This window comes from Nicotiana tabacum, chromosome 14, assembly GCF_000715075.1.
Source record: "Nicotiana tabacum cultivar K326 chromosome 14, ASM71507v2, whole genome shotgun sequence".
Lineage (NCBI taxonomy): Eukaryota > Viridiplantae > Streptophyta > Magnoliopsida > Solanales > Solanaceae > Nicotiana > Nicotiana tabacum.
Window position 1 is genome coordinate 77,676,278 of NC_134093.1, and position 72,089 is coordinate 77,748,366.

Here is a 72,089-nt window from a genome sequence, read left to right on the forward strand (position 1 = left end):
TTCTTATGCTTCTCGTCAGTTGAAGACCCATGATAAGAACTACTCCATTCATGATTTAGAGTTGGCAGCCATTGTTCACGCATTGAAGATTTGGAGGCACTATCTCTACAGCGTGTCTTGTGAGGTATTCACAGATCATTGGAGTCTACAACACTTGTTTAAACAAAAAGATCTGAACTTGAGGCTGCAGAGGTGGTCAGAGCTGTTAAAATACTATGATATCACCATTCTTTATCATCTCAGGAAGGCCAATGTGGTGGTCGATGCCTTGAGTAGGAAGGCTGAGAGTATGGGTAGCCTTGAATATATTCCAATTAGAGAGAGGCTGCTAGCATTGGATGTTCAGGCTTTGGCCAATCGATTTGTGAGTTTGGATGTTTCGGAACCTAGCCGGGTTCTTGCTTGCGTGGTTTCTCGATTTTCTTTGTATGAGCGCATTAAGGCGCGTCAGTATGATGACCCCCAATTGCTTGTCCTTAAGGACACAGTCCAGCGCGGTGATGCCAAGGAGGTTTCTATTGGAGATAATGGGGTGTTTCGGATGCAGGGCTAGATTTGTGTGCCCAATGTGGATGGGTTGCGTGAGTTGATTATTGAGTAGGTATTCCATTCATCCAAGTGCCGCAAAGATGTATCAGTATTTGAGGCAGCACTATTGGTGGAGAAGAATGAAGGAAGATATAGTGGAGTATGTGGCTCGGTGTTTGAACTGTCAATAGGTGAAGTACGAGCATCAGAGGTCGGGTGGTTTGCGTCAGAGACTTGAGATTCCAGAGTGGAAATGGGAGTGTATCACCATGGATTTCGTTGTTGGACTCCCACGGACCTTTAAGAAATTTGACGTTGTATGGGTTATTATGGACAGACTGACCAAGTCTGCACATTTCATTCCGGTTGTGACTACTTACTTTTCATAGCAGCTGGCTCAGATATATATACGTGAGATTATTCGTCTTCATGGTGTACTGGTGTCTATTATCTCCAATCGAGGCACACAGTTCACTTCTTATTTTTGGAGAGTCGTGCAGCATGAGTTAGGCACACAGGTTGAGCTAAACACAACATTTCATCCTTAGACGGACGGGCAGTCCGAGCGCACCATTCAAATATTGGAGGACATGCTACGTGCCTGTGTTATGGATTTTTGGGGTTCATGGGATCAGTTTCTACCGCTTGCAGAGTTTGCCTACAATAGTAGCTACAAATTGAGTATTCAGATGGCTCCTTATGAGACCTTATATGGGAGGTGGTGTCGTTCTCCAGTTGGTTGGTTTGAGCCGGAGAAAGCTAAGGTTGTTGGGCACTGATTTGGTTCGGATGCCTTGGAGAAGGTCAAGTTGATTCAGGATCGGCATCGTACATGACAGTCTAGGTAGAAGAGTTATGTTGATCGGAAGGCTCGTGATGTAGCATTCATGATGGGAGAGAGGGTCTTGCTCAGAGTTTCACCCATGAAGGGTGTGATGAGGTTCTGAAAGAAGGGCAAGTTGAACCTTAGGTATATTAGTCCTTTTGAGATCCTTAAGAGAATTGGTGAAGTGGCCTACAGACTTGCATTGTCACCCATCTTATCGGGAGTTCACCCGGTGTTCCATGTTTTCATGCTCTAAAAGTATTATCGTGATCCGTCACATGTATTAGATTTTAGCTCAGTCCAATTAGACAAGGATTTGACTTATGATGAGGAGCCGATGGCCATTTTGGACAGGCGGGTCCGGAAGTTAAGGTCAAACAACATTGCTTCAGTGAAAGTTCAATGGAGAGGTAAACCGGTCAAGAAGGCGACCTGGAGACCGATCACGATATGCGGAGCCGTTATCCTTAACTTTTCGTCACTTCAGGTATGTCTCATGCACATTTGAGGACGAACCTTTGTTTTAAGAGGGGGAGAATGTAACGACCCGACCGGTCGTTTTGTGTATTTGAGCCATGTTTCCCCATTTGATGCCTCACACATGTGCATTTGTGGTTTCATAACTTGCGGGGATGGTTAGTTTTGTTCCAGGAAGGTTTTGGGTCGATTTGGACCCTTTGGTTCTTGGTTTAGAAGCTTAAGTTGAAAATATTAACCAAAGTTTGACTTTTGTAAAAACGACCCCGGAACGTGTTTTGATGGCTCTGATAGGTCCGTATCTTGATTTGGGACATGGGCGTGTGCCTGGAATTTAATTCGGAGGTCCCTAGGTTGATTTGATTTGTTTTGCCAAAAGTTGCCAATTTGAGGTTTAGATATTTCCTTAAGTTTTACCGTAGGTTGACTTTATGGATATCGGGTTCGAAATTTGGTTTTGGGACTTGGAATAGGTCCGTTTTGCTATGTGGAACTTGTCTGCAAAATTTGGTATCATTCGGAGTTGGTTTGATAGGACTCGGATGCTTGGTTGCAATTCTAGAGGTTCTTGAGTTTGCTTTTGAATTTCTTGCGTTTTGATATCCGATTCATGGTTCTAGATGTTATTTTGGTGTTTTGATCATGTGAGCGAGTTCGTATGATATTTTTAGACTTGTGTGGATATTTGGTTTGGAGCCCCAAGGGCTCTGATGAGTTTCGGACGTGTTTCAAAATGGTTTGGACTCAATTCTAGGTTGCTGGTGTGCTGGTGCTCCAGTTGTCACAATTGCAAGCACCATCATCGCAATTGTGATCATAGTGGGGATTCTCAGGTGTCACATTTGCGATACATTGATCGCAACTGCGAAGAGAGGATGGAACAGGGTATTTTCGCATTTGCGACTAAAAGGTCGCATTTGAGATGGGAGTAGACTTCGCAAATGCGAATTCAATGTCGCATTTGCGACTTCCCTTTAGGTTGTCAGGTGTCATAATTATGAGTCCTTCTACGCAATAGCGAGGGTTTGCAATTGCGAACCTAGTGTCTCAATTGCGACATCTGCACCTGAACAAAAGAGCTGGGAAGACGGGATATGATCTCATTTCTCTCATATTTTACCCCTAGACTCGGTAGGAGGCGATTTGGAGAGGAGATTTTCACATACAATCATTGGGTAAGTGATTTTGATCAATCTCAACTACATTACATGATTATATATGAGATTTAACATCAAATTTATGAGAATCGAAGAGAAATTTGGGGAAATTTTGTCTATATTTTGAAAAATGAAAATTTGGGATTTGAGAGTCGAATAGGACTCGGATTTGAAAACAAAACACATATATGGACTCATGGGGTTATGGTAAGTCAGCATCTACCCTTGGACCCAGGTTTTGACCGGGCGGTCCCGGGGTTGACTTTTGGGGAATTGTGTAAAGATCTTAGCTTTATTAATTGAAATTGATTTCTTTAGCATTGTTTGACGATATTAAGTCATTTTTTGTTATATTTGAGCCGTGCGGAGGCGAATTTTAAGAGAAAAGCTATTTTTGAGTGTTAATTTGGCCTAGTTGAGATAAGTATCTTTCCTAACTTTGTGTGGGGGAAACTACCCCTTAGTATTTGGGTCTATTGTACTATTTTAATTATGTGAAAGACGTGTACACGAGGTGACGAGTGTGTACATGGGCTTATATGTGATATTTGACCGGTTTAGACTCTTAGATTACTTTTAAGCACTTAGTTGAAGTTATTATTATTTGTTCTATCTTTCGTTGTCAATTTTATTATTACATGCCTTAATTGAAGTTGTTATTATATGTTCTAGTTTTCATTATTGAAGTTACTCTTATATGCATTTATTTGTAGTTGTTGTTACATGTTATCCTCCCCATTGTTGAGATATTCTCATATATTTAGTCATAGTTGCTATTTCATGCTATCTCTTTCATTGTTAAGCTTATGTTACGTACTTGAATTGGAAATTACCATTTCACGGCAATACCTTCATTGTTGAGTTATTGAGGTTGTAGTTGTGAAAGTTATTAACACATTATGGTTGAAGTATTGATTATTGGTACATCCTTCCTTGTTGAGTTGTTTCTCATTCATTTTGTTATTATTGAGATTCTTGTACACATTGTGGTTGAGTCGTTGTCTATGTATTGTGGTAACATTGTTATTGTTTATTTGGTAATGTTATGGCATATGGGCACATGTGGTATGAGTTGATTATTGTGTTGTGATATTGATACGCATCCGGTGAGATAAGGTGGGATTTATACGCGTGTTTCTAGTAAGGGAATTACTTGAAGCCACGCGGTGAGATAAGGGGGCTAAAATGCGTGTAGCTATTTCGGAAAAAATGTTTTTAAAATAAATGCAAGGCTCACGCGGTGATATAAGGACGATTGTGATTGTAAGTTGTGAAATATGAATATGAGGTGTGGTGCCTCGATTGTGATTCTTGTTGTACATTCTATATTGAAAAGGCTTGTTGATGGAACGGTTATTGTTACTCCGTCATTTGTTTTAATTGTATTTTGACTGTATTTGATTACTTATTCTTCTTATCATATGCGCATTCTTTGTTTTCCTTTATTGCTTTAATGTTCGTTGTTAGCCTTACATCATTGTACTGTTTTGTTGTCATTTATTTCTTTGCCTTCCGTTATTAGATTATATTAATATTTTGCTCAGATTTCTATGTCTAGTAGGTGTCATGACCTGGCCTCGTCACTACTCTACCGAGGTTAGGCTTGATACTTACTGAGTACCGTTGTGGTGTACTCATGCTACGCTTCTGTATATTTTTGTGCAGATCCAGATACTTCTACTCGTGCCGGATGCCAGTGAGTTGACTCGGATATCTTAGAGACTTCAAGGTATACCTGCTTGACACTCGCAGGCCTCTGAGTCACCTTCTACTACTGTCTTTTCTACTATTTATCTTCATATCAGTATTGTATTTTGAGACTTCTAGTGTACTTCTTAGGGCTTATGACTCAGTTTCACTGGTTTTGGGGGATTTTGTGATTGTTATTCAGTATTGTTCATATCATTTGATTTATCAGTTCAATTTAATATTCTTAGTTATTATTTCTATTAAATTCTCTTGTTTGTTAGGCTTCTCTGATCTTAGAGACTAGGTGCCATCACGACTACCTCAGGTGGGATTTTGGGATCGTGACATGAGCTATTTGCCATAGCCGTAGTCACATTGTTCAGTCATGATAGTTATATCTGCATGTTATATCATTATTTCCGTGCTTTTTCTGATATGTTATCTCACATGTTATTGGTGTCCTTGTACGTGATACGAGTTTAAGCTGAATTTGTGGCACTTTGTGATATTCCGTGTTGTGTAATTGGATTATGTTCTATGAGATGTTGGCTTATGGAAACTTGAGCGGATTGATGGCTGATGTGGGACACGGATTCGTGTTGTGAGTAATATTTTGATCGGATTGCACGCTGTAACAGTTTGATATTTGGATCGAGTTACGCACCACAACGATTTGATATTTGGATCGGGTTGCCGCAGTGGTTTGATAATTGGATCGGGTTGCATGCCGCAATAGTTTGATATTTGGATTGGGTTGTATGCCGCAACATGACATATTAGCTATTGATTAGTGCTTGGGCCAGGATCCGCCCCTCCGGAGTCTGATATTACAGTAAGCGTAGGCACAGTGATATACACGTGCTTTGGTGAGGGGCCTTTGAGCCAGGCACCCATACAGTGCTGAGTGATTGTGTGTGTGATGGTGAGGGGCATTTGAGTCGGGCACCTTGAGTGTGTTGAGAGTGAGTGCACTTGATTTTCTCATTGGAATATTATTGACTTGACATGTATATTTGACATGTAGGCATAGAGATGTATTTTCCTCATGCTAGCTGATAAACATATGATATTGACTTGACATGTATATTTGACATGTAGGCATAGGGATGTATCTTCCTCATGCTAGATGGCAACATGATGCTATTGACTTGACATGTAGGCATAGAGATATATTTTCCTCATGCTAGTTGGTAAATAAAATATCTTATTTGTTGTTGAAAGTTTGGAAAAAGTCACATTTCTCTAATAAACTCATATTTTGGTGATTTTGGTGAAATATTCGGGCTTTAATTGTTAAACTTGTAAAGCATGTCTACTGTTCCATATTTGTGAACGAGCTGAATATGATAATTACTTTTAGTTATTTACTATTACTATCAACATTATATCATGTGTTGTTGTTGATCGTTGGTGTTGGACATTGACCTTCTTCCGAGCTCGTCACTACTTTCAGCCTGAGGTTAGATTTGTTACTTATGAGTACATGGGGTCGGTTGTACTCATACTACACTTTTGCACCTTACGTGTATATCTTGGAGATGATGTTGTTATGTATGCGAGGACTGGCATTGACGATGTACCTACTTTTCAGATAAAGCTATCACTTGTCCTTGGTAGTTTTAGATTGGTAATATGTTATGTACATTTCAAACAGATGTCGTATTATTCTCATACCAGCTTTATAAATCTAAGTCTTAGTGGCTCATGACTTGTACAACCAATCCTTGGGTTATTGTATGGAAATTTAGTTATTTCACTTATTGATTTCTTATTATTTTTATTAGAGTTGTGTTGGCTATTATTTGGCTTACCTAGCGGGTTAGGTTAGGTTCCATCACGGCTAGGTGAATTTTGGGTCGTGACACCAACACAGACATTTGTCAAGCATATGTTAACTGACCACATGCACACATACATCTACAAAAGCCTCTAAGAATATTTGACAGACATAACATAGTCGAGACAAGACCCCAACCTACCCGTAAAACCATGTACAACACAAAATCAAATAAACTTTAGACTTGGTGGCACTACGGATGAAATGGAGTCTCGCCAATCAATTGCTAGAACTAAGAGTATCTACTCCAAGGGTCCGCCAAATTGACTATCTAAGCCCGGAGCATGAAATACAATATCCCTGGCCAAAGGGACGTCAGTACGAAATAATGTTATCAAGTATGTAAGGCAACTGAATAATCAAATAAAAGAATGTTGAAGGAATATACCAAGATAAAACAAGGGTCAAGATCACCTGGAGATTAGAGCTCACATCATACAATAAGTCTAGAAGGTAATATACCATAGTCTTACCAAACGGGACATGTAGCATTGTTCTGTAGCTTTGTTTTCCTGAACTTTCTGTAACAACATCTTACACCTCATACCATGTCTAGTCTATCATACATTAGTTGCATGAACACATAAAACTGAAATGCTAACTACTTGTATCGTATCGTATGCATGTGCTAGCTACCAGACAGGTAAGTCTGTACTTTCCCAGCTAGTGTATCGGTACTATCATCTCATACCTGACTAATAAGCTGGTACTTTCGGACTAGCGTATCCGTCATATATTGGGCTATCATGCCCGTATCTGCCAGTCTAGCACTCTTGTACTACTAGGTCACTTGACCTGTCCGCTATACGTATCTATCATACCAACAACATGCCTCAACAAGTAGAGTTCTCATATCACTTCCACTAAGGTCATCAATTCATACTACAAGCAATAACTATCAACAAAAGGCAATCTCATTATTTCTACAATCGTCTACAACCAACAGCTCGCATACTGCAATTTGTGTCATCATGATACCGGAGTCCTCATAAGGAAGTCATTGCAGCTCATAGACACCTTCTAAATAGAATAAGAAGCTACTAACAAACATTTGAAACTGGACCTACTAAGGTGCTACCAGTTAAGACATGTATGGGCTACTAAAGGCATGAGTAGAGCAACCCTTAATAGTGGCCATTTTGATAGATGAATACTTACGAGAGAGTCGTCGTTGTTCATATGCACTTTCAGACAGAAACAAGGGATTACTGTTGACGACCAATTTTGGCCCTCCCTCTTTTCTAATTAAATTATTACGTTTCTTGATCAACAAAAATGTAATAAGGTATTTTTTTAGTCAAATAATCTATTTTTCTGGATAATATAATGTATAATAAGTAATAATAGCAGTAATAATAGTCATTAATATATAATTATATGCCTATAATTATATAAGAATGATCTGGTCTTAAATAGTTACAATTATACCACATATATTATTTTGATTAAACAACCAATCGGTTTATAATTTTAATATATACCACAATGGGATATTTTTAATTATTTTGATAATATAAAATTAGCTTATAATAATTGGTTAATAATATATCCGATAATTATATTTTATTGGGATTAAATAAGTTTAATTAATTTAATTATGAAAAAGGGGTTAAGACTTAAAACATGCCACATTTGCAATTAGTGGATTTTGATTAAAGTGGCTATGGGGTTAATCTTAAATTTCATCCTACTCTGTCAATAACCCGATTTATTTGGTCCAAAATTGGCCCAAAAATGCACTTGACCTGTCCAAGCCCAAGCCACCCACGCCCTCTTGGCAATCCATGCCACACCTTCCCCGCCAATCCCTTTCTGCCACGTCAGTACTCCAAAAACTCTCACAAAACTAACACAATGCATAGGGACCGTTGATCAAATTTATCAATTGTCCAGATAAATCACGCCATTTCCCTTTTAATTTAAATTATGTCAGTCTTTAACCAAACCGTTGAATCAAAACGATCTAACGGCCCCCGTTTTGTCCCCATAATTATTTTTCTTTTTATTCTATAAACTAAAAACCTGAGCCATTGATTTAGTTGATCCAACGGCCTAGGATCCTTCTCCCATTTTAAACATACCAAACCCCCAAACCCTAAGTCATCCTCTCATTGTGCCAGCCGTCTCCTTTCCCTTTCCTCTCTCTCTCTTCGTCCTCCCCTCTCTGCAATCTCTAAGACTTAGCACAAATTTGTGCAAAGTCACTAAAAGACGACTGCTAGACTATTATCATTACCCCCAACCGCGAATCTAAATGAGAAATTCCCACTCTCATCATCCCTTTTTAAACCCCCAAATTCTGAACCCTAGCCTCAAATGTGAAAGGTCCCGAATCTCATCACAACACCCACTTTTATTCAAAATCGTCATTAAAACATGGCATGCACTATTATTATTGATATTGCACATGCGGCGTGACAAGGCGGGCTATATATATATATATATATATATATATCGAGTTTGTGCATGTGGCGAGACAAGGTGGGATAATTGTTAATATGCATGTGATGAGACAAGGCAGGTATTTACTTTATTATTTCACACGTGGCGAGACAAGAGGGTCTATGTGGGGATGATATGTGATGTCCTAGGGGCGTATTATTGATGATATTCGTGTGGTGGTGTGACTTCCTTATGTGTGTCATGTATATTACGTGATTTGTTGTGTTGTTTACAATGTGTTACTCGGTGTCTCTACTATTACTTGTTGATTTGAGCTGTGATAGTATACTTGCACATGTATACACCATAACATGTCATTTATACTAGTCCAGGAATATGAAACTTGATATTCATTGATCATGTACATGTATTCTTGTATATTTTCTTTCTTAGTGATATGGTTGGACTGGTAGCCCGTGACCGCGCCGGGTGGTTTGGGATATTGAGCATGTGACCATGTCGAGTGGATTGGGATATTGAGCATGTGACCACCCCAGGCGAATTGGAATATTGAGCATGTGACCACACCGGGCGAATTGTAATATTGAGCCTGTAACCACGTTGGGCAGATTGTGAAATTGGCACTGAGTTGTCCGTGCAGCACGTGGGTTGTTTGTACGGTTGTGATTAATAATGTGGTCACGAGGTTCCATGTGTATACGATTCATGATTTGGGACTCGTGATTTGTGATTATGAGGTATGGTACCTCGGGGTGATTCTTGTTGTAAATTTTATGTCGGAACAGTTTGATGATTAGAACTGCATTGTTTTCCCTTAATTGCTTTCACTCATATTATATCTATGCTTTGATTATTTTGTTATTTTATCACATGATTACCCTTCATTGCCATTTATTTACTTTGTTTTTCCGTTGTTAGCCTTATATTTATCTTCTGCACAGGTTAATTGATTAGTAAGTGTCTTGACTTAAACCTCGTCATTAATCCACCGAGGTTAGTCTTGATACTTACTGGGTACTGCTGTGGTGTACTCATACTATGCTTTTGCATATTTTTGTGAAGATCCAGGTACTTTAAAGCGAGTTGGGCATTAGCGAGCTGTTTATCAGAGTTGTTGTGGAGACTTTAAGGTATACCTGCATATCCGCTCGCAGGCCTCGGAATCACCTTCCATTGTTCTTTGCTACTGCTTACTTTGTTTCCAAATAGTGTTTTATTTAGCGATTTCTAGTGTACTCCCAGTAGAGCATATGACTCCATACTATTGATTTTGGGAAATGTAACTATTGTTCATTTTCAGTTATGTTATGTCATTTACTAGTTTAAATTTAATAGTTAAATGGTTTGAATCTGTTAATAGCTCAGCGTGTGTTAGGCTTACCTAGTCCTAGGGACTAGGTGTCATCACGATCCTTAAGGTGAGATTTTGGGTCGTGACAAGTTGGTATTAGAGCTCTAGGTTCATAGGTGCTACAAGTCATAATCAAGTTTAGTAGAGTCTTGCGGATCAGTACGGAGACGTCTATACTTATCATCGAGAGGCTACGGAACTCTTAGGAAAATTTTCACTTCTTTTATTCCTATCGTGCGAATTTGTGATTTTGGAGTTTGAGCTTTTGTTCTTCTATTCTCTCAATGATGGTGAGGACACGAGCTGCAATTACTGACGATGCTGCCACCAGGGTTGGTGTTGCTAGAGGCCGAGGCAGAGGCAAAGGTCGAGGATGAGCGCGTGCTACAGCTAGAGAACCTACCATAGCGACATCTGGGAGCCACCAGTAGCTCTAGTTTGGGAGCAGGCACCGGAGGCATCTGTTGCTACCCCTGGACTTCAGGAGACTTTAGATCATTTCCTGAGTATGTTTGGTACATTGGCTCGGGTAGGATTGATTCCGGTTGCACCAACTACCTCTCAGGCTACGGGAGGGGTACAGACTCCCGATACACGTACTCCAGAGCAACGGGCTCATGTTGATCAGGTTCCGAGTATTATACCGGTACAGGCAGTGGTCGCGGTTTATCCTGAGGTCAAGCCAGCGGCGTTAGAGGCGAAGTATGATCCTCCTACTTTCAGTGGCGCAGCTTTCGAGGATGCCCAGGGTTTTCTAGATTATGTCAACATATTTTGTGCACTATGGGCATAGTTGAGGTGAGCGGGGTTGATCTTACTACTTTCTAGCTAACGGGGCCAGCATATAGATGGTGGCAGACTTATGAGGAGAGTAGGCCAGTTGGCGCACCGCCACTTAGTTGGACTCAGTTCTCTAATCTATTTTTGAGGGATTTTGTTCCACAGATCCTCAAGGATGCATGGCGCATAGAGTTCGAGCAGTTGCGCTAGGGGGCTATGATTGTGTCTGAATACGCTATGAGGTTCAGTGAGCTATCTTGTCGTGCACTTACGTTGGTTTCTACTGTTAGAGATAGAGTCCGCAGATTTATCAAGGGGCTTAGTTATTGTCTCAGACTAGGGATGGCATGGGATTTAGAGACTAATACTTTATTTTCGCAGGTTGTGGAGATTTCCAGGAGGATGGAGCACATTAGCGGTCTAAAGAGGGAGGATAGGGAAGTTAAAAAACCTCGTGGACCGGGAGGATCTACTAATCCCTATTTTGGGGGCAGGGCATGTCATGGTAGAGGTTGTGGGTCAGCCAGTTCAGTTTGCACTTCAGGTTTCACATTGTGCTTCAGTTATCCATGGGTTTTAGAGCACTCATTCCCGATAGCTCCCACGTCAATAGAGAGGTTATTCTGAGTGTGGGGATACTAGGCATATAGTGAGAGATTAACCCAGACTCCGGGTGTGTGTACCTCAATAGGGTACATAGGCTATGGGTTCCGCTCTAGTTGCTACTATACCTACACATCCAGCTAAAGATAGAGGACAGACAAGTAGAGGGTGTCCTATAGGGGAGGCCCGGCCCATTGTTATGCTTTCCCTGGTAGGGTTGAGGCTGATGCACCAGATGATGTCACTACAGGTATGGTTTTGGTTTGTCATAGAGATATTTTGATCCGGTTCTATTTATTGGTATGAGTCATCCTATCTTGCTTTATATATGGATATGTTTTGTGATTCTTGTACTGTGTTTATCTGTCTGCACCGTTAGGGGATTTTTCTGTGGTAGTCCGTGTCTATCGTTCTGGTTTGTTCACTATTGAGGTTTATGAGACTATGGTGGATTTTCTATTACTTAATACGGTAGGTTGGATGTGATTTTGGGATGTTTTAGCCACAACTTGTGATTTAGGTGCTCTACAGGTGTGAGAAGTACGTTACGTGTTGTGATTTTGTTCCGCGGAATTGAATTAGTAAAAGGTTCTTGGTTGGTGTGATGTTTATTCTACTTTTGATTCCGATTTGCGAAAGGGATCCTCGTATCTTCAAGTGGATCGGTATGTTTGGACCGGACTAAGTGCCGCAGTGGGGTTATGTTAGAATGAGATTTGTTATGGTTGTTGCATGTGTTTGCTTCTTCCTTATGGGATGGATTCATAGTATGGTACCGATGGGGATAGTTATGAGTTTCACATGTTTCTTACATCATTATCAGTGTTGTGAAGGTTTGGACCAAGTTTCTAGTTGTTATGAGGCTATTTACCCATACCGGATTTGGTAATGGGTAGCTATTGTGGTTAGAGTTATTGTTATAGGCATATGGGTGATGTGTTACGTCGTGTGGTTATACCTTGTATGCATGAGTTGTTGCGGCTGGTTGACGTTGATACAGTGTGTTTATGTGAGAATCGGGTCTTTGGGGATGCTTAGATGTTGAAATTTGATTCTAAGGCTTATCGGTATGGGTGGAAAGAATAATCCTCAGTCAAGATGGTGTTGTCGGGCTTATGTGGATTGTGGTGATGCAGGATCACCCGTATTTATGTGTATAGTGAGTTTATGTAGAGACTTGATGGCTTGGGAAAGACTCTTGGCACGTTCGAGGATGAACGTTTGTTTAAGAGGGGGAGAATGTAACGAACCGACCGGTAATTTTGAGCTTTAACATTCCGTTCAGATATATATATATATATATTGGGTGAGAATGAGACAGACAAAGTGAGATAATTGTTGATGCGTGTGTGGCGAGACAAGGCAGGCAGTTACTTTATTGTTGCGCACACGGCGAGATAAGAGGGGGATATGTAGGGATGATATGTGATATCCTGGGGGCGCATTATTGATAATATTCGTGTGGTGGTGTGACTTCCTTGTATGTGTCATGCATATTACGTGATTTGTTTTGTTGTTTCCAATGGCTACTCGGTGTCTCTGATATTACTTGTTGATTTGAGCTGTGATAATACACTTGCATTTATACCAGTCCGGGAATATGAAACGTTATGTTCATTAATCATGTACATGTATTCCTGTATAGCTGCTTTCTCTGCGATATAGTTGGACTGGTAGCCTGTGACCAAGTTGAGCGGTTTGGGATATTGAGCCTATGACCACGCCGGGAGGATTGAGATATTGAGCTTATGACCACGCCGGGAGGATTGGGATATTGAGCCTGTGACCACACCGGGCGGATTGGGATATTGAGCCTGTGAGTACACCGGGCGGATTATGATATTGAGCCTATGACCATGTCCGGCGGATTATGATATTGGCACGTGAGTTGTCCGTTCGACTGTGATTGATAATGTGGGTATGAGACGCCATGTGTATATGATTCGTATTTGGGAATCGTGATTTGTGATTATTAGGTGTGGTACCTCGGGGTGATATTATTATAAATCTTGTGTCAAAACGGCTTAATGATTAGAACTGTCGTTGTTTTCCCTTAATTGCTTTCTCTCATATTTTATCTGTGCTTTGATTATTTTGCTGCTTTATCACATGATTACTCTTTGCTGCCATTTATTTACTTTGCTTTTCCGTTGTTAGCCTTATATTGATATTTAGCACAGGTTAATTGATTAGTAAGTGTCTTCACCAGCACTTCCTCACTACTCCACTGAGGTTAGTCTTGACACTTACTGGGTACCACTGTGGTGTACTCATACTAGACATCTGCACATTTTTGTACAGATCCAGGTACTTCAGAGTGAGTTGGGCATTAACGAACTATTTATCAGAGTTGTTGTGGAGACTTCAAGGTATACTTGCATGTCCGCTCGCAGGCATCGGAGTCACCTTCCATTGTTCTTTGCTATTGTTTACTTTATTTCCAAACAATATTGTATTTAGTGATTTCTAGTGTACTCTCAATAGAGTTTATGATTTTGTACTACCGGTTTTGGGGAAATGTATAACTATTGTTCATTTTTAGCTATGTTATGTCATTTACTAGTTTAATTTTAATAGTTAAATGGTTTAAATCTGTTAATAGCTCAGGATGTGTTAGACTTACCTAGTCCTAGGGACTAAGTGCTATCACAATCATTAAGGTGAGATTTTGGATCGTGACATGAACTTTGTTTATAATTTCCTCAATGTAGTTATTCTGCTTAGTTGGTTGAAATTCTTTTGATTGAAATGTTTTCTTTCCTTGTTAGTACAAATATGATATGAAGCATGTTTGAATTTGTTTACATAGCATGATTACTTCTCATGACTTGACGGTGATCCTACTTTGTTTGATTAATTAGTTACTGGTCTGAAATCATGTGCTTACCTTATAGATATTAGCTGTAGATGATGCTCCTTACCATCGTGTGACCTTTTGTTATTAGTATTAATGTGTTTATGAGGTTTTATTGGTTTAGGTTGAAATAATATAAGGAAGTTAACATTGCTTTGCATGTTGGTTAAACACTGTTGAATCTAGGTTGTTTGTTTGTTTTAGCTTACCGTGTCTATAGGGTTCTATTTAAGAAGCAAATATGACCATCCTATCTTGTTTGATAGCTCATGTTATCTTCACTATTAGCATGACCTCTTGTAAGGTTAATTCTGAGTCTAAGATGCTCAACTTAGCTTACCTAATATGCAAAGTTCTTGATCTCTTAGTTATGTTTCTTCTTTTTATTGAATGACTGTTCTGAGGATGGTTTGGTGTCCATAGCTTTGGTCCCTGAGGACTTAAACCTGCCTAAAGAAAACCATGTTTGATTATGTTCTTGTGAGGCATTAGGCCTCTATTGAAACCCATGTGAATGAATGTATGTTTGCATGAATGTTTTCTACCGACTCTCTTGACACCTTAGACAGCCTAGGATGATATTTCACAATTTGAAAAATCTTTAACATTGAAAGCATGCATATATGAGTGTATGGTTAACAATCTTTACTTATTGACTTTCTCTTGGCTATGTTTGTTTGGGGCAGTGGTTCCTAAGAGGGTTATGTAGGTGTTATTGCATGATCCTGAGTTGAATTTTGAGCCTTCGAGACCTCTTAAAACTTTGCGACCATATGATCATGCACGATGATATAATCCTGCATCATATATTCTGACAATGATTATTTACTAAATATAATTTAAACCTTAAGTATGTGTTAGTGCCTTAATTGTTTATCCTATTTTTACCTAAGTGATTGTTTCAATCTCTAAATAATTGTTTTGATAACAAATCTGGTATTGTCCTTAAGCAGTTTGTGCTTTATTTGACTGAATTCTTAAACTTGTCATGCTTATTAGGCATTAGGCCTTTTGTGTTGAAAGAAGCTTGTTTGTGGTTGTTGTTTGATTTTCCTTGACCAGTCTATTTGTTCAAAGTGCAAAGTCAAGGTTTGTATTTAAATATCTATGGAAGAACAAGGTTCAATGACTAAGGGTACTTGTTGTGGACCTAACTTTACTATCAAGGGACCCCTTCCTGGCACAAGCACTGCTCGGGGTCCAAGCGGCCCTTGTAACCTCTGAAGTGCCAGGGGGTTCATTGGGGAACCTTGTAAGTGAATGTGGTTCAATCTAGCCGATTGTTGTCGACCTTGATTAATCTTTGGAGGGTTATCACAAACGAAATAGATTTACTTTGTTCATTTTAGATCATAATTATGTCCATCTTAATTTCTGTTGTTACTTCCTACATGCACTGCTAATTAATTTTCTTTTCTTCTTTGCATGAACACATTGGGCATGTGGAGTTTATGGCAAACTCTGGCCCAAAACCACTGAGCTGGGCCATCTCACCTCGTTGCATTCACTATCCATTGAAGTTTGTTGCTGCTAAAATTTAAATTGAGCCTGACTAATTGTCAGTCCAATACAGAGTCCAGTCCTTTCCCTCATTTTATATCGTTGCCATTATTAGCCCATTTATATATGTGTTGTATTGTGGAAATAACATCGATATTATGATGCGATTTTGTTTTGGCTGTGTATGTTTAGAAAATATCCTAGGGTAATCAAATCTCGTAGGATAAAAGGTAACATGATTTAGATTACTTATCACTTTATAAGGCTAATGATTTTCAAGATCCGAATATATATTTAAACTGTATAACTCAAGGTATAACTCATTTTCATATCTCTTTGAATATACAAAAGGATTAAATATCAACATAGACTTGCATCTTTAAAACAAATCCTCATTATTTAAACGGAAAAGGGCTCAAGGTACCCCTATTGTATGTTAAATGGTTTATAAAAAATCCCGTCCATCTATCCGTCTGAAAATATATAGGACGTTAATTCTATTCTCAGAAGTGCCCTCGCGACTAACGGCAGCACATGTGGGCCTCTCATTAAATGATGTGGCATCCTTTTATTTGGCCACGTGGCTTTGTAGGGCTGAAATTGCATTTGGGTAAATTTAGACCCACTTAACAGATCCGACCCACTCTTCTTACCTTATACCCACTCTTTTAACCTTATACCCATAGATTTTACTCGTCTTCTACCCCAATTTAGTTCCTAGGTCATCAGGTTGCTCATATAATCTTCTTCCCCAAAATTTCTCTTTTTCAACTAATTAATTCTTGTTTTTTTCCATCGAATCTTGTGGTTGGCTGTAAAAGTTATGCCTTTATTGATTAACAAAAAATTCAAGATGTCTGAAAATTCTGTCTCTTCTGGTTCGTCGCGTCGTTGTGGTTGTGGTTTAATTGCAAATCATTTTGTAGTTAAGACTCATTTGAACGGTCGTCGTCGATTCTACAAATGCCTTTGTTTTGATGAGGAAGCTTTATGTGGTTTGTGGGAGTGGCGGGATGAAGATATGCCAGCACATGTGACGATGTTAATCAATAACTTGAATACTTCACTGAAGTCGGTGAAAGTTGAAAGAAATTGTCTGAAGAAGATGGTGGATAACTTGGAAGATGTTGTTTTTGCTGAAAGACTGAAAATGGAGAAAATAATGGAAGAGATGGAGGGAATTAATTCAGCAAACTTAGAGAATGTTGCTAGGATAGAGGATAAACAACAAATGATGAAATGGTTTATTGTGTCTTCTTGGGTTGTCTTTGTGTTGGTGCTAGTTTTCAAGATGATGTAGTGTAGTTAGGTTATTTTGTAATTTTGTCGATGTTGTAATTCTGCAAATGTTTACTAGTTTGGTTCAGATGTTGTAATTCTACAGATATTGTAATGCTACAGTTGTAATGGTTTATTGTTGGTATGAAATGAAATTTTTTGTTTATCCTTCACTCTCATACAACTTTTTGCATACACGGAAAATCACTAAGTCAAATAGAATCATCTCTTATAGATAGACAAGAAGAACATTGCCATTAATCGAGTAGCAAACATACATTGTTTCAAGATTTAAGCCCAAGAAAACATTGCTATTAGATAAGTAAATATGTGATCCAAAAACCTGTACCATTGTCACAACATTTACTTGTCTAAAAACCTAGAACATGAACAAACATCATGTAGTCGAACAGTCATGCAAAAAAAGGATTTAAATATACATTACTTGTTACACTACTCCCCCTTGCCCCTCCCCTTGCCTCTTCTAGCTTTAAGTTTACCAATCTTTTTCTCTTTCACACCCAATAGTTGAGTTGTTGTCATTGCCTCCTTTCCCTTCCAGGTAGTTCTCTTTAGGGAGTATGGCAGTTTTGTTGGTTGTGAGCTATCAGTGTGATCCCCTGTGAATTGTATCTTCCTAGTCCTAGAATTTTGTTGATTCTTATGCTGAAGTCTAGTCTTAATATCAGAGACAACCTTATGCCTCAAAACTAGGTCAGCTTCTGCACCTTGAATAAGCCTTCTTCTGGTTTGAATATTCTGACTTGGCATCTAAGTTGCCTGGGTATACTGACTGGAGTGCTAACTTGGCATCTGAGTGTACTGACTGGAGTGTTGACTTAATATCTGAGTGTACTAACTAGATTGCTGACTTGGCATCTGAGTGTACTGACTGGAATGCTGACTGGATTGATGATTGGATAGCTGGCTTGGTTGGCTAGCCTGACTTTGCATTTGTTGGTCTTGTACTTTAAAACCAGGATTAGGGACCATGAAAAATTCCGATTCTTGGTCTTGAGTTGTCTGAGTGTGGTCTTGCATATTCTTGGACCTAAGTATAAAAAGTATATTGTAAGTATAAAAAATAGATTGTACGTATATCTTATTGGCTAATGGACAGCTTCTTTTATTATGGTTTAGCTTGCCACAAAAACCACAAGTCATTTGAAGACCCTTCCTAGAAGTTGACCTTTCTCATTGCCTTTTCCTAGCTTCATCCTTCTCTCTTGACCTTTTCACTTTAGGTCTACTAACCATCTTTGCTAATGGTGGTGGTTCCATGGCTTGGTGTGGCTCAATTTTCTAGAATTTTTCACCTCTAACAGGTTGCAGTTTGTGCTGATACACCAACTGCCAAGCTTGTTTGGAATACCACCAGTGAATCCCAAGTGTTGGGTCTTGCTTCTTATAGTTGAATGCCTTGATAGCATGAGCACATGGGATTCCAAACAAGTCCCAAATCCTGCATGTGCACCTTTGTTGCTCCAGAATCACTTTGTGCCTGTCTTCACCTTCACTTATTTCAAAACCCCTATCTCCATTGAAATTTTCCTTGCACTTTGAAGCCATCTCTCTATAATCATTGTACGGCTCCATTGCATATGGGTTGTATTCACCTCTCCAACTACTAACGTCATCTGCTCTATCCTTTAGTTGATTCATCACCTTTAATTAACAACCAGTAAACAAGCAGTTAGTCAACAGTAGACTATTTAACAAGTAGTTATTAATCCTTCACTCTTATATCAGTTAGATAAATTAACAAGCGGTTAGTCAACAATAGACAAATTAGCAAATTAACAGTAGACTTCACCTTCACTCTTATATCCTCAAGCATCTTCACAATTGGCTTATGTCTAGCTTCAAGAATTCAAGAGTTGAAAGACTCTATAAAGTTGTTGTCCACCATTGGGTTATTACATTGGGTATCAAAGTAAGCTCTACACCAGCTTACTGGAGGATATTTCAGCAAGTCCCTGACAGCATCCTCAGACACTTCACCTAACTGTTTCAACATATCCTTAAATTCTTCATCATATGTGCTCCAAGAACACCACCACATTAATTTTTTCATCTCATCAGTATTCCAATCTTTGTTCCAGTTTGCTTCACTATGCCTTGCACAATATGTGTGATATTATTGTGGACATATATTCCTTACAACATCTAATAGACCATGCACATGAAGAAATATTACATTAACAAACTAAATAACATAATCTTGAAGAAAAGAATTTTGAGCATATGGTAACATACCTTCTGCATATCTGACATGAATGTATACCCTTTACCATCTTTCAAGTCCAAAGAAGCCTTCAAGTTCTCCATGAACCACTGCCATGTTCTTTTTGTTTCCTTATCCTCCACAACCCAAGCTAGTGGATACACATGCTTGCAAGAATCTTGAGCAACATAAACTAACAACATCCCTTGGCATTTGCCTTTTAAAAAGGTTCCATGTAGACCTATAAAAGGTCTCAAACCTGCTTTGAATCCACTCTTGATGGCCTGGAAACAGACATACATTCTCAAAAATCTTCTCTTACCTTCCTCCATTGCATCCTTGGATATTTGTATCACCACATCAGTCCCAGGGTTGGTTTCTCTCAACTCTTGAGCATATGCCTCAAACTTGTTGTACTCATCCAAGTAACTGCCCTCCAATTTCTCTAGAACCATTCTCTTCACCCTTTTTAACTTTGAATCACTCACATTCAAACTAAATCTATCCTCTAAATCAACCTTCATCTCTTTAACCTTAAACTTAGGATTATTTTGAATCTTTCTCTTAAAATAATGTGCTAAAGCGGCAGGAGTAGCTCTTCTGTTCTCAAAAACTTCACCACAATCATGTTCATCCCTCCAAGTTTTTATCTTTACCCCTTGATCTCTGCCATCCTTAGAATAAGATATTTAAAGGGACACCCAATTTGACACTTGTATCTAAGTCTTCTTTTATCACTCTTATCTACCTGAAGGCCCCTCTTATTAGAAACAGCATAAAAACCAATAACCTCCTTAGCTTCAGCAAGATCCTTGAAAGTCATACCTTTTTCCCATGTTTTATACCTATCAAGTTGGTCACTTACCTCAAACTCCTTCTGCCTCTCAAATAAACCTAGGGTATCACTACCATAATCACTATCAACACTTTCAATATTTGTATCATCTTCACTACTATCACAGTCAGTAGCTACAACAACAGGTACATTATTTGTATCAGTTTGCTGGGTAAATACATGAACATTTAGAGTATCATCCAGAAGGTCAACACCAAATAAATGTACATCGGTGAAACCATCATTAATTAGGGCTTGAAGCTTCCTAATCCCTTCATCCCCATCCAACAAAAAATACCTCCAAAATGGGTCAATAAATACTAACTGTTGTACCTTAGCAAATCCTATTACTTCAGTGTATTATTTACACAAATCAATATAAGAGAAGTAGTCTGCTTCATAACCACTCAACAGGTGTACATCTTTCTTAGTATAAGACAGTGTAGGTTCCAATACCCACTCACCCCCATAATTAAAATACAAGTTAACTTTATCCACCATCAATAAAAACAATAACAATGACTCAGTAAAATCCCACAAGTGGAGTCTGGGGAGGGTAGTTGTACACAGACCATACCCCTACCCCGAAGGAGTAGAGAGACTATTTTCGAAAGATCCTCGGCTCAAGAAGACGGAAAATACGATAAGAGAAGGGAAGGGACAATATATTAGTACCATCAAACAGATACCAAAGAAATAATATTAGCATCACAAGAACTAGAAAATAGTTGAAATGCAATAACAAACACAAGAAAATAAGCATGATGCTATGAAAACGTAAGGATAGAGAGAACACAATATAAACCCCTAGCAGTCTAAGACCACCCTTATCGAACTAGTCTTACCTCTGGACTCGGCTACGTCCTAACCTACAACCCTAATGCTCGACCTTTATACCTTTCTATCAAGCGTCATGTCCTCGTAAATCTGCAATAATGTCATGTCCTGTCTAATCACCTCTCTCCAATACTTCTTAGGCCGCCCTCTACCTCTTCTTGTCTCCCTTCGGATAAAATCACATGCAACAACAATAAAAAAGGCAAAATGGGACCACATCAACAATATACCCCCACCATCAATTAATTATACAAATCGACAAAAACCCTAGCTTTAATATATAGGACCAACACGACAAGTACCACCACAAATAAAAGTAACATAAATAAATCTAGAAAGGTATAAAAAAAATAGCTCAGATAACATAAAAAATCACATGCAAAAAGACATAAACTTGTTGGTTCCCAAATATTCCACAACCCTACAATTTAATAACTTAAAGCTGTAAATACTTACTTTAATCAAACGATATTGCAAGATAGTGTTGGAAATCAAAGTTGCTTTTGTTTTGTGCGCACCAAATCAGAGCAAACAACGAACCCTAAAGAAACCTTAAAATCGCCATTTGATGGGTTAGATAGAATGAGAAAAATGGTAAAAAAAATTGAGTGTTTTGTTGTGGGTATAAGGTAAAAGAACTGACCCACATAAAAAGAGTGGGTCGGATCGGTTAAATGAGTCGAAATTTACCCAAATACAATTTCAGCCCCACAGAGCCACGTGGCCAGATGAAAGGATGCCACATCATTTAATGAGAGGCCCACATGTGCTGCCGTTAGTCGCAGGGGCACTTTTGAGAATAGATTTAGCGTCCTATATATTTTCAGACGGATAGATGGACGGGGGGAGGGGGGTTTATAAACCATTTAGCATACGATAGGGGTATTTTTAGGCCCTTTTCCATTTTTTAAATAAGTCATGCAACATAGCCAAACATTTTTTTTTTCTAAAGTTGTAGACCGATTTTTGAAAACAAGTGCTTCATCATTTTAAGTAAGTTTTTCATAGACCCGCTTATTAATGTTTAAATTAACCAGGATTTAAATAATTATTTTCCCCATATTTAGCCTAAGTTTAAGGAACTACTTAACGTATATTTTAAGAGATTCCTAACACCTTCCCCTTAGAATAACTAGAACCCTTATCCAGATTCTTATTGGTTTAGCGGATCAGTAAGAAAATGATCATTATAGACTTATAGGTACCCTAGTATACCTTTAAATATTAGGCGGCGACTCTTCTTTTATCAACTTCAGAGAAACCATAAGTTGTATTTTGTTTTGACCTGTGTAAAATAGGGTGAAATAACATGGCGACTCTATTGGGGACTTTTACAATTAGGTTATGACCTTAGCAGACTCAGGATAAATTTTAAACACTTGGGGATGTTTTGTTTATGTTCTGTTTGCTTAGCATTTCACTATATGTTTACATGTCTGCATAATTTGCAACTATGTGTTTACTTAGTTTATTCCTGATATTATCACTGACTTATCACAATTACTTGTAACTGCTTTTATACGTTGTCATCATATTTTTCTATCGAGTCTTGGTCGTACACAATAACACACAAATCACACGAGGATTGTCTTTTCACCCCTCCGAACCTTCTTTTCAAAACTCTTTAGTTTCAGAGAACGACATTGTGAGGTCAACTGACATGTCGTCTCGTAGTTATTCAGTGCCACTATAAAATTTTAGGAAACACTCTACTCTTAGTAAACATAGGGCATGCTGCATACACCCTAGGTGAGTCAGTCCTTAGCATTGACTCACAAGTAGGAAAGCCTCCCTAATGTCAACGAGTCATGCACCCAACAACATACCTTCTATGAAATAGCAAATTGATCTAGATTAAAACACTAAGGATTCAGAGCAAAACACTTACCTAGCCTTTTCTTCCCTTTTAGACAGAAATCAACCATAAAATCCATGAGATTAGCATAGTTATGGGAGCACCCCACAAGCTTAAACAATGGTGGAGGAACATCTGACGAGCACATAGAGATCAAATTAGACACATCTTGGAGAGCTGACTACATTGATGAACGTTCGAGTTGATATAGTGCTTACCAAGTTGTTGATAGAATTCTGGATCCGGCCAAAGCGGTTTTCAAGTTTGCCGACTGTGAGCTAACACCTATGATCGAGGAGGTTACCAGCTTTACTGAGTTGTCATTCACTGGACAAAAGCCCATACTGTCGGTCATCATGTCGGGTCATAGGTTTCTCTATGCATTGGGATTGAAAAGCAACAGGAACTTGAGGAACGTCAAAGACGGGTGGATAAGCCTAGACCAGTTGTTCGATAGATTTGGGCATCTAAAAAGCTATGATCTACATCATGAGGAGTTTCAATGTGACAGGGAAACGTGGGAGAGCCTTCACCAATTGAGACTTCTGGTTTTTCCACAATGGAAGGGATGGATCAACATCAATGTGCTTCCTCTGGTCTTAGCCACATTTCGGGGAAATTTAAGGGTCACTCTTGTCCAAATGTTGTTGGCAGAGATGTTCAGAGCTTTATCAGCATGTTTGAGGAAGTATGACTTCTTTTAAGAGTTGCAACCTGTTGTTGCTAATATGGGCTATAGAGCACTTCTTTCAAATAGAGCCGACCATCGATTACTTTGTCGGCACCAGCAATATGATCCGCAGTCATGAAGAGAGAATGAGGCACTGGGAACACCCCATGGGCAAGAAGAATGGCGTGAATTTTTGAATCATCTAACTGGATATTTCGTCAATTGGAAGCTTTCTTGGCTTAGCGACAGGGCAATTGTGAGGGGGCCAAAGAAATATTTCATTGAGCTGATGGGTTTGGAAGGAATTCAACCTTATGCACTACTGAGAGTACTGAGATAGTTTGGCCTGGTACAAGACGTACCTCTGTGGTCCTGAATAGCTTTATTTGAGGACAACTACAATGGACAAAATCCCAATTCCAAGAGTGAGACGACTCCAAGATGAGTGGAGTGATTTGATCATGATGAATATGGGACAAAATGTGTGGTGCACGCTAGAGTACTTTGTGTAGATTGCTGAAAAAGACCAACTGGCTAGGCCTAGTCAAGAAGGGTTAGAGGGATTGGAAGATCCAAGAGCAGCTTTGCAAGTATACTACGAGATTCTACCTCACTATCTTGTCACCTCTAATGTGCACCAATAGGTAGCCCTAGGATCGATAGACCATATGCTACCACCACCTGATGATGACAATCAGATAGTAGAGTACGTGCAGAATGAGTCTGAAGAGGAACCGAAAGAGGATCCGAAGGAGGAGCCGGAGTATCATCTTGAGGAAGTCGAGGAAGAATTAGATGAGGATCCCGAAGAAGACCTAGAGGAGGAGAGCCTGGGGGGAGATTCAGCGGGTGATTACTGAGTTGTTGGTTGATTTCCATTATGTACCCTTTTAAATTCCCTAAGGGTGGTCCTATAAGCCCTTGAAGTCTTTGTAAACCCTGGAGGGGTCATGTTGTAGCATTTGGCAATTATTCTCTATCCTTTGTGTTAATAATATGAAAGCTTTGAAGCCTTTGTAGCCCATGTTGTAACCATCAAATTTCCTATCAATGAAAATCAATTTCGCTCCGGATCCAAACGTGTCAAATAATTTGGATATTTTGTTAACATTTACGATGTAGGCCTACCTCCCGCAAAGCGAGGTCCCCTAACACTTTAGGAACGCGTTTGTGCATATGTGAATGAACTGCTCTATGTGATTATATCTATGCAGTATCTGAGCTAACTTTTACTCTTGTTTTGTTTTCTTGCTTGATTATTTTATTATCCCCCTGAACAGAGGTTGGTTTGTGTTGATATTTAAATTGGTCGAGCCATCGTATAACCTGAGGTCTAAAGGAAAGATGACCACTACACATAACCCGGCCAAAAATGCTCTGGCAGTAATTGATGCCCCTAGGGGTTCAGGAGGAAGAGATGAAACTCAGAACGATGAATATGTCACCCGAATGGAGCAAGAAATGTAATCGCTAAGAGAGGAAGTACAACAGATCACGGAACTGGCACATCTAGCCATGACGACGCTTCCATAACCACCCTGTTTTTCATTACTAGACTCAATCCCCGACAATTTTCCTTTAATAACCCTGCAACCTGCCAATACCCCAACTACCGTCACTTATACAGTTATACCATAATCCCCGCCATAACTCAGGCCATACCAGCAGTTACCCCTGCAAATCCACCAAACCCTTTTATACACATGCCTTATGTTCCCAACTACATTCAAGCCTAGCAAAATCCCCCGACCACAGTCAATTTGGTCCAAACTCCCCCTCGTGACAATGTCACCTTTGCAAATACCCATATGCAGTATATACACATGGCACACACTGCCACCTATGAGAGGTATGTTACACCCATATATACCGCAACAGAACCAACTTTCAAACCGCCCGTCACCGTCAGGATGCCTTACGAGATCGATCAGTATGTTGAAATGGAAAAAGAAGCAAGATCTAAAGAAGATGAGTCGTTGTTTGAACAACTACCAGTCCTGAGAAAACAAATAAAGAACCTACAAGTTGCTCAAGGGAGTGAGAGCTTAGATTATGAGTATTTGTGCATACATCCAGACATCGATATGCTGGCAGGATACAAACCCCTGAAATTTGACATCTTTGACAAGACAGGCGATCCCTATGCCCACTTAAAGCTAGTAGAAGTGGGAAGGAACGAGAAGTTCAGGATGAAGTTGTTCATAAGAAGTTTGACTGAGGAAGCACTCACCTGGTATACCAGACGAGACCCCAGGAATTGGAGAGAATGGCAAGACATGGATGAAGATTTCATGAACCGTTTCAAGTTCAATAGTGAGATTACACCAGAAAGATTCGCTTTGGTAAACATACAAAATAAGCCCTCTAGTTATTTCAATAGTATGCTCGTCGTTGGATGACAGAAGCAGCTAGAGCACAACCCCAACTGGATGACGACGAACTGACAAAGTACTTCATTCGTGCCCAGGAAGGAATCTACTTTGAGAAAATGATGGGGATGATGGGCCAAAAGTTCCCCGAGCTGGTCAAAATGGGAGATTTCTTAGAGGAAGGTATCAACTCCAGGAAGATACAGTCCATGGCTGCATTACAAGCTGCTAGCAAAGCTATACGGTCCGGTTCCATCGATAGCACAAAAAAGAAGAAGGAAGAAGTGATGGCAATTGTCCCTTACTATCAACCAAGTCTGCCTCGTCGAGCTGACCAATACCCCACAAACACTCATACGCCAAACCAACCCACTTACACCCCAATATATAATGCTCAGTACATTATAATACCCAACCACATTACAATCAACCCCAAGCCAATACACATCTAAACCCACCACGACCATATGCCCATGTTCAAACCACCACTCACCAAAATAGACATGTTTATGCTCCCAGACCATGCCCTAACCTCGAAGGACGAAACCCCGAAAACTTTACCCTAATTACCGAACCTCTGCCCCAATTATGTTAAAGGCTGAGAAGGGCTGGATTGCTAGTCCTGGTTGAAGGAAGAATCTCGGACCAACCCACTAAGTATTTTTATGCAAGCAAGTGTTGTTCCTATCATTCAGATGTTCCAGAACATGACACTAAAGATTTCTACGGTCTGAGGCATGAGATCAAAATGTTGATTAAGAGCGAAGCTATCCAATGTACCCCAGTCCCGCCAAATATAAACCATAACTTGCTACCAAACCATAGAAACTAGGGGTAAACATGATCACCTTGGAGGAAGACTATGATTTGAAGGGTACCATTATTATCATTAGGAATACTGATGCAACAAGGACAACTCCTTGGGCGACCCCGTTAATCACTGTGTAACTGAAACCGCCAATAATGGTTCAGACATATCAGCCATGCCCCGTCGCAGCCGTCAAAGGGGATTGGAATCATGAGTACAAGGTAGTTTCGTGGGCCTATCAGTCAAAGGGAAAGGGAAAAATGATAGAAACTGCGGCAGCTCATGGGATGACTCGATCAGGAAGATGTTATGCTCCTAAAGAATTAAATCAGGGAAATTCAAATAGAGAACAAAACCAGAGGAGGAACATAACTAATGAGAAGGCAGCAGAGTTCTAGAGAAAGATGCCGGTTAAGGAGTACTCTATCGAAGAACAGCTGAGAAATACCCCTGCCCACATATAAATCATGGATCTGTTGATAAGTTATGGGAGTCACATGGACGCTTTGGTAAAGGTATTGAGTATAGTAAGCGTGCCAGGCAATATCACTAGTGAGGTATTGGCAGCAACTATTGGGAAGATGGTGGAGGCTGATAAGATCTCTTTTCAGAAGAATGAGCTTCCTGGGGAGGGAGTGGATCATAATAGAGCTCTACACATCACTGTCAAGTGTGAAGACAAGGTCATATCTCGGATACTGGTCGACGGGGGATCTGGAGTGAATATTTGCTCGTTCTCCACTCTGTGAGAATTAGGTATCCATATAATAAAGGTGAAAGAAAGCCATGTAAGGGTAAGGGCTTTTAATGGGTCGCATAAAGATGTCATTAGGGAAATTTATCTAGCTTTGCAAGTTGGACCAGTTGAGTTCCCAGTGTTATTTCAAGTGATGGATATCTCGTCTTCTTACAACTTGCTACTTGGGCGGCCATGGATATACATGGCAAGGGCAGTTCCTTCCACTCTCCATCAATGTATGAAGTTCGAATGGGATTGTTAAAAAATAGTGATACATGGAGAATGAAGTCATCCAGCTTATATAGAACACGTGGTTCCTTTTATAGAGGGGCTGGATGGGATCGCCTTTCATGTGGTCGAGATCATGCAAGCAATGAAAATGGAGAAGGATAAATGGCACCACAACATGTAGTCACCATATGGATCAGGGATGGAGATCCGAGAGATGATGAAATACGGGTACAAGCTAGGATCTGGGTTGGGGGCCAAATAAGATGGAATAACTGAGCCAATTCAACTGAAGCAGCAGAAGGGTGCTACCGACTTAGGATACCAACCTGCAATTGGAGGAGTCCATAACAGTGACCCTGGGAAGAAAGTTTTTGTGCTAGAGCATGTTCTGAGTTTAGGTCAAAGCTTAATACAAGAAAAAGAAATTATCGATGGGATTGAAAAGTTGTTCGTGGCAATGATTGAGGAGTGATGCGGTAAAGATGACATCTAGACACCGACCATTATGGATGTCGAACCAGAAGAGACGTCATCGAACTGGACAACCAGTCTATATCTGGTTCGTCGGGAGTCTTGGTAGTGTAGAATTGTAGTAATTTTTGAAAATTGCATGATCAATTGAGGCTTGAATCATGACGATGCCTTTTTGTTAAACCGCCTCATTTAATGCTAAGACGTTCCTTTCAATGAAATAAAATTTTATTCTTCCTAAAGTATTTTGAAAACTTGTCTTTATTTTAATTTACACTCCTTTTTTCTTTTCAGTGATCAAATTAATAAAAAACCGCATTCCACAATTATGAAATGTAACGAAACCCTTGAACAAATCGTTAACAACGAGGCGGATTACGAGGAATATGATGAGATTATGATTCCCGAGAATCTACCGTAGGAGATAGAACAGTTAGAAAGTAAGAAGAAGCCCAACCTCGAAGAGATATGGTTGATCAATCTGGGAAATGAAGAAGAAGTAAAGGAGACTCGAATCAGCACCCACCTGGAGGCAGAATAGAAGAAAGAATTAGTTGAGCGACTCCAACAATACATTGACGTATTCGCTTGGTCATATGATGGCATGCTAGGTTGAGCACTGACATTGTCTCACATCGACTGCCCACCGATCCTGTCAAACCACCAATCAAGAAGAAACCCAGAAAATTCAAGCCCGATTTGAGTATGAGAATCAAGGAAGAAGTCACCAAGCAAATATAGGCGAATGTGGTAAGAGTCACGAACTACCCCACCTGGTTGGCCAATATAGTACCGGTGCCTAAGAAGGACGGAAAGATTAGGATATGTGTGGATTATCGAGATCTCAACAAAGCAGTCCCAAGGATGACTTTCCTCTGCCCAATATCCACATCCTCATTGACAACTACGCAAAGCACGATCTACAATCGTCGTGGATTATTTTGTCGGGTATCCCCAGATCTTGATGCACGAAGAAGATGTAAAGAAGAGAGCATTCTCCACACCATGTGAGGTTTACTGTTATAGGGTCATGCCATTTGGCCTCAAGAATGCCGGTGCCACCTACATGAGAGCTATGACTACTCCTTTCCATGACATAATCCACAACAAAATTGAAGTATTCAAGATTCCTGAAGATCAAAATAAAATAACTTATGGTTATGGATTAGTGTTTAAAAATCGATTTAAGAGGATTCATTGAAAAAATATTGGTACGAAGTTACTATTGAGAAAGTGGAATTTAGTTCAGCCACATGCTAAGCTTTGTTACAACACGATGAAGCTATTTGACAAGTTGAAAAAATACAACTTAGAGCCTGGTGAATATGAGTTCAACCAAATCATGGAAGTTTCTAATCTTGTGCCATTATTGGAGCCTTTAAACTCGAGGACGAGTCTTTCTCAACCAGGGGAGAATGATGAAAAGGAAGAATCTATATTAAATTTTATTAATTTTGGCCAAGATCATATTTTAGAGCTCAAGTCCAAACATATGGACTTATTTTCAAGAAGCGCAAGAAGTCCAAGAATCTCAAGAAGCCAACTTTCCTTCTTTAAATATGATTTATTGTTCTTTACAAGAAAGGATTTCTTGTTTTCTTTTATTGATAAGTTTAGGCTTGCTTTATTGTATTCCTTTAGAATAAGGATTTGCCTTTTATTTGGATTCTAGTTTCTTTTCCTTGTAAAATATGGATTTTACTTTCCTTGTCTTTGGCTATTTTAATTCCTTATTAGAATAGGAAGAAATGTAGTCATCAGAGAAGAGACTCTAGGCCTATATAAAGGGTTCTCATGGCTTGTAGAAAGGAATTCATGTTTTTGGAGGTTGATCCTAATTTGCAATAGAGTGTTTTTCTCTATTTTATCTTCTTTATCCTTGTTTTTGGTTCCAAGCAAGGTATAGATAGTCTTTATCTTATTTTCAGTTGCGTGTGGTGTTTCTTTATCACGTTAATTGATTCCAAGTGGTGACTTTAGGAACTTTTTAGTTCTTGATCATTCAAGAACATGTTTCTTGATCTAAATTCGTTCTTTTGATATCATAGAATTATAACTTTCATTGAACTGGTGCAATATCAATATTTACTTATTTTGAACGAGTAAATAGTCTTTCTTATAGTTCATATCGTCATCTTTCACCTTGTTTTTAATCATCATATTTAAAGTCCTAAAACTTGAGATACGCTATTTTTTGAATTTAGCCCATAAACCACGTTTCGTTTCAAGATCTTGATCCAGATCGGTTGGTTCTTTGTTAACTCGAAGAATCAAATCACGAGTCAAACGAGCTTAATACAGTTCTCACTTCTCAGCTTGCCTCCTTTTGTTGCATTCCTCCTGTGGCTATATAAGATATGTGGAAAAAATTAGTTGTGAATTTGAAAAAGACAAATGGGAGTTTAAAATGTAGAATAACTATGTTCTAAGATTATTTCTTTTTAGTTTTTAATTTATCCCACAGCTACAAACATTTGCTTTTTATTTGCTTAAATTTATATATTGTCGAAATTTAGCAACCCCCCCAAAAAAAAAAAATGGCGCCCAGTTTGTCAAAGTATGTGGAGAGAGCAACTTTGGTTATGCCAGAGCAAAACACGCATCAAGAAGTTGTACTAATGCGCAGTTGAAGCTGTACCATATTAAGGCAGGAGAAAAAATCTCTGTGGCGTCATCAATTGTACTCCTCCTAACAAACTTCCTTTAACATTGAAAGCGAAGTTTCGAGAGCTTCTCAGGCAAGTGATAAAAATTAAACCATGAGGAGCGACAGGGAGGAAGATCCAAGGAATGCTACTGTTGATTCAAGATTCAACCAAACTCTCAGAAATGTTCAAGGGTAATTGATGCCTGTTATTTATTCAGATCTATATAATTCTCATAAACCCACCACTTAGATTTCTAGTAAAATCCCTTTTTTCCCCTATCATTTTAAATGTACCCTTTTGAGGGAATTCAAGTTATCTATGATCAATTGGACTTGGGGAGTGTCTGATCAGTGAACGAGTACGCGTATTCTGTAATCTGAATGGTGGATTTGTGATTAGAAATGCATTTAATATTTATCATTTCCTTTTATGAATTTCTGTGCTACTTACTACTAGGACAAAGAGAAATAGTTAACACCAAGCTCAGTACATTTGTCTGTAAGGTGATATGCCAAAAACTCAAAACTTGGATTTCCAGGAGAATCCTATTTCAAGTGTTCAGCTTTTGAGGATAGTTGAGCAAAATTTAGCCTTTATTTGATCAAATGAAGTTGGGCGACAAGACATTGGTGTATGCAGATGAGGCATCCTTAGGTAGACTTGAACCATTGATCAGTGCCCAAAAGCTCTGCTTCTTTTTTGCCTATGGAGGAATTTGGTTATGCACCTTGCCTAGTTTCTTCACTATTGGTGCTAGCTCCAGCATAAACTAGCAGTAGGAGATGAACAGCATACTTTGTTTGCATATAAAGTGACTTTTTACTTATTTCTTGAAGTTAATGGTTACAACTTTTAATGATACATTTAACAACTCCATTTCCGGTTTCATTAGTATTTTAATAGTTTGCCGTAGAAGAGTTGAGCAAAAAAGAAATGCTGAGGAAAGAAGCCCAAACTTAGCCCCTGAACGTGAACTGCATTGCACATACTTATTGCTTCTTATCCTTTTATTGGATATTGCCATTCTAGTGACTTCTTTTGTTAACATGTCGCAACTTTGTCTCATAGCTATGGCCCTGAAGCACCATCTGAAATCATTATCTTTACTGATTAAAGAAAAAACCCTCAAAAATAATAATCGTTGGTATTTAAGAGTCAAGGATGTTGATTTCTTGGTTTGATTCTTTTTGAATCAGAACACCTTCTTTTTTGCTATAACTTTTAACAAGGAAGTCACAAAAATTATGATGTGATGCAGGTTGCTAAAGGGACGCAGTTTCCCTGGCAAAGTACTGATTACACGGAGGTCAGACCCAGTGGATAACTCAACAGTGAGGTCTCCGGATAATCATGGCAGTCTAAGAGATAGTGAGACGGGACCAAGCCAACAGACAGATGGATCTTTTGAGGTATGACCGGTGCTGACATTCAGTGTACTGGGATTTGTGGTATATCTATTGCTTATATGTATCAGCATACGTAAGCTCTTTTCTTTGTATATCAGGATGAGCTGCAAAAGAGAAGCAATCTGAATGCTAGCTCATCCGCTAGCCAGTCAAAATCGTCCACGTCAAATTTAGAACACACATCCAACGAAGTACAGAAGCCATCGATGGGCTCAAGAGCTACTGATTCAGCTAGGCTAATGAAATTCACCAAAGAATTATCAGCGCCAACTGTTATTCTAGGTACCAAGATATGTTTTTGGTTATATAAACATATATGATTCTTTTCTTGCATAATTTGGCATATGTTTTATGATTTCTTTTTATCCCTCCCTAGGAGCTCCCCACTTTGCTCCCTTGATGACTCGAATCTGCAACCTTAAGGTTGGAGGTGGAGGTTGCTTACCACTTGAGCAAATGTCTCTTGTCAAAATTTGGCATATAGTGGTGAGAGCTTATTATTTGGGAACCTATGGGTGCCAAGATCCTAAAAAGATGTCTTTTGTTTGACTAGTTAATGATTGAGTATCCTTTACATGCATTTGCTCCTGAACTTTTCACTATTAATTTCTTTGAGAAATTGGGAGAAGAATTTCCTTTCTCACCATGAAAAGGCAGTCCCTTTAAGGCGGTCAATCTTCCTGACCCTCTCCCTCCCCCTTATTCTTCTTTTTTCATTTGTTTCAAGTATGCTCCGGGTTTGAAAATCCTTGACATAGGTCCCCTAACAATTCATAAAATATTGTTGCAAATGCATTGAAGATGCTTGGTACCTTTCCCGATCCACCAAATGTGTAACAAATGAGCTTATGACTTAACACAGATGCTATAACTAATTCAAAGGAACATTGATGTAGTGTAGATGCACAAAAATGTAATAATGCGACTAATACTGTTTCTAGACCTCAATGAAAAAAGAAAATATTTTTGTGATAGCTGAAAATGCTCTTGGAGGATTTTTAGAGCATCTTGATGATGCTGTGTGAGAGTTGAAATTCTAGTTTTGCCTACAATAGTCTTTGAGAGGAGAATTTCCTTATATCCCTATGATCTCTCTGCAATTGGGTTTAAAGTTCAGGGTAGGGGATGTAATGCTTAAATTAGTATGCTTCCTTTGTTCCTGGAAATGAATAGATGCAGGAAAATGTTCCTGTTCACCGCACCTTGTTGAGATGGGGGAATGGAATTAGGTGATGCAGCTTAAATCTGAAGAAGATAGAAAGTTTGAGCCGCTCGGAACTTCATTATCAGTTGACTCTCAGGATTAAGTAAAAGACTAGGAGAAAATCCATCATGCAATATTTAACAACAGCTACAAGTCTTCAGAAGTTACAAATTAAAAGAAAAAACTGATAATACTAGATAAAAGGTTTCACCTGACCTTACGACTTCAATACAAACATTTTGACAGGAACTCCACTAAGACACCTACCCAGTAGGAAAGAAAAAGAACTAGAAACTAGTATGTAACCTGCCAAAAGTAATTTATGGTCTATCAAAAATTACAATGCTCATGAACATAAAGTACCTGTTACCCATGAAAGAAAAATGTTTGATGAAGCGCTAACTAATCTTGGTATCCTTGAAATTAGAACTTTTTTATAATAATAGATTGGGACAGTTAAAAAGTATAACTTAAAGAAAGGCAATAAACTAGTATGCACCCAAGGGTGTGGCCTAGTAGTCAATGAAGTGGGTGAAAACCATGAGGTCGCAGGTTCAAATCCCAGCGGAGGCAAAAAAATACTAGGTGATTTTTTCCTATCTATCCAAGCCTTGATGGATAGAGTTACCTAATACCTGCTGCCGATGAAATGGGAAGGTTCATTTGCGTCAAGATTTTGAGCGGCTCATTGTACGCTTACTTGAAATTCTTACTATACCTAAAGAAGAGTTTTGATCTCCGGCCAAGGATAAGCCTTTTGGAGGCTCGAAATTGTCGTAGTGGCCTATTACTACATCCCTCCCTGCCACTTTAAATACTATCATTGGCATATCCTTTGGCACGTTGATCACAAAGGTGATGCTTTCTTTGGCTTCCATTCTTTAGTCTCACGGGCTTTGTGAATTTTCACTAGCTAAGGCCTTTAATGTTCAGACTAAAAGAGATCTACACATATCATAACCGAAACTACTGTTTCTGGTTTGCTCTCACACGGTTTTTGATCTTTCTTCCTTCTTGATGACTTGCATAGATTTGAAGATTTAGTAACTATTGTTTGTTACAACTTACAACTTGGAAAGCTATTTTGTTAATTCTCAATGCTATTACCGGTCTGATTGTTGCATTTTCTTCTTTATGTACTTCCCAACTTCTCTTGCAGAAAAATTGCGAGAATTAGCTTGGAATGGTATCCCATCATATTTGCGACCCAACATATGGAGGCTTCTTTTGGTATGGTTCTAATTAACTTTATTTTTCTGGAAAAATTTTAGGTCAGTAGATACGAGGAATTATATATTAATATGGGATCAAGGAGATGCTGAAGTACAAGAAATAAAGAAAGAAAAAAGAAAAAAAAGAACGAAGATAAAAAAAGGGGGTAAGATCTTGAGGGGTCCACAACTAGAAATGTAATCTAGTAGCTGGCAAAAACCTTCAACTCCTTCCATCAACTCTTCCTTATATCATAATGTTGATTGGCTTGATTATTAGGGAAAATTTGATTTGATTCTGATTGATTGTAATTTATTTTCCTTCTTAAAATAGTCATAAGACCTTGTGTATAAATACTTTTGCTTAGGGATGTAAGAACATAAAAAAGCCTTTTCTTCTTCTCAAATCTACATGGTATTAGAGTCATTGCTGCCTTTTTGATGTGAGTTATCTCCCTCGCAATACTAGGGTTCCGTTTTTATCAAAGAGACTTAGGGTTCCGGTGTGGCAGTTAGCTTTCTGGTCAGATCTGCAGTTTTGCAATGACTTTTTCCGGAAATATTTTCAGATCTCGGGTCGTAGGCCTATTCCGACCCTTTCCATCCAAGTTTCGGCAGATTCCGGCCAGGCAGAATTTTTACGACTAGTTTTTCGGTGGGTTTTTCCGGCGAGATCAAGCAGATTCTATCTCTAGAAGTTTATTTCTATATTTCTTAATATCCCTATTCGATTTTTTGACAGTAAGGATTATTACCTGTTCAAACTATTTCCAACCCTTTCCATCCAAGTTTCGGCAGATTCCGGCCAGGCAGAATTTTTCCGACTAGTTTTTCGATGGTTTTTTCCGGCGAAATTAGGCAGATTCTATCTCTAGAAGTTTATTTCTATATTTCTGAATATCCCTATTCAATTATTTGACACTATGGATTATTACTTGTTCAAACTATGGGTGATACAAAAACAGATAATAATTCTATGTCTCTAATTAGTGCTGTAAAATTGGATGGGGCTGATACGTATCTTTCTTGGTCAAGATCTTGTCTAATTTTTATCAAGTCTAGAAAGTTACTTGGTTATATTACTAGATAAAAGAAAGCACCTGCTGTGTCTGAACCTAACTATGGTCAATGGGATTTTGATAATTCCCATGTTATGACATGGCTTTTGAACACTATGCACCCCCGAATCTCTAAGCGATATTTATTGCTTGATACCACTAAAAAGATCTGGAATTCAACTAGGGGCACTTACTCTCGCAAGGGAAATGATGCCTAGATCTTTGAGATTCGAAATAAAATTCATGCTACTGAGCAAGGTGAGTTGACTATCACTGATTACTATTCCGAATTAAGTGGGTTATGGCAGGAAATTGACTATTATCAAGATCTCCAAGCGAATTGTACTGATGATGCAGTTCTCTTTCAACAATTAGTTGAAAAGGAAATGGTTTATGATTTTCTGGCCGGTTTGAACCAAGAGTATGATCAGACCAGGGTTTAAGTTCTCGGTAAAATTCCTTTACCTTCTTTTGCGGATGCATACTCTTATGTTCAACAGGAAAAGAGTCGACGAGGGGTCATGCTTTAGAGGGTGTTTGGATTGGCTTATTTTAAGTGCTTATTACCTTTTAAGTACTTTTCTAGTTTTTGGTGTTTGATAATGATAAAAGTGCTTAGAAGCACTTATTTTTAGGCGTGAAAAGTACAAAAATAAGCCAAAAGCCAAAAGTTGAGTATTACCAACTTATGGCTTTTAGCTTATAAGCTACTTTTAAAAGCCAATCCAAACACCCTCTTATTCAGCACCAACCGAGAAGTCTGGGTTAACTATGTCTCATGAGCAACCAAGGGCAATCACTTCTGATAAAGATCACATGCACTGTGATTATTGTTTAAAGCCAAAGCAAAAGAGACATGCTGGAAACTGCATAGTAGGCCAACTAGAGGTCGGGGAGGAAAATGTATAAGTCCATCAAGGGTTCAGGCGAATATCAGTAAATGTGGAGACATCCAAGGAAACTGCTTTTGGAGAAGCTTTGTCTTCAGACGAAGTTCAGCATCTTCATCGTCTCCTGAACAAACTTGATTCTTCTAATGTTTCCATTTCCAATTACGTGTAGTCATGTATTGCCTTTAATGCTCACCTTAATTCTTAGATTATTGATTATCATGCGAATAGACACATGACAGGCTCCTCTAAAGACTTTCAAAACTACTCTCCATTCCCAAAGGGGATTATGTCAGAATAGCCAATGGCTCCCTAACTCTTGTCTTTGGAACAAGTTCTATTGTCTGTACACTTGATATTACATTATCATCCATTCTTCATGTGCCTGAGTTTCCTATTAACCTGTTAGTGCCATCACCAAAAAACTAAATTGTAGTGTCGAGTTCTTCCCTGATCATTGTGTTTTTTAGGATCTTCAAATAAGGTAGAAGATTGGCAGTGATAGATTGCATGATGACTTATATTGGATTCATAGAACTCGAGACTTTGGTCGGGCCTTTTTTGGAGGAACTAAGGATGTCAACCAAGAACTAATACAATGGCCTAAACGGTTGGGGCATCCATCATTTTTTGTTTTAAAGAAGTTATATCCTAGTTTGTTTTCCAGAACTGAGTTTGAATCTTTGTTTTGTGATGCTTGTGAATTTGCCAAGCATACAAGGAACTCTTATCCTTTAAGTGACAATAAAAGTGCAACTCCTTTTTCGACTATTCATTCTAATGTATGGGCTCCTACTCAAACAATTTCTTTGTTGGGTAGTCGATGGTTTGTTATTTTCATTGATTGTTACACAAGGATGACTTGGGTGTATTTGTTAAAAGCCAAAAGTGCAGTTTTCTCCTATTTTCAGTCATTTCATAAGATGATTTGTACTCAATTTGAGGCTAAGGTAAAAATCTTGCGAATTGACAATGGCACAGAATGCATTGAAAAATATTTTGGTGCTTATTTGGAGTCTTATAGGATAATCCACCAAACTAGTTGCCCTTATAGGCTTATACCAGTGCACAAAATGTTGTTGCTGAAAGGAAAAATAAGCATTTGTTAGGAGTAACAAGATCTCTTATGTTTACTATGAATCTACCAAAACCTTACACCTACGAAAATCAGGTGAGTAACAATTATATCCCTTCTGAACACGAGAATAACCAAGGAAGACACACTTAGAGCACAACGAGCTATCTTATCTTTTCCAGGGACTAAGTTATGAACGAAACATGTGCTCCCAAAAACACGAGGGGAAGAGAGTATAAGGGTGATTGGGGAAACAATATTGAATGCGGAATCTGATTCTGGATGGGAGATGAAGGCATCCGATTAATCAAATAACAAGCTGTGAGAACTGCATCGCCACAAAAACGCAACGGAACATGAGACTTAATGAGAAGTGTGCGAGCAGTCTCAATGAGATACCTATTTTTTCTCTCAGCTACCCCATTTTGTTGAGATGTGCACGCACAAGATGTTTGATGAATGATTCCTTGAGAGTTCATAAACTGCTGAAATGGGGAAGACAAATACTCTAAGGCATTATCACGACGAAATGTGCGGATAGAAACCCCAAATTGATTTTGAATTTCAGCGTGGAAGGTCTGGAAAATAGAAAACAACTCAGACCGATTTTTCATCAAAAATATCCAAGTGCACCTGGAATAATCATCAATGAAACAAAGTAGCGGAATCCCAAGGTAGAAATGACCCGGCTAGGACCCCAAAAATCTGAATGGACTAAAGTGAAAGGTGACTCCGCTCGATTATCGGGACATCGAGGGAAATGAGAGCGAGTATGCTTACCAAGCTGACATGACTCACACTGTAGAGTGGATAAGTGAGATAAACCAGGTACCATTTTATGAAGTTTTGACAAACTAGGATGTCCCAGCCGTTTATGTAATAAATCTGGTGAATCAGACAAGTTGTTGAAAGAAGACAAGATGTGAGTCCATGTAAGTTAGCAAGGATAAGGTAATAAGTCCATTTGATTCACGCCCGGTACCAATGATCCGCCCTATACTGCGTTCTTGTATAAAAACAAGGTCATCAAGAAATAAAACAGCGCATTTAAGTGATTTGGCTAAGTGACTAATGGCTATGAGATTAAAAGGACTACTGGGAACATAAAGAACTGAATCTAAATGTAAGGAAGGAAGTGGACTTGCTTGACCTATTGTAGTTGCCATGGTTTGAGACCCATTGGCCATTGTGATTGTTAGAAGAGCTTGAGAATATGAAATAATAGTGAAAAGAGATTTGTTACCAGAAATATGATCAGATGCACCTGAATCAATGACCCAAGAATCGGAGGATGAAGATTGGGAGACACAAGTCACGCTATTACATGTTTGAACAACGGAAGCTGTCTCTGAAGATGTCTGTTTACATGCTTTGTACTGAAGCAACTCAATATAATCCGGTAGAGAAACCATCCAACTATTCATAGTATTGGATCCCATGTCGCTACAATTAATTTCTCAAATTCTTGACTAAAAGTTGTAGGGTTAACTTGAAATAGTGGAAATCAATAACTCCTAGAAAACCGATGAAATATCTGGGAAAACACTGTTCACAACAGTGAAAAATAACAGTATTTACGCTGGAAAACACTGTTCACGCCGGAAAATTCCAAAGTTGTCGGAATCTGTCGGAAACAGTACTGGTGGACTCGGAATTGCTGTGCGAACAGGCTGTCCTGAAGAAGCTCGGCCAAAAAATGGCCAGAGAAGCACGCACGCGCCGGTGTGTGGGACAGACGCACCGGTGGAATCACAGATTTGGGTGGCGCGTGGAGGCGCGTGGGGTGTCTGTTGTCGGAGAATCTTAATGGGATTTGGTCGCTGGAGTTTTCCGAGTCTAATGGTGGTGTTGGTTTGTGCACAACACTCACCAAACGTGAGATGACACAAATCAGTCACTTAGGTCACCGTAAAATTGCACGGTGACTTAGTTTTTTCTTCCCGGATGTCGCTGGAATGACGCACAAAGATCTTTTCTCACTAATGCTCTGATACCATGTGAGAAAGCACGGGAGAAAATATTATTGCTTCTTATTCTATGTTACAATGAGCCCTATTTATATGTATACATAACACATAACCTACTCCTATTACATACGGGACTATGACCAATTTCATATATTCACATAACTATTCTAACATAGAGAATCCCGGAGATGGTTATCCTAGAATAGGACTTCTTACCCTACCAAGATAGTTTGTAATCCAGGATACCTAGGTACAAATTATCTATGAATTATTTAAGAAGAGAAGTTGAACAAGTTGAAAGAGTGAAGCTAGATTTGCACTCTGGTGACAAACTTTGGAAGTAATGATTCACTTGTAAATGGGCCATCTTATGTCACTGCATTGGGCCACCAAAGACTGAAACAGAGGGGGCAGTGAGCTGTACATTTCAAGTGCAATCCCTCTTGTTCCGCAGATGTTCGATGCTTCTAGTGAGGATGGCATGCCTTCCACTATCATTTCAGTGTGGGCAGAGCTATTACTGATAGGATGGTTGTGACATATGCACAATGTCAAGCTATGCAACTGTATAATCTCATTACCCATTTGTAGCATCAAATGCATGAACTTATGTTTAGTTTTTGTGGAGTCGTACACTCATGTATAGTTTGATTTGGTGGCCATGTTCTGTCATATACTGCATAAGGTTATTCTAGGAGAAGCAATGACCATGCAACGTAGATTAGTAGTCTTAGATGTAAAGCTTTAGAGTAGAGTGAGAAATGAGACGACTTGCAAGCAACCACGAACTAGGTGGTGGGCATTAAAAGGCGCTAACCGATTAGTGTTTTAAGAAAAACTACGGGAGCAGGGAGCTCGAGACTTAGAGGGAGACATAGACATCTTGTGGAAGGTATGTCACGTTGCATTCGAAAAGTAGCAACTGAAGTGCTAGGTATGTCTAAAGGTCTAGGACTTCGACCACAGGAATCCTGGTGGTGGAATGAGGAGGTACAAAGAGTTACTAAAGCTAAAAGAAAGTGTTATAGGAGGTTGCCAAAAGCAGAAGATGGAGAAGCCTTTGAAGAATACAAGATATCTAAGAGGGAAGCTAAAAGACTATTAGTAAAGCCCAAAGGAAGCTGTAGTGGCTTATACTAAAATCAAGGGACACGAGAAAGGGAGAAAAAAATGCTTAAACTAGCATGACACGTCCGGGAGAGAAGAAAGGTAAGGATTTAAATCAGGTGAAGTGTATTCTCAAAACATATTGACAGGAAATAATGAGATCAAGGAGAGATGAAGAGGCTATTTTGATCTATTGATAAACTCGAACCAAGAGAATAACATTTTAGACCTCCACGCGTCTGTGTAGATAGAACTTTAACTACACTCGTTTAATTAAGCCGACAGAGGTAAAGGACGCCATAAAATGTGAAGATTGAAAGCTTGTGGTCCAGATAGTATCCCTATAGAGGTGTGAAAGTGTCTTGAAGAGGTTGGAGTAGAATGACTCACCAAGTTATTCAATGTTATACTAAGAAGTTGTAGGATGCCCATGGAGGAAGAGTACCCTGAATCCAAATTATAAAAACAAAGGAGATATTGAAAGTTGTGTGAACTATCGTGGCATTAAACTCATAAGTCATACGATGAAATTCTTGGAAAAAGTGATAGAACTTGGACTTAGGAACACACAAGAGTGACAGAGAGCTAGGTTGGGTTTTTTTTGAGGGATAAATAATTTATTATATAGATATTTGCACTAAGCCAGTGCAACAGGCGTAATTACAGGTTGTGCAAATCAGCAATTGCGTCTAAAATATCATCTACATCTGGTACAAAAACTAGTTTGCACCAAAAAGCGATCAACAAAATGCAATTAAGTTTAAGGCACTGTATATTCTTCTTTTGCCTTAAAAAATTCTGTTGTTTCTTTCAACCAGACAGACCACCTGATAACTTGAGGAACAGTGTTCCAGGTCTTTTGAGCTTTCTTGAGTAGACCCTCCCTTGTCCAACACTTCAGCATTTGAATTTATACGGAGGCTATATTCCTGCTATGGAGATTGATGGAAATTTATCGCGAAAGGAAGAAAGACCTACTGATGGTGTTCTTGACTTAGATAAAGATTAGGATAAACTATTGTGAAAGGTCCTTTGGTGGGTGATGAAGAAGAAAGAAATTCATATCAAATATATAAATGCCATAAATGATATGTATGACAGAGAGCGTGAAAATAGTAGTAGGAGATACAAAGGAGTTCCCAATAAAGTGGGTCTAACCATGGATCGGCATTGAACCCCTACTTGTTTACCCTAGTAATGGATGAGCTAACCAACACAATATAAGATGAGGTCTCATGATGTATACTATTTGTTGATAATATTGTGTTAATTACAAAACTAGCGAGGTGTCAACCAAAAGCTTGAATTATGGAGAAACACTTTAGAGAGTAAGGGTTTTAGGGTAAGTAGGAGTAAAGATTGAATACATGTATTGGAAGTATAGTCAGCATGAGAAGGACAAAGTTGAGGTGAGACTGGAAGGGATTTGCGCTGCCAATGTGCAAGCAGTTTAGGTATCTAGGCTCGTTATTTCAAGAGAATGAAATGATAGATGAAGATGTTACTCATAAGATTAATAACAAGATGGTTGAAATGGAGAAGTGCTACCAGGGTGTTATGTGATAGAAAGATGCTTACCAAAGTGAAAGGTAAGTTTTATAGAACTATAAGACTGTCAATGTTATATGGTAGTGAATGTTGGGCCACTAAAATTCAACATGTCCAATAAAAGAGTGTTGCAAAGATGCCTATGCTAAGATGGATGTACAGTCATACAAGATTAGATAAGATTAAAATGACTACATTCGCTAGAAGCTGCAAGTAGCACGCACTGAGGATAAAATCCGAGAAGGTCGCTTGAGATGGTTTGGTCATGTATTGTGTCGACCTACAGATGCAGCAGTCAGTGGGTGTGAAGCTATGGTGAATGAAGGTGTTAAAAAAGGACTGGGTAGACGTAACATCACATGAATGGAAGTTGTCTCGTAAGACCTACAATTCCTTGGAATCAATGCAGCTTAACTAAAGATAAGATACAATGGAAGAAAAAGATACATATAGGTACTATTTACTAGTTGGGAATAAGTTTTAGACTTATTAGATAGCTTATTGAATATAGCTTATTACTTATATATATATATATATATATATATATATATATATATATATATATATATATATATATATATATATCCAAACAAGTTGGGGTCGGCTATATGAATCCTCACTTCTTTCTTTAATTCAACTCATATATATATATATATATATATATATATATATATATATATATATATATATATGAGTTGAATTAAAGAAAGAAGTGAGGATTCATATAGCCGACCCCAACTTGTTTTCTAGAAGTTGGGACTCTCCTTTGTCCTGGTACTCAAGAATACAACCAACCTATAAAAGTTCTTAAAAGATGTTTTATGCTGATAAAAAAGAGTTCTTAAAAGATGTTTGTATATGAAGCATTTCATGCGGTGGTTCCCAAGGCTTTGGTCTAGTGGTAAGAGTGCAATGCGATGTGTGGGTTAAGCGCATGCCACGGATTCAAACCATGCTGCAGATAAAAGTCTGGTATTTTTCAATCTCAAAAAAGAAGTCTGGTATTTAAGAGAAGGGTAGAGGTAGGGGTCTGTCATCCACTGAGCTTCGAACGTGCGCCATTGGCCCTTTAGCATTTCTCGGTTAAAAAAAAAAGAAGCGTTTCATGCAGTGCCGTTGTATAATTTTTTTGATATTAGTAATCTCTGGTTAACCTGTAGAAGTACTTAAAAGAATCTTGTATATGAAGCATTCCATGCAGCGCTGTTTAAAATATGAGTTCTGATAATAGTAGTTGCTGGTTTTGGTATTTATTTGAGGATATATTAGCCTATCCTGTGAACTTCTTGTGTTGAAATTGAGCTTTTAGCCAGAGCTCGCTAATCACTTGATCTCTGCTTCAGTTTGCTAATATTCCTGTACACAAGTTTGCTTGCTTCCTACATTGTTTACAAAACCTGCCAAACTAGATTGCGGGTTTTCTTATTAGACATAGTTTGTTGCTTTTTATGAAATTTAAATAATGAGCTGAGAACAGGGATATGCACCCCCTAATTCAGATAGAAGGGAGGGAGTTCTGAGAAGAAAGCGTCTAGATTATCTTGATTGTGTTGCTCAGTACTATGACATTTCAGATATTGAGCGCACAGATGAAGAGATCAACATGCTTCGGCAGGTATTATGGATGCTGTTCTTTTTAATTACATCGGGGGAGGGGGAAAGGGGAAGGGGAAGCTATGCTACTGATGGGGTTTGAACCCTCCACCTTTAATGTGGAAGGCAGGGAGCTCACCAAGAGAGCTAGCCCTCAACCCCTTATAGATGCTGTTGGGTTGTCTGTTTTGATCTTTTTTATGCCTCACTTTCCGGATGTCATCAATCATATAACTACTACTTTTCTTGTGCTATTAGATTGCTGTTGACTGCCCTAGAACGGTGCCTGATGTTTCTTTTTTCCAACAAGCACAAGTTCAGAAATCCCTGGAGCGCATACTCTACATTTGGTAAACTATTTCTACTTCTCCGTATTTGTTATCTGTAACATTCTCCTTGAATCCAAAGTTTCTCTACAAAGGGAAGAGGAAAGAAAATATTACATTCATTTCTTTAGTTAAGATACGAGTGGCAAACATGCGGGTCGGGTCGGATATGGTTCGGGTCGAAAACGGGTAATAGAAAAACGGATAAATTATCCGACCCGGCCCATATTTAATACGGATAAAAAATGGGTTAACCGGCGGATAATATGGGTAACCATATTATCCATGACTTTTTGAATATGATCACTTTTGGGATAATTCCTAGTGTCTCAAACTTGAGCAACCCCCAATTTGAGGCTTTACAAACTTAGAAGTTAGACCCATTGATTATCCATTGGTTACCCAATGGTTATCCATTTTCTAAATGGATAATATGGTTCTTATCCATATTTGACCCGTTTTTAAAAAGTTCATTATCCAACCCATTTTTTAATGGATAATATGGGTGGTTAACTGTTTTCTTTTAACCATTTTGCCACCCTTACCTAGAACTATTCTTTAATCTCAAATAGGTAGAAACACCAAAGATTTGCAAAACCGAAATTGGTAGTAGCCATTCGGGATGTGCGTTAGTCGGATTAAACGGAAAAACCAAAGCAAAGCGAATGTTTTGGTTTTCCTTTTTTTATTTTTTGGTCTTAGATAAAAATTTATGATTGTTGGTTTTCGGTTTAAATTCGTATTTTTTAAAATAAAAATTGAAAAAAACAAAATACCGAATTACTAATATATACTTTTTATTTTTATTTTTATTTTGCACTTAAATATCTTGTGTTTTTTAAAATTTAGGGATTTGCTTGTCTTAAGCTTGGACTCTTCTTTCCTAGTTTCCATCTTTCTGTCTTTCAGTTTTCTTACTTTTGCAACTACAATATACTTAACGTTTGGTGCCACAGTATGTCAGTTAGCAGAAGATATCGTAAACGAATTTTCAGATAAGATCTACTTAATTTATTTGTAATTTTTAATCAACTACCGAGATTATATCCTTATTTATCTATATGTTTGCTATGTTTGACATTTTCTGAGAGTGTGAAAAATGGTTTCAAGTTTTTCAAACGATCATTTCCGAGTATAAGGTGACTTTCGTTTTATGAGTTAGCTTGATTAATATTAAGGATCTCTCTTCCATCAGAGAGTTCTTGTAAGCGAACTCACAATTTTTGTTGTTTCATGAACTTATCTCTTTTTTTTCAGAAAGCACGTACATCTCGACAAGTATATGTATGTATGGAAAGAAAAAAGAATCATGAGAAATTTATGATCTCCTCTTCTTTATAGTTACTGATTTATACACCAAGTAGCACACTAAGATTTTGCTATGTACAATACCTTGCTCATTCTTATAACCAAATAAAAATTAATGATTATAGCAATTAAGAGAAATCCAATAATCCAAACCAAACCGAATCGAAAAGAGAGAAATAAAGCCCAAACCGAATTTTGGTTTTGATTGGATTGCTCATCCCCGTTCAATATTGGATCAACCAATAGGGGGCCGTTGCACTGACCTCTTTTTTTTATTTATTCAATGCAATAGGGGATAAGTATCAAGTAAATCGGTATAAGTGGTTGTGCTCTCGCAACTGGAAGCTTGGCAGCACTAAAACACAGTTCAACCCCTATCTGGAGTGCGAAAACGGAAAACTGAAAAAGTGGATCCAAATACAAAACCAAATCAAAACCGGAATGCACACCCCTAGGCCGTAGTAGCCATCCCCTTAAGGGTGTCCAGAAAATAAAACTTAAAGAATAGAAGATGCATGGGCATCCGTTAACCTTTTTTAATTGCTCATGTTGGTGTTTTGTATGCTCTCTCATATGTTGGTGATTTATCATTTTCCTTTCTAGGGCCATCCGGCACCCTGCGAGTGGATATGTGCAGGGAATAAATGATCTTGCAACACCATTCTTAGTTGTTTTCTTGTCAGAACACTTAGAAGGGAGCATTGACAAATGGATGATGTCTGGTCTGCCTTCTGAGAAAATATCTGACATAGAAGCTGACTGTTATTGGTGTCTATCAAAATTGCTTGATGGGATGCAAGACCATTACACATTTGCTCAACCAGGAATCCAGCGCCTTGTGTTTAAGCTAAAGGAGCTGGTTAGACGGATAGATGGTAATATCCTAGTGGTTTCTACTTTATTTGTTTTTTTTAACTACTGCATAATACAAGAAATCTGGAATTTGGTGTCAAACAGTACTGATTTCCTATATGTGAAACAGTGATTTATTTTAAAGGTTAAGCAAAAAAAATTTCAGCATATTATATGTTTATTTATGTTGTGAATAAGTTAACTTTCTACGACTGTGAAAAAGGACGCATACCTCTATGATTGGCATCATTATGAGGGTGTTTTACTGTTGGAACCAGTATTTATTTCATTCAATTTGTCTTGGCCAGCTAAGATTGTTCTGTATTGGTTGCAATGGGTTACACATGTAGGTATTTTCTATAATTTGTTGATGGAGGTGGCTGAGATTGTCTTTTGATAATTGGAACTTGAATCACGTGAACATTTGGACATGGTAAAGACACATTACAAGTTTTATGTTACCATTCTAAAAAAAAAAAACGCATTACAAGACTAGTTACTAGAAAATGTTAAAAGAAGCTGATAAAATGTTGAATTTCATCAAGTGTAAGAAAACCCTAATTTGCTTCCGAAGTATTAGAGGTTAACCATGATTAAACTGTGGTTTTTGAGGTAACAAAGTACGAGAACTGAAAGTAGGGTGACTAAGAAATGGCAGCATAATTACTGTTCTCTCCGTCCTGTCTATATATATTCTTTCAGAAATTTTTTACGTGACATGTTATAATTTTGATATTTGGTTCCTCCCCATTTAATAGAACCTGTGTCAACACACATGGAAGAGCAAGGGCTTGAGTTTCTCCAGTTTGCTTTTCGCTGGTTCAACTGTCTCTTGATACGCGAGGTTTGTTTTTCTGCCTTTATCATATTAATTTTTTTTTTCATCCTTTTCCTAAGTTCTGCATTGTTGATAAAGCCCTTTTCAGGTGTCATAGTAAAGAATACCTTAAGACAGAGACCTAATCAATCTATTCTTGCAGATCCCTTTCCATCTTGTTTCTCGATTGTGGGATACATACCTTGCAGAAGGTGATGCGCTGCCAGATTTTCTTGTATATATTGCTGCAAGCTTTCTGCTCACAGTAAGATTTCTCTTAATATCTGCTTGAGATTTATGTGATGACATTGATGGTGTGTTTGGTATGAAGGAAAATGTTTTCCAGGAACTGAGTGGTTTTATCACTTATTTTCCCATGGTTGGAAAACATTTTTCAAAAATATTTGCCTTTCATACCAAACACTCCCTGAATCTTACTGGCATTACATATATAGAAAAAACACACTAACACAAACACACACTCTTTTACCTTATTTTAGAAAGAAAGGTTTGTTAGACAAGTCCAGAATGGATTGGTAAATATCGAATTGAAGGAAACAGGGTTCAAGTATTATTATAAGTTATAGGCACCCCTTGACATATGACGCATGGTCTTAGACCATGCAAAGAAAGAATCTATCATGGGTATCGTTACACAGTATTCCAGTCACTGACCCAAAACCTCTGTTTCTTGTGACCAGAGTGTTATTTTCCTGCGTATGCATTATAAGTCTCTTGAGCAGCAGTAGTTCTTCATACTCTTTCTAATACCAATTTTATTTTCCATACACAACTGAATCTTAGAGCGTTCCTTTGCCTGTTCTATTTACTAGACCTGATATTCCTATGAAGAATTGCTGTTCAAGGAGCTTTGCTATGTATATTTGCTCAATGTTGTGTTTATTGTGCAGTGGTCAGATAAGCTGCTGAAGCTTGACTTCCAAGAGATGGTTATGTTCCTTCAGCACCTTCCAACTCATAACTGGAGCCATTCAGAGCTTGAGATGGTACTTTCTAGAGCTTACATGTGGCATGCCATGTTCAACAGATCACCCAGCCACTTGGCTGGCTGAAGTGGATTTTTTTTTTTAATTTTTGTTTCAACTTTTTGTATTTTCTTATCCGTTTTTTTGTTTTTGTAAAAGTCGTTCAATTTTCCATTGTTGGTTTTCCTCTTCTCGTTTAGAGCCTAAATCTGCTATTGCATTCACTACCAATTGTTTCTTTTCTTCTGTATTATGATTTGTAAGATGTGTATGCTAAATCCTTATCATTATATGTTGCCTTTCATTAGAGAGAATACATCAAATGTAGAAAAACTGGAAAGCTTGCTTGTTAACTTCATATATGTGATAGCTGTATATTTCAGTCTGCTCTTTACTTGAATTATTCGATCTTATGTGACTTGCAAAAATCAACGCGCTATTTTGATGGGTGTCTACGAGCTTAACAATGAAGAAAGTTTTTTCTAGTTTTTAACACTCTTGTTTTATAGTTATCGCTTATCTATTTCTTCTTCCGTTTGTCAGTGTTCCTTGTCCCTTTAAGCCAAAAGCTGAAGGAAAGTGCATAACCTATTTGGGTTTTTCCCCTCTAGATATAGACGTAAGGAAATAGTCCGCAATCTTGAAAGGGTTACAGTGTATGACTTCACCTGCTTTAATCTTTTGTTTCTCGAATATGATCGTTTCTGTAACAAAAAGTTTTATCTCCAAGTCCCAGAGACATTTTTGGTTTCTTTTGGGGCAGTTTAAGCTCTCTTCCGCACCCACTCGCGCAGAAGTTCCTTCTTTCATGTAATCTCATCTTAATCAGTTTCCAGTTATTTTATTTTTCTTCCTTGTTCCATTTTCGGGCAATCGATATACTTAGCTTCTGACAGATGAAATTAGGAGTTAGATTTAGTGTTATCTTGCCATTATTTCTTTTTTGTTGTTGTGGGTATCGAATCTTTAGGGAAAATGTTTCTACAGATGCAGTTATCATGAGAAGATCAATGGAGAAAAGTAACTTGATGTAAAAAAATTGCCTGTCATATTTGTAGAAAGCACAAGTTATATTCTAGTCATGATTTGGTAACAAGAATGTTAAACTGATGAAGAAAATGGGATTTCATGTCAAACGGAAACATGAAATCACCAGTCATATCAGAAACAAGCATCAATGTAATTGAGATTTTTTCCTTCCTATACAATATTTGAAACTTATTTACCAAAATTATCCTAATTTTGTATATTGCCCACTCTAAACAAGGATTATTTATAAATTATATACAATTCATAATTAGTGCCTTAAATTAGGGGATTTAATTACACCATTTTTCTTTCTTTTTTTCTCCTCTCCTCTTTCCTTATTTTTCTGCGAGATTTTTACCTTCCTAATGGCTGGCGTTTCTACTCTTAATAATTAGTACTCCAAGATGGTATGTTCAAGTTATTTGTTGAGAAAAAGTCAAATACTTTCCACTTTTCGGGGAGTTTAATGTGATTCCTGCGTACGAGTTTTTTTTTTTTAAAGAGAAAAATTTTGGTCGGTTTGTTTGTAATTTAATTTGTCCTTGAATTTTACCTTCCTTTTCTTTATTTTACTTTTACCTGTTAAAAAACCAAATTTACTTTTCACCTTCATTCATTTCTGAACCATGTTAGCAATTTACGATAAGATGTACCCCCTCCAATTTAAAGTCATGATTAATTTCCCTTTCTCTTGCCTTTTCCCCTTCCTTCACCCCAAATTATACACTGTAGCGTACAACTTTTACTTATTAATAAGAATTTTATAGTTACCTTGTAATTCTCTTCCTCATTTCGTTAGTTTCTTATTTTTAAAAAAGAAGAGGAGACAGATATTGAACGACAACAAATAAATACGCGTGGGTAAATGCAAAAAAGGGTTATGAACGATATTTTAAGTGACAACAGCAGCATACAAATTTGTATGGCACAATGACATACAAATTAAAAATAAAAATCGTATAAATTTGATACAAATTTGATACATCTACAACAACATATAAACTAAAAACGTATTTTATATAACTAATTATATAGTATAAAACTTATTTATAACTTATCTACAACTTTCATACATTATTTTTACTCAGTTAAATACAAACAACTTAAATACAATTTTCATACAAATTTTATACAATATGTCTTTTGTATGTATTTTGTATATGATTTGTATATATTTTGTAAGTGGTGTGTCCTTCTTCCTCTTTGAAATTCCAATCAAAACTTCCTCTCTTAAAACAATTTTGATACATATCAACAACTTTATGTAAAAAGATAGTATATATAACTTAAATACAAATTTCATACAACGATTCATACATTATACAACTATTTTTCAACTTTCATATAACATTCAAATAAAAATATATATATAATTACAACAGAATACAACTTAAATATAATTTATACAATATACAACTTATTTATAACTTATCTACAACTTTCATACATACTAAAAATAAATTTCATACAACTAACTATACAGTATACACTTATTTACAACTAATCTACAACTTATCTACAACTTTCATACATTATTTCTACTAAGTTAAATACAACTACAATATGATACAACTTAAATAAAATTTTTATATAAATTTTATACAATATGTCTTTTGTATATTTTGTATCTGATTTGTATATATTTTGTATGTGGTGTGTGTTTCTTCCTCTCTAAAATTTCAATCAAAACTCTCTCTTGATACAATTTTGATACATATCAACAATTTTATGTAAAAAGATAATATTGATAACTTAAATACAAATTTTATACAACGATTCATACATTATACAACTATTTTTCAACTTTCATACAACATTCAAATAAAAAAAATATATATAACTACAACAGAATACAATTTACATACAATTATACTATAATTTTACTACAATTTCGTAAGTATATTGTATGTCATGTGTTCTTCTTCTTCTTCTTCTTCTTCTTCTTCTTCTTCTTCTTCTTCTTCTTCTTCTTCTTCTTCTTCGAGTTTCAATCTGAAATTCAGCCAAAATCAAGTCTAATCTTCACCAAACACACTCAAAATTGAGATATAAACTCCAAACAATATTCTCAATTGTTTGCAACAACACCCAATCCAAACAAATAATGGTTTTTGAAAATCCAAATTCGATTTCAAAGCTTCAAAGCTTTTTAGTGGCTGTCAATGGCGGAGAGTCAAACACCTTCAAAATTTATTGATTGACAATTTCAATTTGAACACCAATTGTGCAACATGAAAGGAAATTGCTAAGTTAAAACGATTGAAATTCATTGATGAATTTCATTAAAACTATATACAACAAGAAAGCATAAAAAAATAGAGAACACCAAATGAAGAAAAATTGGGAAAAAAACAGAAAAGGAGAGTAGAGAGACAGAGAGAGAGAGAGAGAGAGAGAGAGAGAGAGAGAGAGAGAGAGAGACAGAGACAGAGACCGAGAGAGAGACGGAGACAGAGACCGAGAGAGAGACGGTGAGACAGAGTGGGCAAGTATAAAGGGATAAGGAAATAAATGATATTCCTTATTCAATTCTTAATATAAAGGGATACTCATTTAAAACTTATTTGTATATAGGAAAATTTTCACAAACCACTATTGTTTAGTGGTTATTAGCTAACTGTAGCTACCATTTACTATATTACTTCTTATAGCTATGTTTTCATTTTTTATAGAGTGTATTCGATGTATTTAAGATACTGTATTTATGAATACAGTAGCAAAAATCGACGTGAAACAGGGGAGTCCAGCTAGGCAATTATTGTATTCGACTGTATTCGCGAGCTGTATTCGCGAATACAGTAACGTAAATTGCGTAAATCGTGGTCTATTCAGTTATTTTAAAATGGTAAGTAAATCAATTAACATAATAGACTCCTAATATAACTCAACTAACTCAATTATATCACCCAGAATCTGTATTTCACGACGAATCTGTAGAATATTTTTTCCAGTCAAAAAATACAACAAAACAGAGCAATCTCAAGATTTTCAATCCTTCCTTTTTCTGTTGCTATCGTTCGTGGAAGTTCTGTTTTCAACCAATAAAATTCGAGATTCATATCACCCAGAATCTATATTTTACGCTGAATCTGTAGAATATTTTTCCTAGCCGAAAAATACAACAAAATAGAGCAATCTCAAGATTTTCAATCCTTCTTTTTCTGTTGCTATCATTCGTGGAAGTTTGGTTTTCAACCAATAAAATTCGAGATTCATGTCACCCAGAATCTGTATTTTACGCCGAATCTGTAGAATATTTTTCCCAGCTGAAAAATACAACAAAATAGAGCAATCTCAAAATTTTCAATCCTTCCTTTTTCTGTTGCTATCGTTCGTGGAAGTTCTATTTTCAACCAATAAAATTCGAGATTCATACAATTATATACAGAAATCGGTATAATTCGATTTTACATATGGCAAGTTTAACCGTGCTACCGTGTCATTCTGGTAAGTGGAATAGTGAGAGTAGCTATGTCGATTATTCGATTGAGGGGATACTGATAAAGGAGTATACGTCGTACAATAATTTGGTTGCTTCAATTTCGAAGCAACTCGACATAGATTTGTACTCAAAGTCAATTAAAATTGAATACAAAGTAGATGGAAATTGCACGCCAATGGAAATACATAACGACATGGGTTACAAGGTGTATGTAGAGTTGAAAAAAGTGAACAGAGAATTCGAGATGTATCCTTTGTGCATAACAACAATTGACAAAGAAGTTGTAGCTGGAGGTACTTCAATTCAAGGCGACCTTGTGCAAATTGAAGAAGCAAATCAAAGGTGTAATTTTGATACAGATGATACACTTGCTATTGAGTCTGTCAATTCAGGCGAACCAATTGAGGTGTTCGAACTGGACACAGATTTGATTATTTCAAAAACTAATCAAAGAGAGGTTATGGTTGGACAAGTATATAAGGATAAGGCTACATTAAAACAGGTGATGGAGCATTATGCAATATCTGAAAGGTTTTAATTCCGGGTTGATAGGTCTAATGCTATCAGGTTTGAGTGTCCGTAATTACAACTTGTCGAACATCATGTTATATTCAAATGTATGGTTATGTATTTTGAATGTGAAATTGAATATTGTTTTCATGGTAGAATTTTTATCTATATTTAGATGTATTTAGATATATTTGAATGTATTTACATTACTTTCATTGTTATACTTATGAATAATTATGTATTTCAAATACATGTATTCATATGTATTTTACTGATAAATATTTATTACAGTGACTTTCACTGGTTGTTCTTAGATGTATTTATACCTATTTAGATGTATATATATAATTACAATCGTATTCACATGTATATGTGTGTATTTTGAATTTTTTGTACATTGTATTTATGGTAGAATTTTTAAATTGTATTTAGATGTATTTAGATATGTTTGGATGTATTTACATGTCTTTCATTGTTGTACTTATGAATAATTATGTATTTCAAATACATGTATTCATCTGTATTTTACTGATAAATAGATATTACAGTGACTTTCGCTGTTTGTTTTTAGATGTATATATATAATTACAGTCGTACTCACATGTATATGTGTGTATTTTATATATATATATATATATATATATATATATATATATATATATATATATATATATATATGTAACAATGTATTCACATATATATGAGTGTATGTTTTAACCATTTATACTGTATATATTGCGAAAAAATTATTTGCAGCTATACATTATTATGTATGTCAGAGGATTGTGAATGGAGATTTAAGGCTTCTAGCATTAACAAATCACAAATGTTCAAAGTGAGAGAGTTCAATGATAAGCATACATGTCCGTTGAAGGATAAGGTGTATGAGCAACGTCAAACAAGCAGTAGTCTTATCGGTGGTATGATTAGGTCCAAGCTTACTAATCATAAGAGGAAATACACCCCAAAGGATATAATTGATGATGTGAAGTCGGATTTTGGTATAGATGTTAGTTATATGTTGGTGTGGCAGGCTAAAAAAAAGGCAATGAATTTTTTAAGAGGTGAACCGGCTGATTCATACAATAAATTACCAGGGTACTTATATACAATGGATATGATATATCCCGGTTCACACATTAGAATGGTAAAATCACCACAAAATGAGTTCATGTATGTGTATATATCTTTGTATGCCTTTATAAAGGGGTTCGATCATTGTAGACCCATTGTGGTTGTGGATGGAAGCCACCTAAAATCGGCATACACCGGGACATTCGTCTCGGCCAGCACGTTGGATGGCGCAGGTGAGTATGGGGATTATAATAAAATTTGTTAATTTTACTGCCTATTAAAGAATGAAATACATATTTTTAATATGTATGCAATTGTATTTACAGGTCATATACTGTCACTAGCATATGGTATAATTGATTCAGAGAACGGTGTTGCTTGGTCGTGGTTCTTTGAGCAATTCAAGGAAGCATATGGTGAGAGGAAGAACATGTGCATCGTTTCAGATAGGAATGAGAGTATCATCAAATTAGTATCGAGAGTGTATCCAATGGTACCGCATTTTGCTTGTAAATGGCATCTATGGAACAAAGTATATAAGAAATTCAAAAAGAGTCATTCAAAGTTGAGCGAAATATACTTCTTGATGGCAAGAGCATACACACAGGCTAAATATGATAGTCTAATGGAGAAGGTGGAGAAGGTAGATATTAGGGTAAAAGAATACTTGGAATTAACTGGATACAAAAAGTGGGCTAGGTTGTATGCACCTGTTAACAGGGGATGGACCATGACATCAAATATTGATGAGTTAATCAATGCCTCACTTGTGTCAGCAAGAGAATTGCCAATATACGACTTTCTCGAAGAAGTTAAGAAGATGTTTGGACGTTGGAATTGCAGCAATCGGAAAGAAGCTTCACACACGTACACAACGCTTGGAAAACAATACCTGGAGATGCTTACTTTGAATGAGGCAATATCTACACGTATGATTGTAAGTTTTTTTTTAAAGTCATTGTATCATGTATTTAGCCCTGGTACAAGGTGTATTTATTTCTAATACAATTTTTACTATTCAAATACAGAATGCTCATTGTATTATAGCAGTTATGCATGCTTTATGTTTTATTAAATGTTTAAAAAACTTATCATTATATGTATATATTACTTTTTTATACATTTGCATTTCATTGGTTGAATTCAATGGTTTTGTTTCTAACCAGATGCATTTCCTAAGCAGATAGTCTATATGTTACTGTATATAACTATATTCATCAGTTAAAATGTCATCATCTTTAATATTCTGCCAGCCTAAATATAGACTGTATTCCACGGTATTCAATATATTTCATTGTATATCATTGTATGTCTTTGTATTTTATATCTACATATATGTTTGTATTTCATTGTATTTTATAGATATATATTTGTTTGAATTCAATATAGATGATAATCCTAAAAGATAAATAAAAATATATATATATATATATATATATATATATATATATATATATATATATATATATATATATATATATATATATATATATATATATATATATATATATATATATATATATATATATATATATATATATATATATATATATATATATATATATATATATATATATATATATATATATATATATAAACTTATAGGTCTATGTTTAAATATAGGTTGTACCATCGACTGAATACTTGCACACGGTGAGATGAAGGAAGGCATTACACCGTTTGCCTCTTAGAGAGAAAGTGCAGTTGTGGGCAGTTCCAAGTTGACGAATTATCATGCCCACACGCTTGGGCTATCTTGAAGAGAAAGTTTCTAATGCCAGAAAATTATTGCTCGGACTATTACAAACCAAAGTCTGTTGTAATGACATACAAGGTGCCCGTGTATCAGCTGCCTGACCGAAATAAATGGAATATACTAGCACATATATCAGAGGAAGTTGTCTTATCACCCAAATGGAAAAGACCTCCTGGAAGGCCAAAGAAGAAGCGCGATAAGCCGTTCAGTGAATTGTTGCAGAAGAAAAATCAATATTCGTGTAGCATGTGTGGGCAGGGAGGACATAATAAGCGTACTTATAGAAATGCTCCACGTAGGACTTAGTTCACATTCTGACTTGTATTACTGCAATAACGATATGTCATAGATTCCGGTGACATTTTGAAATAATACATATTGATTAGTTGGTGCATTGGATTATTGCGTGAATACATACTGCTGAATATAATTTAGTTTACTGCTGAATACATACTGCATTTATATTTTGAATATATATGAATACACACAGGTGCATTATATATGAATACATAATTACAATCTGCTGAATACATATCAATACAAAATGCATTATACATACAATACAATCTGAATACATTTGAATACTTATGAATACAAAATGCAGTACATATATAATATAATCTGAATATATTTGAATACATCTTAATATAAAATGTAGAGCACATACAGTACAATCTCACGAATATATTAATCTACTAAATATATTTGAGTACATGTGAATATAAAATGCAGTACACATACAGTACAATCTCTGCAATTTATCTCAAAACATGATGCATATACAATCTGCTGAATATATATGAATATATATATACATATGAATACAATCTGCTAAATATATTTGAATCTGCTAAATATATTTGAATATATGTGAATACAAAATAATACAAAATACAGAGCACATATATTACAATGTCCAGAATATATATTGAATACATAAGTAATCTCCTGAATATATTAATCTCTTGAATATATTTGAATACATGTGAATATAAAATGCAGTACACATACAGTACAATCTCTTGAATATATATCAATACATGATGCATATACAACCTTATATATATATATATATATATATATATATATTATGAATACAATCTGCTAAAGGATTATTTTTAGTAAACTGATGAATGCATATTGTATATATACATCTGATGAATACATATGAATACAAACTGCTCTGATACCAACTTGTCACGACCCAAAATCCCAACCTATCATGATGGCGCCTATCTCGATACTAGGCAAGCCGATAATCTCAATAAACCAAAACTTCTCTTTAAGGTTAAAAATATAATATTTAAATACAATACAAACACACCCCAAAACCTGGTGTCACTAAGTACATGAGCATCTAATATGAATATAAGTCTGGAAAATATAGTTTATAATAGTCTGAGACCAAATACAGTAAACAAAGAGATAGAGAAGGAGAGACAAGGTCTGCTGAACACGACAGCTACCTCAAAATCTCCTAAAAATCAACCGCGCGAAAGGATCAACACCCGCTATGTCCGTGAACACCTGGATCTGCACACAAAGTGCAGGGTATAATATGAGTACAACCAACTCAGTAAGTAACAATAATAAATAAGGAACTGAAGATAGAAACGAACTGCACAGTTATGGTTCATTTCCGGTAATTCCAGCAAAGAATAGACATGCTATCAAATCTGGCAGTTTAATGTCAAATCAATTTTTATACAGTTCCTGTTCATGTAATCCGTAGATAAAAATCTTTCAGAGATTTCTTAGTAATGACAGATAGCAACTAAGTGCAATAACAAATGGAAATCATGTACAACCTCTGAGGACAACAATCACTCACTGGGCTCCCAGCCCTCATCACTCACTCTCAATGGGTACCCGCGCTCACTGGGGGTGTACAGACTCCGGAGGGGCTCCTACAGTCCAAGCGCTATAATCTGCACGGATAACTCACGTGCCATAATATAAATATCTGGATCCGCACGGCTAACTCACGTGCTGCACGGCTAACTCACGTGCTATAGTATAATATAAGGATCCGCACGGCCAACTCACGTGTTGCACGGCCAACTCACGTGCTATAGTATAATATAAGGATCTGCACGGCCAACTCACGTGCTGCACGGCCAACTCACGTGCTATAGTATAATATAAGGATCTGCATGGACAACTCACGTGCTGCACGGACAACTCACATGCTGCACGGATAACTCACGTGCTATGATATCAATATCTCACAATCAGGCCCTCGGCCTCTCTCAGTCATAAATCTCTCCAGTCTCTCGGGCTCTCATTAGTCATGAAATCAGCCCAAACAACAATGATATGATGTATCAATAATAATAATAGAGACTAAGATAAAATATGCAAGTAAAAGCTGAGACTGAGTACATATAGCATTTAGCAGGCAATTCAACAAGTACGCGACCTCTGTGGGTCCCAACAGTACTATCACATAGCCTAAACATGATTTGTAACATGATTTATAGTCAAATTTTATCAACACATAGAGAGCATATAGCTAATAACAAATTATTCAACTTTACGATTTCCCAGGACGGACCAAGTCACAATCCCTTCGGTGCACGCCCACACGCCTGCCACCTAGCATATGCGTCACCTCCAAAATAATCACATGATACGAAAATCCGGGATTTCATACCCTCAGGACTAGATTTAAAACTGTTACTTACCTCAGAGCGTGAAATTCTTTACTCTACTATGCCTTTGCCTCACAAATCGGCCTCCAAATGCCTTGAATCTAGTCACAAATAATTCATTTCAGACAATAAAATTTATTGGAATTAACTTCATAAGAAAATGCTAATTTTCCATAAAATTTTGAATTTTAGCTCTAAAATCGCCTGTGGGGCCCACATCTCGGAACTCGACAAAAGTTACAAAATCCGAAAGCTCATTCAACTATGAGTCTAACCATACCAGTTTTATCAAAATCCGACCTAACTCGACCTTCAAATCTTCAATTTATACTAAGAGGGTTTTCAAACTTTTTCAACTTAATTCACCAATTAAATGATAAAAACAACCATGGATTCGGGTAATTTAACCAATATTGAGTTAAGAATACTTACCCCGTTGTTTTCCTTGAAAAACTCCCGAAAATCGCTTCTTCCCGAGCTCAAATCCGTCAAAAACTGAAAATGGGACGAAGTCCTATTTCAGAACTTAAACTCTCTGCCCAGACATTTGCTCTACGCGATCGCGAACATTCCCACGCGATCGCGAAGAACAATTTTCCATCACCCAAATTTCACTCTACGCGATCCCAGACTTTCCCACGCGATCGCGATGCACAACATCACAGACATACACGATCGCGGACTAGTCCACGTGATCACGAAGCACAAAATGCGTGACTTCTACTGCGCTCCACTTACTCTACGTGAACGCGACCCTCTTCACGCGTTCGCGAGTCACAAAATTCCAGAGCTACGCGATCGCATCCCGCTTCACGCGATCGCGAAGCACAAAATGCCACTGCCTCACATTAACCCTACGCGATCGCAGATATCCCCACACGATCGCGTAGAACAAAAAACCCCCACTGACTAAATAAGCCTACGCGATCGCGTAGAAGGAAAACATCATCAGATATCAAAAAATTCCAGCAGTTGTTCAAGTCCAAATGTTTGATCCGTTAACTATCCAAAACTCACCCGAGCCCCTCGGGACCTCGACCAAATATACCAACAAGTCCTAAAACATCATACGGACTTAGTAGAACCCTCAAATCACCTCAAACAATGCTAAAACCATGATTTACACCCCAATTCAAGCCTAATGAACTTTAAAATTTCTAATTTCTACAAACGACTCTGGAACCTATCAAATCACATCCGGTTTACCTCAAATTTTGCGCACAAGTCATAAATGACATAACAGAGGTACTCAAATTTTCAGAATCGAATTTCGACCCCGATATCAAAAAGTCAACCCCCCGGTCAAACTTCCCAAAAATTCAACTTTCGGCATTTCAAGCCTAATTCTACTATGGACCTCCAAATAATATTTCGGACACACTCTTAAGTCCAAAATCACCATACAAAGCTATTGGAATCATCAAAATTCAAATCCGGTCCACTTTTCTAACTTAAATTTTAAATTATGAGACTAAGTGTCTCATTTCACTCTGAGTTCCTTCCGGACCCGAACCAACTAACCCGATAAGTCATAAATCAATTGTAAGACATAAATTGAGCAGTAAATGGGGGAACGGGGTTATAATATTCAAAACGACTGGCCGGGTCGTTACATTCTCCCCATTTTAAACAAACGTTCGTCCTCGAACGGGTTTAGAATAATATCTGGAGTCTCAAATAAGTGTGGATATTTGTTCCGCATCTCCTGCTCGGTCTCCCAAGTAGCTTCTCCGACTGGTTGGCCTCTCCACCGCACCTTCACTGATGCTATGTTCTTTGACCTCAGCTTTCGAACCTGCCGGTCTAAATTAGCCACCGGCTCCACATCATAAGTTAAATTACCGTCCAACTGTATTGTACTGAAATCCAGAATGTGAGACGGATCCCGGACATACTTTCGGAGTATGGATACATGGAACACTGGATGAACACCTGATAGACTAGGTGGCAAAGCAAGTTCATAAGCCACCTCCCCAATTTTCTTAAGTATCTCAAAAGGCCCAATATACCGAGGGCTCAACTTGCCCTTTTTCCCGAACCTCAACACACCCTTCATGGGTGAAATCTTGAGCAGAACCTTCTCCCCAACCATGTGAACAACATCACGAACCTTTCTGTCGGCATAACTCTTCTGTCTAGACTGTGCCGTGCGAAGCCGTTCCTGAATTACTTTGACCTTCTCTAAAGCATCCTGAACCAAGTCAGTACCTAATAGTCTCCCATATAAAGCTTCATACGGATCCATCTGAATGCTTGACTGGTAGCTATTATTGTAAGCAAACTCTGCGAGTGGCAGAAATTGATCCCAAGAACCCCCAAAATTAATGACACAAGCGCGTAGCATATACTCCAATATCTGAATAGTTTGCTCGGACTGTCCGTTTGTCTGAGGGTGAAATGCTGTACTCAACTGAACTTATGTGCCCAATTCTCGCTGCACTGCTCTCCAAAACTGTGAGGTAAACTGCGTACCCCGATCTGAAATAATGGACACTGGCACACCGTGTAGGCAAACAATCTCGTGAATATAAATCCCAGCCAACCGCTCCGAAGAATAGTTAGTACCGACTGGAATAAAATGTGCGGACTTGGTCAACCGATCTACTATCACCCAAACAACATCAAACTTTCTCAAAGTTCGTGGTAATACGCTCCCACTTCCACTCCGAAATTTCAAGTCTCTGTAGCAATCCGCCCGGTCTCTGGTGCTCGTACTTTACCTGTTGATAATTTAAACACCGAGATACAAACTCAATTATATCTTTCTTCATCCGCCTCCACCAATAGTGTTGTCTCAAATCCTTATACATCTTCGCGGCGCCTGGATGAATAGAGTACCGTGAACTGTGAGCTTCCTGGAGAATCAGCTCACGTAAACCATCTACATTAGGTACACATAGTCTTCCCTGCATCCGTAATACACCGTCATCTCCAATAGTGACTTCCTTGGCATCACCGTGCTGAACCATGTCCTTAAGGACAAGTAGATGTGGATCATCATGCTGGCGCTCTCTGATGCGATCATATAAAGAAGACCGAGAAACCACACAGGCCAAAACTCGATTCGGCTCGGAAACATCCAATCTAACAAACTGATTAGCCAAGGCCTGAACCTCCAAGGCTAAAGGCTTCTCAGCTACCAGTAAGTATGCTAAGCTGCCCAATTTCTATGCCTTATGACTCAAGGCATCAGCCACCACATTGGCCTTTCCGGGGTGATAGAGAATAGTAATGTCATAATCCTTAAGCAACTCTAACCACCTTCGCTGCTGCAAATTAAGATCCTTTTGTTTAAACAAATATTGTAGACTCCGATGATCTGTATATACCTCACATTAGACACCGTACAAGTAATACCTCCAAAATTTTAAGGCATGAACAATAGCTGCTAACTCAAGATCGTGGACTGGATAATTTTTCTCATGTACCTTTAGCTGTCTGGATGCATAGGCAATCACCCTACCGTCTTGCATAAGTATTGCGCTGAAACCAATCCGCGATGCGTCACAATACACAGTATAAGACTCTGAACCTGTAGGAAACACCAATACTGGAGCCGTAGTCAAAGATGTCTTGAGCTTCTGAAAGCTCTCTTCATATTCATCCGACCACCTGAACGGAGCACCTTTCTGGGTCAATTTAGTCATAGGCGATGCAATAGACGAGAAATCCTCCATGAAACGACGATAATAACCGGCCAAACCGAGAAAACTCCAAATCTCCGTAACTGAGGATGGTCTGGGCTAATTCTGAACTGCCTCTATTTTCTTCGGATCCACCTTAATACCTTCACTGGACACTATATGTCCCAAGAATGCCACTGAACTAAGCCAGAACTCACACTTAGAGAATTTGGCATAAAGTTTCTCCTCTCTCGGCCTCTGTAATACAATACCCAAGTGTTGTGCATGCTCCTCCTAGCTACGTGAGTACACCAGAATATCATCAATGAATACCACGACAAATAAATCAAGATATGGCTGAAATACACTATTCATCAAATGCATAAATACTGTTGGGGATTGGTTAGCCCAAAAGGCATCACAAGAAATTCATAGTGGCCATAACGAGTCCTGAATGCCGTCTTTAGAATATCCGAATCCCGAATTTTTAATTGGTGATACCCAGACCTCAAATCAATTTTGGAGAACACCCTCGCTCCCTGAAGCTGGTCAAATAACTCATCAATACACGATAATGGATATTTATTCTTGATTGTAACTTTGTTCAACTGCCTATAATCAATGCACATCCGCATAGTACCATCTTTCTTTTTCACAGACAGAACCGGTGCACCCCAAGGCGACACACTAGGTCTAATAAACCTTTTTTCAAGGAGTTCTTGAAGTTGCTCTTTCAATTTGTTTAACTCAACTGGTGCCATACGATACAGAGGAATAGAAATGGGCTGAGTGTCGTGTACCAAGTCAATACCGAAATCAATATCCCTGTCGGGTGGCATACCCGGCAGGTCTGCAGGAAATACATCCATGAAGACTCAAACGACTGGTACTGAATAAATAATAGGAGTATCTGTATCAACATTTCTCACAAAGGCCAAATATGACAAGCATCCCTTTCCAACCATACATTGGGCCTTCAAATAAGAAATTACCCTACTAGGAACAAGATCTAAAGAACCCCTCCATTCAACCTTTGGCAACCCCGGCATCATCAACGTCACGATTTTTGCGTGACAGTCCAGAATATCATGATATGGAGACAACCAATCCATACCCAGGATTACATCGGAATCAACCATACCGAGTAATAAGAGATCAACTCTAGTCTCCAGTTCCCCAATAGTTACCACACATGACCGATACATACGATCCACAGTAATAATATCGCCCACCGGTATAGATACACAAATAGGTGAAACTAAGGACTCACAGGGCATATCCAAATAATGAGCAAAATACGATGATACATATGAATAAGTGGAACCGGGGTCAAATAATATAGAAGCCTCCCTGTGGCACACTGAAATAATACCTGTGATCACTGCATCTGAGGCAACAACATCTGGCCTGGTAGGAAAAGCATAGAATCGAAGCTGCCCGCCACCTGATCGGCCTCCCCCTCTTGGGCGACCCCTAGCTGCCTGAACCCCACCCCGAGATGGTAGGGCAGGTGGTGTAACTGCTGGTGTTGGTGCCATCGGTCGAGAACTCTGTTGTGAAGCCCCACTCAACAGCCTAGGACACTCTCTCTTGAAATGACCAAATTCTCTACACTCGAAATAACCCATCCTCTGACGGAACTGCTGCTCCTGATAACCCGAGGGATGACCTGCAGAAGCCTGTGCGAATGAGGCATGATGAGAACTCTGCGCTGGTAGTGCACTGAATGAAGACTGGCCTGAGTGAGCACTGTAAGAACCATGGCTAGCTAATGCACCACGATGAGCTGGATGACCCATCTGAGCATGTCTGTAGGAACGACCCCTACCACGGTAAAACAGACCCTCTGAAGGAACACCGCTGTAATCACCCAGACCACGAGGCCTCTTAGCCTCTCTCTCTCTCCACGTTCCTGGCTCAGAACCATCTCTATCTTCCGAGCAATGTCCACTACCTCATCAAAAGTAGAACCAGATACTCTCTCCCTAGTCATAAGTAATCGCAGCTGATATGTGAGGCCATCAATGAATCTCCTAATTCTCTCCCTATAAGTGGGAACCAACCAGACTGCGTGACGAGCCAACTCAGAAAATCTCATCTCGTACCGCGTCACGGGCATATCACCCTGGCGAAGCTGTTCAAACTGTCTGCGCAGCTCTTCTCTGCGGGACTGAGGTACGAACTTATCCAAAAAGACCACGGAGAACTGATGCCAAGTAAGGGGTTCTACGCCAACAGGCCTACACCTCTCGTAAGTCTCCCACCATCTGAGTGCAGACCCAGAAAATTGAAAAGTAGTTATATGTGAATGAGACCCCACTGGTCTCCAGAATACCCGCTATCTGAAGCATCCGTTGACACCTATCTAGAAAGTCCTGAGCATCCTCTGACTCAGTACTGCTAAATGGTGGAGGTCGAAGCCTCTCAAATCTCCTCTGCTCATTATCTGCCATAACAGGAACTACCGGGGTCTGAGCATGTCACGACCCAAAACTAACCCCCTATCGTGATGGCGCCTATCGTGGAACTAGGCAAGCCGACTCATTTCCAAAACAAAATGATATTTTCATTTCAAAGATAATTTCAAGGTTATTTGACATAAAAACCTCCATTTAAAGAGTTCAAATCAAAGAAAAACAGAAGTGCGGAAAAGAAAAGCCTAACATCGGGGTGTCACTAGTCATGAGCATCTACTATAATCTGTCTAACAATATCAAGGCTAACTCAGCCTGGAAAAATAGCTAAATACTACTAGAGGAAGATAAGATGGAGAAGATCAGGGGCTGCGATCGCCAAACAGCTACCTTGCTATCTCCAAGAAAATCTGCAACCAGAACACTCAATAACCGCTACCGTGTCCAGCCACACCTGGATCTGCACACAAGGTGCAGGGAGTAACGTGAGTATTCCAACTCAGTAAGTAACAACAATAAATAAAGACTGAGCAGTAGTGACGAGCAATAAAGCATATAACGTTCATATCAGGAAATCTCAGTAAAATGCCACATGCTCTTAAAAATCAAGATTTGAATCAAACATCTCGTTTAAACCCAGTTCCAATAAAAATCATTTTTATTTTTCCAATAGTTTTTCAAACAAAGGCCCAATGCAAAGGTGAGCAAAAATGATGAAATCATAAACAGCCACTCGGGCATACCTCACAGTCACTCGTGCCACTCGGGCATACCTCACAATCACTCTTGCCACTCGGGCATACCTCACAATCATTCTTGCCTCCCAGTCACTCAGCACTCGGCACTCGCACTCAGTAGGTACCTGCGCTCACTGGGGGTGTGTACAGACTCCGGAGGGGCTCCTTCAGCCCAAGCGCTATAATCTGCACGGACAACTCACGTGCGATAATAATAAAGTATGCTGCAGGCGGGCAGCCCCGATCCACACTCATCCTCACCAATCAGGCCCTCGGCCTCACTCAGTCACAAGTATGCTGCAGGCGGGTAGCCCCGATCCACACTCATCCTCACAAATCAAGCCCTCGGGCATTCCAGTAAAACAGGGCATTCGGCCCAAAACATTTATATGCATCAAAATAGAGTCATAAAACTGAGTTATGCGGTAAACAAATATAAACATGACTGAGTATAGATTTTCAATCGAAAACAGTGAGAGGATGATAAGAAACAGCCCCTGAGGGTCCAAACAGCATTGGCGCAAGGCCCAAACATGGCATTCAGCCCAATTTACTGAAATTCTTTCTAAAACATATAAGTATCAAATGGTTTCAACAAAGTATGCAACTTTACAGTTGCTACGGGACGGACCAAGTCACAAATCCCCAATAGTGCACGCCCACACGCCCGTCACCTAGCATGTGCGTCACCTCAAAATAATAGAATGATACGAAATCCGGGGTTTCATACCCTCAGGACTAGATTTACAATCGTTACTTACCTCAAACCGGTCAAATCTCTACCCCGCAATGCTCTTGCCTCTGGACTCGGCCTCCTAATGCTCCAAATCTATTCACAATCAGTATAATACCATCAATATACGCTAATGGAATGAATTTCACAAGAAAAGCTTCAAAATTAGACCAAAACCTGAAATTGGCTCAAAATTCGCTTGTGGGGCCCACGTCTCGGAACCCGACAAAAGTTACAAAATCCGAAAGCCCATCCAACCATGAGTCTACCCATACCAATTTTACCAAAATCCGACCTCAACTCGACCCTCAAATCTACAAATCTTATTTCCAAATTTCTAAGTTTCAATCTCCGATTTACACCTCAAAATCATGAAATCTAGTCGGATTACTCGATGATAATTCAATATTATGGAGTAGAAATGATCACAAGGGACTTACCTCAAGTTTTCCTTGAAAATATATCAAAAATCGCCTCTCCCCAAGCTCCAATTTGTCAAAAATGGCAAATGGGACGAAGTCCCTGTTTTTATAATTCTGCCCAGACATCCTCGGTTCTGCCTCGATCTTGGCCTTCGATCGAGGTCCTCGATCCTGGTCCTCGGTCCTGCCCCTCGATCCTGGTTCTCGATCCGGAGTCCGATCGTGCCTTCGATCGTGGCCCTCGATTCTGTGCTTGATCTGGGCTTCGATCGTGGCCCTCGACCCTGAGCTCGATCTGGGTTTCGATCGTGGCCCTCGACTCTGAGCTCGATCATGCCTTCGATCGTGGCCCTCGACCCTGAGCTCGATCTGGGCTCGATTTCTGGGCAGAAGCAATTTCCAACAGAAGGAAATTGCAGCAGCTGTTCTAGTTCAATTTTTGATCCGTTAACCATCCGAAACTCACCCGAGGCCCTCGGGACCTCAACTAAATATACCAACAAGTCCTAAAACATCATACGAACTTATTCGAATCCTCAAATCACCTCAAACAACGCTAAAACCATGAATTACACCCCAATTCAAGCCTAATGAACTTTAAAATTTCTAATTTCTACAAACAACTCCAGAACCTATCAAATCACGTCTGATTGACCTCAAATTTTGCACACAAGTCCTAAATGACATAACAGAGGTATTCCAATTTTTAGAATCAGATTCCGACCCCGATATCAAAAAGTCAATCCCCCGGTCAAACTTCTCAAAAATAAAACTTTCGGCATTTCAAGCCTAATTCCTCTACGGACTTCCAAATAATATTCCGGACATGCTCCTAAGCCCGAAATCACCATACGGAGCTATTGGAATCATCAAAATTCAAATCCGAGGTCGTTTACATATAGGTCTATATCCGGTCCACTTTTCTAACTTAAAATTTTCAATTATGAGACTAAGTGTCTCATTTCACCCCGAGTTCCTTCCGGACTCGAACCAACTAATCTGATATAACATAATATAGCTGAATAACACCAAAAGAAGTAGGAATGGGGAAAACAAGGTTATAACTCTCGAAACAACCGGCTGGGTCGTTACATCCTCCCCCTCTTAAACATCCGTTCGTCCTCGAACGGGTCTAGAAACATACCTAGAGTCTCGAATAGGCGTGGATATCTGCTCCGCATCTCCCGATCGATCTCCCAAGTGGCCTCCTCCACAGGATGACCTCTCCATTGCACCTTCACTGAAGCTATATCCTTTGACCTCAACCTTCGAACCTGCCTATCCAAAATAGCCAACGGCTCCACATCATAAGTCATATCACCCTCTAACTGAACCGTGCTGAAATCCAAAATATGGGACGGATCTCCAATATACTTCCGGAGCATGGAAACATGAAACACTGGATGCACACTTGACAAGCTGGGTGGCAAGGCAAGCTTATAAGCCACCTCTCCTATCCTCTGAAGCACCTCAAAAGGCGCAATGAACCGGGGGCTCAACTTGCCCCTCTTCCCAAACCTCATAACACCCTTCATGGGTGATACCTTCAGCAAAACCTTCTCCCTAACCATAAAAGACACATCACAGACCTTCCTATCCGCGTAGCTCTTCTGCCTAGACTGCGCCGTGCGAAGCCACTCCTGAATCAATTTCACCTTATCTAATGCATCCTGGACCAAGTCTGTACCTAAGAGCCTAGCCTCACCCGGCTCAAACCATCCAACTGGAGATCTACACATCCTCCCATACAAAGCCTCGTACGGAGCCATCTGAATACTCGATTGATAACTGTTGTTATATGCAAACTCCGCGAGTGGCAGAAACTGGTCCCATGAACCCTCAAAATCAATGACACAAGCACACAACATGTCCTCCAATATCTGAATAGTGCGCTCTGACTGCCCGTCTATCTGAGGGTGAAAAGCTGTGCTTAACTCAACCTGAGTACCCAACTCTCGCTGCACGGCCCTCCAAAACTGCGATGTGAATTGAGTACCCCTATCTGAAATGATGGAAACTGGGATACCATGCAGGCAAACGATCTCTCGGATGTAAATTTTAGCCAACCGCTCTGAAGAGTAAGTAGTACTAATTGGAATGAAGTGCGCGGACTTGGTCAGCCGATCCATAATAACCCAAATAGCGTCGAACTTCCTCGAAGTCCGTGGGAGCCCAACTACAAAGTCCATAGTGATCCGCTCCCACTTCCACTCTGGGATCTCTAACCTCTGAAGCAAGCCACCTGGTCTCTGATGCTCATACTTAACCTGCTGACAGTTTAGACACCGAGCCACAAACCCAACTATATCCTTCTTCATCCGCCTCCACCAATAGTGCTGCCTCAAATCCTGGTACATCTTCGCGGCACCCGGATGGATGGAATACCGCGAGCTGTGGGCCTCTTCAAGAATCAGCTCTCGAAGCCCATCTACATTAGGCACACATATCCGGCCTTGCATTCTCAGCACCCCGTCATCACTAATAGTCACATCCCTAGCATCACCTCTCTGAACCCTGTCCTGAAGAACGAGCAAGTGAGGGTCATCATACTGACGCTCCCTGATACGGTCATAAAGAGAAGACCTGGAGACCACACAAGCCAATACCCGACTAGGCTCCGAAATATCCAATCTGACAAGCTGGCCTGCCAAGGTCTGAACATCTAATGCCAAAGGTCTCTCTGCTGCTGGAAGATAGGCTAAACTCCCCAAACTCTCTGCCCGGCGACTCAAAGCATCGGCCACCACATTGGCCTTCCCCGGATGGTACAAGATAGTGATATCATAGTCCTTAAGAAGCTCCAACCATCTCCGCTGATGCAAATTAAGATCCTTTTGCTTTAACAGATACTGCAGACTCCGGTGATCAGTATAGATCTCACAATTAACCTCATATAAATAATGACGCCAAATATTCAAGGCGTGAACAATGGCTGCTAACTTAAGATCATGGATAGGATAGTTCTTCTCATGGGTCTTCAACTGGCGTGAGGCATAGGCAATCACCCTACCCTCCTGCATCAAAACACAACCAATGCCTATCCTCGAGGCATCACAATACACGGTGTAAGAACCTGAAGCTGATGGCAAAACTAACACTGGAGCTGTGGTCAAAGCAGTCTTGAGCTTCTGAAAGCTCTCCTCACATTCATCCGACCACCTGAATGGAGCACCCTTTTGGGTCAATTTGGTCAAGGGCGATGCAATAGATGAAAATCCTTCCACAAAGCGACGGTAGTAACCCGCCAAACCAAGAAAGCTCCTAATCTCCGTGGCTGAGGACGGTCTGGGCCAACTCTGCACCGCCTCTATCTTCTTCGGATCCACCTGAATACCCTCACTGGACACCACGTGCCCCAAGAATGCTACTGAACTGAGCCAAAACTCACATTTAGAGAACTTTGCATAAAGCTTCTCCTCCTTCAATCTCTGCAATACAGCCCTCAAATGCTGAGAGTGCTCTTCCTGTCTACGAGAGTACACCAGGATGTCGTCAATGAATACAACGACGAATGAGTCCAAATAGGGCTGGAATACACTGTTCATCAGATGCATGAACGCTGCTGGGGCATTGGTCAGCCCAAAAGACATCACCATAAACTCATAATAGCCATATCGGGTTCTGAAAGCTGTCTTGAGAATATCTGAATCCCGAATCTTCAGCTGGTGATAACCGAACCTTAAATCAATCTTGGAGAACACCCTCTCTCCCTGAAGCTGGTCGAATAAATCATCAATACGAGGCAAGGGATACTTGTTCTTGACTGTGACCTTGTTCAACTGCTTGTAATCAATACACATTCTCATGGAACCATCCTTCTTTTTCACAAATAGAACCGGTGCACCCCAAGGTGACACACTAGGCCGAATAAACCCCTTATCAAGGAGTTCCTGAAGCTGTTCTTTCAATTCCTTCAACTCCTCTGGTGCCATACGATACGGTGGAATAGAAATGGGCTGAGTGCCCAGCACCAAATCAATACCAAAGTCAATATTCCTGTCAGGCGGCATGCCCGGTAGGTCTGCAGGAAACACATCCGGAAAATCACGTACCACCGGAATAGAATAAATGACAGGAGTCTCTGCACTAACATCCCTCACAAAAGCCAAATAAGATAGGCAACCCTTCTCAACCATGCGCTGAGCCTTCAAATATGAAATCACCCCTACTTGGTACATAATCTATAGAACCGCTCCACTCAACCCTCGAAATTCCCGGCATAGCCAACGTCACCGTCTTAGCATGACAATCTAGAACAGCATGACATGGAGATAACCAATCCATACCCAATATCACATCAAAGTCAACCATACTGAGCAACAATAGATCTACTCAGGTCTCCAGACCCTCAATAATCACCACACATAACCGATATACGTGGTCCACAATAATAATATTGCCCACAGGAGTAGATACATGTACAGATGAAACTAAGGACTCACGGGGCATATCCAGAAAATGGGCAAAATACGAGAAAACATATGAATACGTGGAACTAGGGTCAAATAAAACTGAGGTATCTCTGTGGCATACTGAGACAATACCTGTAATCACAGCATCTGAAGCAATAACATCTGGTCTGGCAGGGAGAGCATAGAAACGGGCCTGACCACCCCCTGATCTGCCTCCCCCTCTAGGGCGGCCCCTAACTGACTGACCTCCACCCCGAGCTGTCTGGGCGGATGGTGAGGTAGCTGGGGCTGTAGTCGGAGGCTGACTCCTCTGCTGAGATAGACCTCCATGATGACGAGGACACTGCCTCCACATATGCCCAAGCTCCCCACACTCAAAACAACTCCCTGGTGCTGGCGGTGGAAACTGAAAGGAACTCCTAGCACCAGGATGACTGGTAGAAGAACCTGGCATGGAAGAGCCCTGAACAGGTGGAGCACGAGACGAACTCTGAACTGGAAGGGCACTAAGTGATGAGTGGTCCTGATGAGAACTGTGAGAACCATGGCCAGATGATGCACCCCGATGAAATGGCCAAGCTGACTGAGCCTGTTTGAAATGACGACCTCTACCGTGCTGGAATTGACCCCCAAAAGGAGCACCGCTGAATCCATCCTGACCACGAGGCCTCTTGGCCTCCCGCTCAACCCTCTCCTGACCGCGAACCATCTCAATCTGCCGAGCAATGTCGACAACCTCATCAAAGGTAGCACCCGAAACTCGCTCCCTGGTCATGAGCAACTATAGCTGATAAGTGAGGCCATCAATAAACCTCATGATCCTCTCTCTGTCTGTAGGAACCAACCAGATAGCATGACAGGCCAACTTGGAGAACCGCATCTCATACTGCATCACAGACATATCACCCTGCGCTCAAACTGTCTATGCAGCTCCTCTTTGCGGGATCGAGGCATGAACTTCTTTAAAA

General features: G+C 38.8%; 2 protein-coding genes across 2 annotated transcripts; both read left to right on the top strand.

Moving 5' to 3' along the window:
- Nucleotides 1-30,701: 30,701 nt before the first annotated feature.
- Nucleotides 30,702-48,693, top strand: LOC107822926 (uncharacterized). The gene is made up of 10 exons (XM_016649514.2): nt 30,702-31,161; nt 32,229-32,379; nt 32,475-32,658; nt 34,740-34,810; nt 43,914-44,051; nt 44,288-44,379; nt 46,267-46,538; nt 47,274-47,359; nt 47,496-47,597; nt 48,244-48,693. Exons 1-10 carry the CDS (start codon nt 31,082-31,084, stop codon nt 48,403-48,405), a joined length of 1,338 nt encoding a protein of 445 aa, XP_016505000.2. The 5' UTR covers nt 30,702-31,081; the 3' UTR covers nt 48,406-48,693.
- A 4,067-nt stretch (nt 48,694-52,760) lies between these two features.
- Nucleotides 52,761-55,560, top strand: LOC142168996 (uncharacterized). The gene is made up of 4 exons (XM_075230187.1): nt 52,761-53,320; nt 54,056-54,606; nt 54,700-55,310; nt 55,540-55,560. The coding sequence occupies exons 1-4, from the start codon at nt 52,761-52,763 to the stop codon at nt 55,558-55,560; spliced, it is 1,743 nt and encodes a 580-aa protein (XP_075086288.1).
- Nucleotides 55,561-72,089: the final 16,529 nt, after the last annotated feature.

What these genes read in the sequence shown, in the direction of transcription:
- LOC107822926 (XM_016649514.2), top strand. Translation starts at nt 31,082, where the DNA reads ATGAGGAGCGACAGGGAGGAAGATCCAAGGAATGCTACTGTTGATTCA. An exon ending in AGCGCCAACTGTTATTCTAG is followed by an intron (nt 32,659 to 34,739) that starts GTACCAAGATAT and finishes CTTCTCTTGCAG; the next exon opens with AAAAATTGCGAGAATTAGCT. An exon ending in GAGCGCATACTCTACATTTG is followed by an intron (nt 44,380 to 46,266) that starts GTAAACTATTTC and finishes TTTCCTTTCTAG; the next exon opens with GGCCATCCGGCACCCTGCGA.
- LOC142168996 (XM_075230187.1), top strand. Translation starts at nt 52,761, where the DNA reads ATGGCAAGTTTAACCGTGCTACCGTGTCATTCTGGTAAGTGGAATAGT. An exon ending in CATTATGCAATATCTGAAAG is followed by an intron (nt 53,321 to 54,055) that starts GTTTTAATTCCG and finishes AATTATTTGCAG; the next exon opens with CTATACATTATTATGTATGT. An exon ending in CAGCACGTTGGATGGCGCAG is followed by an intron (nt 54,607 to 54,699) that starts GTGAGTATGGGG and finishes TTGTATTTACAG; the next exon opens with GTCATATACTGTCACTAGCA.